The sequence below is a fragment of the Ipomoea nil genome, unplaced genomic scaffold (genome assembly GCF_001879475.1).
Source record: "Ipomoea nil cultivar Tokyo-kokei standard unplaced genomic scaffold, Asagao_1.1 scaffold2036, whole genome shotgun sequence".
NCBI classification, from domain to species: domain Eukaryota; kingdom Viridiplantae; phylum Streptophyta; class Magnoliopsida; order Solanales; family Convolvulaceae; genus Ipomoea; species Ipomoea nil.
Window position 1 is genome coordinate 1,407,860 of NW_017618464.1, and position 72,089 is coordinate 1,479,948.

General features: G+C 34.8%; 6 protein-coding genes and 3 non-coding genes across 11 annotated transcripts in view; 5 read left to right on the forward strand and 4 right to left on the reverse strand.

Moving 5' to 3' along the window:
* Positions 1 to 2,978, forward strand: part of LOC109148212 (probable polygalacturonase) — a 3,394-nt gene extending 416 nt beyond the window's left edge. The window contains exons 2-6 of the mRNA XM_019296074.1: positions 1 to 101; positions 1,603 to 1,723; positions 1,819 to 1,993; positions 2,069 to 2,139; positions 2,227 to 2,978. The exon at positions 1 to 101 is cut by the window's left edge and continues 238 nt beyond it. Coding sequence (XP_019151619.1) covers positions 1 to 101; positions 1,603 to 1,723; positions 1,819 to 1,993; positions 2,069 to 2,139; positions 2,227 to 2,939 — 1,181 coding nt within the window. The 3' untranslated portion in view covers positions 2,940 to 2,978. The remainder of the gene's footprint in view (positions 102 to 1,602; positions 1,724 to 1,818; positions 1,994 to 2,068; positions 2,140 to 2,226) is intronic.
* A 195-nt stretch (positions 2,979 to 3,173) lies between these two features.
* LOC109147902 (transcription factor MYB46-like) lies at positions 3,174 to 6,505 on the reverse strand. The gene is made up of 3 exons (XM_019295562.1): positions 6,312 to 6,505; positions 6,004 to 6,133; positions 3,174 to 4,004 (listed from the first exon to the last, which is right to left on the reverse strand). Exons 1-3 carry the CDS (start codon positions 6,442 to 6,444, stop codon positions 3,278 to 3,280), a joined length of 990 nt encoding a protein of 329 aa, XP_019151107.1. The 5' UTR covers positions 6,445 to 6,505; the 3' UTR covers positions 3,174 to 3,277.
* Positions 6,506 to 18,643: 12,138 nt separating this feature from the next.
* On the reverse strand, positions 18,644 to 19,429 carry LOC109147757. The gene has a single exon (XM_019295414.1). The coding sequence runs from the start codon at positions 19,427 to 19,429 to the stop codon at positions 18,644 to 18,646; it is 786 nt and encodes a 261-aa protein (XP_019150959.1).
* Positions 19,430 to 23,158: 3,729 nt separating this feature from the next.
* Positions 23,159 to 23,668, reverse strand: LOC109147758. The gene has a single exon (XM_019295415.1). It carries the CDS (start codon positions 23,666 to 23,668, stop codon positions 23,159 to 23,161), a length of 510 nt encoding a protein of 169 aa, XP_019150960.1.
* Positions 23,669 to 34,894: 11,226 nt separating this feature from the next.
* Positions 34,895 to 34,978, forward strand: TRNAL-CAA. The gene has a single exon. It is a non-coding gene; the product is annotated as a tRNA-Leu (tRNA).
* Positions 34,979 to 48,223: 13,245 nt separating this feature from the next.
* On the forward strand, positions 48,224 to 48,307 carry TRNAL-CAA. The gene has a single exon. It is a non-coding gene; the product is annotated as a tRNA-Leu (tRNA).
* A 65-nt stretch (positions 48,308 to 48,372) lies between these two features.
* TRNAL-CAA lies at positions 48,373 to 48,456 on the forward strand. The gene has a single exon. It is a non-coding gene; the product is annotated as a tRNA-Leu (tRNA).
* Positions 48,457 to 56,599: 8,143 nt separating this feature from the next.
* Positions 56,600 to 57,779, forward strand: LOC109147662 (heavy metal-associated isoprenylated plant protein 39-like). 3 transcript variants are annotated; one of them, XM_019295279.1, is made up of 3 exons: positions 56,600 to 56,640; positions 56,943 to 57,018; positions 57,408 to 57,779. In XM_019295279.1, exons 1-3 carry the CDS (start codon positions 56,635 to 56,637, stop codon positions 57,695 to 57,697), a joined length of 372 nt encoding a protein of 123 aa, XP_019150824.1. In that variant the 5' UTR covers positions 56,600 to 56,634; the 3' UTR covers positions 57,698 to 57,779. The 3 variants fall into 3 exon arrangements, with proteins under 3 accessions (XP_019150824.1, XP_019150822.1, XP_019150823.1); XM_019295277.1 differs by having other exon boundaries at positions 56,632 to 56,718; XM_019295278.1 differs by lacking the exon at positions 56,600 to 56,640 and adding an exon at positions 56,716 to 56,802.
* A 68-nt stretch (positions 57,780 to 57,847) lies between these two features.
* Positions 57,848 to 61,103, reverse strand: LOC109147661 (protein CHROMOSOME TRANSMISSION FIDELITY 7-like). The gene is made up of 7 exons (XM_019295276.1): positions 61,046 to 61,103; positions 60,346 to 60,524; positions 59,498 to 59,759; positions 59,237 to 59,332; positions 59,068 to 59,136; positions 58,427 to 58,776; positions 57,848 to 58,102 (listed from the first exon to the last, which is right to left on the reverse strand). The coding sequence occupies exons 2-7, from the start codon at positions 60,498 to 60,500 to the stop codon at positions 57,964 to 57,966; spliced, it is 1,071 nt and encodes a 356-aa protein (XP_019150821.1). The 5' UTR covers positions 60,501 to 60,524; positions 61,046 to 61,103; the 3' UTR covers positions 57,848 to 57,963.
* Positions 61,104 to 72,089: the final 10,986 nt, after the last annotated feature.

The window sequence follows — 72,089 nt, forward strand, 5'->3', positions numbered from 1 at the left end:
TGCTGTATGTACCCCCCGGGAAATGGCTCACCGGCAGCTTCAATCTCACCAGCCATTTCACACTGTTTCTCGATCAAGACGCCGTTATTCTTGGTTCTCAGGTTCGGTTTTCTCCTTAACCCTTTGGTAATCTTACCGGACTTTGGTGGTAAGGATAGAATTAAGGCGGATAAGAATTGTAATTTCAGATGACAATTAGCACTAGGGTGTTTATAGAACAGAGCTTTCATCAAACTACTGGTATTCGTGTTGGGTAAACGTTTGTTTATATTCGTTTATTAAGGTAAATAAATATAAATGAATAAATTTTAGAGCTCAATTCATAAACAAACAGAGTGTGAACAGTTGTAGTCTCGTTTGTTAAGAGCTCGTGAACAAACTCGTTTAGTGTTCGTTGAATATATATATATATATATATATATATATATATATATATATATATATATATATATATATATAGAGAGAGAGAGAGAGAAAGAGAAGGGTTCAGGTGCGGATATAGCTTCCTGTGTGATTATGCGGGTGATTAATGTGCGTGAGTTTTGTACTTAGTGCGCGTGAGTATTGTGCTTAAGGTGCGTGCTTAATATGCGTGAGTTTTAACACAAACTCACGCACAAAAGTCACTCATCTTAAGCACAACCCTCACGCATCTTAAAGCACAAAACTCACGCACCTTAAACACAAAAATACATGCACTTAAGTTTTAACAACTCACATTAAGTACATACTCACGCACATTAAGTACAAAATTAACGCACCTTAAGCACAAGACTACCACACCTTAAGCACACAAATATCAGACACATTAAGCACAAACATCATGCATTTTAAAGTTTTAACAAACAACTCACATTAAGTACACACTCACGCACTTTAGGCACAACACTCACACATCTTAAGTACAAAACTCACGCACATTAACATTACACACTCACGCATATTAAGTACAAATCTCAGACACATTAAGCACAAGACTCACGCACATTAATCAACCGCACAACCGCACGGGAAGCATTCAATCGCACTGGAATCTTTCCATATATATATATATATATAATTTTATATATATAATTTTATAATAAAGTAATTTAAGGCCATCTCATTCATTGTAGTTGTGTTGTTTGGTTGTTGTTCGTGAACGTAGATTATTTCTTGTTCACAAACGAATTATGACCATAAATATGTGCAGGTATTTGGTTATTAAGTGTTCACGAACGTGTTCATGAACGCAAACAAACATGTTTGTGAACGTGTTCGCGAACATTAACAAACACTAATGACACTATTAGATGCTTAACAAACGAACACGAACACTTCAAAATTCTTAACAAACGAACACGAACAACCTCTATTCGTTTATGTTCGATCGGTTCGTTAATAGCCCTAATTGGCACTTCAACAAAAGTCAAAAACCAGATTTAAACTAAAAAAAGATGCTAGTTTTCATACCTCCTAACCAAAATAGACTGGTTAATGGTTTAATTTTTATAGTTCGGGTTTATAATATGTTCACGAGGCTGGTTAGTTTATGTGGATGTATAGTTAATGAAATGCTGTTTATCCATTCTTGTTTCTGCATTCGGTATATAACTGATTCAGGACGAGAATGATTATCCGGTGATTAAACCCCTACCATCCTATGGTCGAGGAAGGGACAATGAGGGTGGGCGGTTCATAAGTCTCATCTTTGGAACCAACCTTACAGACGTTGTTATAACAGGTATAAAAGCTAGAAACTTGGTACGTAGTTAACTGAAAACATGAATAAATCTGCACAAATTGCGAGATTGTTCATGATAATTATTGTTTTATCAGGGAATAATGGAACACTTGACGGCCAAGGAAGTCCTTGGTGGGACAAATATCGTAACCGCACGCTAAATCATACGAGGCCTTACTTGATCGAAATCATGTACTCTAAACATATTCAAATCTCCAACATCACTCTTTTAAATTCTCCGAATTGGAATGTTCATCCTGTGTACAGCAGGTCAGTTAATTGGTATAGATAATCTTCTTAGTCTTTTCGACTTGAAGTCTTGAACTGATTTCCTATAAAACGCAGCGACATTATCATCGAATGGATCACGATTCTTGCCCCGACAAGATCCGCGAATACAGATGGAATCAACCCAGGTATGCAATGCTAAACACCAAAGTTTCTTATAAGATTATTCAAGAATTAATGCAAGAAGTACATATTCTGTGTTGTCTGTTCTTTAGACTCGTGTACAAACATACGAATTCAGGACTGTTACATTGTCTCGGGAGACGATTGTATTGCTGTGAAGAGCGGGTGGGATGAGTATGGAATTGCGTTTGGGATGCCAACCAAACAGGTAGTCATCAGGCGGGTAACCTGCATTTCTCCAACTAGTGCTATAATTGCACTAGGCAGCGAGATGTCTGGAGGAATCGAGGATGTCCGGGCAGAGGACATTCTCGCGATTGATACCGAATCTGCAGTGAGGATCAAGACAGGAGTTGGGAGGGGAGGATATGTGAAGGATATATACGTGAGGCGTGTGACCATGAAAACGATGAAATACGTGTTCTGGATGACAGGGAACTATGGCTCTCACCCTGACGATAAGTATGACCCGAATGCTCTGCCCGTCATCAAGAACATCAACTACCGAGACATGGTGGCCGAGAACGCGAGAATGGCAGCACGGTTGGAGGGGATTCTGGGCGATACATTCACCGGAATCTGCATATCTAATGTCACCATTGGGTTGGCACAAGATGCTAAGAAAGTCCCATGGAAATGCACGGACATTTCTGGGGTTACAAGTGGTGTGGTTCCTCAACCTTGTGATCTTTTGCCAGACCAGGGACCAAAAAAGGTTTCATGTTATTTCCCAACAGAGACTTTGCCAATTGAGAATGTTGAAGTTCAGACATGTGCTTTCAGACAGAAATTACATATGGTATAATGTGTACTAAAATCACCTGTAAAGATAATCTTAAAAAAAAAAGATAATCTTAAAAAAAAGGAAAAACAGTTGTCTGGGGCAACCTCAGTCAAGTTGGTCAGACAGTTATACGTAGTGACTGTAAGCATGTATTTAAATTAAAGATAAATTAAAGATAATAAGAATGGATTGATGCAACTTCTTCCTTGTTGGAACCAATTAATGAACTATACATTATACAATAACATTTCTCATTTCACTCTCTCATATTCAATCAAAATAATTCAAAAATCCCGGGTATATAATAATAAACAAAAGAAAGAAAGAATAAAATAAAATTAAAAATAATAATAAATCAATCATATTGAAGAAGGAAAAGACGAGGATAGTATGGGTCCGATGTTTGATGTTGTCGGCACACCAAGTTCTTCTCCATTATCTGTTTGATCCCAGAACAGAAAGCTGCCGGGGCACTGATGTTGTGTGTCGACGGCGGCCCATTCGCTCACGTGATCACTCTCACGTGCCAGAGCTATGTTACACGGTGGCGCCGGCACCTCCACGGACGGCGGCGGCGGCAGCGTCATGATGTTCTCCATTAACGGCGGTAATAATAAGTAACCGGAATCCATGCCCATACTGAACGACGCCGCCGCCTGAAGCTCTTGCTGCCAAAATGCCGCCGGCGAATCTTGAAACGGCTGATCAGCGGCGGCGGCTCGGTCGTCGGTGAAGTCCCCGTTAACTCCTTCCAGCGCGGCGGCGTTAGCGTCAAACGGAAAGAATGGATTAGTATTAGTATTAGGAAATGGAAATAGGGTTTGTCGGAGTTGGAGGGAATCTTGGGTGTTGAAGAAATCAAGTTGATTATTATTGGTAGTGTTAATGAAAGAAAATGGTGAGGTTTGAGGTTGGAGAAGACGATGGTCGTTTGTAGTAGTAGGAGGAGTTGTATCAGAGGTTGTAGTGTTTGTATGAGATGTTGATAATAGAGGCTTTTTAAGCTTCTTTTTAATCCAAGAATTCCAATAATTCTTTATCTCATTGTCTGTCCTCCCTGGCAAGTGACTTGCAATGTGTGCCCATCTGCAGTTGAAAAAAAAATAAATTAATTCAACTAGTAAATTAAAGATTGAATATATAGGACAACATTCAAGGCTCCCTCATACCCCGACTTAACAAAGCATTTGATCAAATATCGTACGCACAAGAAATCTGTCCACTTTGAATATAATCTTCACACTATAATTGTCGAATTCGAACATTAGTCTCTTCTTTTAAATATTACCTAATGAATCAGCCCGTACGAGCAACCATTGGTGAATCTTGATAGGCCACTGTGATCATCTCATTTGAACCAAATATATCATATGAAAATGCATGTGAATGTGCAAAGCTATAAAATACATCTTATGTTATATAAAAGTACATTCAAGAAGTTGTGTATCTTATCATATCGCAAATTATGTCCTGAAAACGTGTTCACCATGAATGGTGAACACAAGTCCAAACGACGTCGTTTTTACGCAAAAAAAAATAAAAATCGCGGATGTGGAGTTAACGGCGGGCGTTTGATCAAATTATGAATTTTCTGTTATGAGATTATGAATGTAATGAAAATTCATAATCTCATAACAGAAAATTCATAATCGCATAAAAGTAAAATATTTATTAAATTATGAATTTTCTGTTATGAGATTATGAATTTTCTGTTATGAGAATGAGATTATGAATGTAATGTAGATTCATAATCTCATAACAGAAAATTCATAATCTCATAACAGAAAATTCATAATCTCATAACTGAAAATTCATAATCTCATAACGAAAATTCATAATCTTATAACAGAAAATTCATAATCTTATAACAGAAAATTCATAATCTCATAACAGAAAATTCATAATCTCATGGTTCCAAAGTGAATGTGTAGGCATGGTTCCAAAGTGAATGTGCAGGCATGGATTCATAATTTATGAATGTCCGTGATTTCGGACGGGAATGTGTAGGCATGGTTCCAAAGTGAATGTGCAGGCATGAATTCATAATTTATGAATGTCCGAAATCATTGCTCACCTCAAATTAAAGTGAAACCGCGAAATGTGAAAATGAAGAAGAAAAATCACGCAATTAATTAAGAAAAAAAAAAAAAAAAAGATAACGATGTACTAACACCGTTGGAACCGTGTTCTAAAATTGCAACTTAAAAAATTGTGTATTTTGTAATTTTGCGTAATTTACTTTTATGCTCGCATTTTCATTTAATGTAGCCTTTATATACATAGTTTCATTATCAATTTAAACTTCTAGTACAGTGTATCGAAATGAAACAGATTATTTAATTGAGGTTACACCTTCATTGAAATTTCCTTATTTTAAAATTAAAAACTGAAAAATTAAAAGTAAACCCAAATTATACTTTTCCTCTAAGAAATTACAAAATTAGCCAGGAAAGCCTAGACAGTGGCGTAGAATACTGTTCTATTAATTTAGTTTAACTATATGATCAAACTGCTAAATATGACACTGTTTAAACTAATTTGATAGTAAAATTCTTGTAAAAGTGGGTTTTAATTTCTCATAATTAATAACTTATTGATTAGAATAAGGAAAAAAAAAAACAAAACAAAACAAAACGTAATTTGTAAGTGTACATTATGAGTTCATTAAGACATGAAAGAATTTTAAAACTGAGTTTAATTGGAAAAAAACATTGCTTAAACTTGTTTCAAACTGATACATATCACTGAACTACATACTTTCACATCATCATCATCCTCTTGTCCTTTCAAAGAAAAACGTTTTGCTCCTTCATAAACTTGTTAAATTTTAATTTTTTTGAGTCACAAAAGATCGAAACTCACGTCCACTACAAAGTTTAAACTGGGTAAAATAAACTACGCATTGTAACCTTAACTGACAAATGATCATAAGGGTAAACCATGTTGTCTATAAGGCAACTAGTGACCAGTTTAAACAAAGAAGGCCAATATAAACTGTTCCCATTGAAAATTGAATTTGTAACTTTATAGTTACCAAGTCAACAAATTGACTAACTTGGTTGGAGATTTTGCCGAGATTATTTACCTGTTTCCAACAACTCCATGAAGGCTTATGATCAACTTCTCCTCTTCTGGGGAAAATCTCCCTCTTCTTATATCCGGCCTCAAGTAGTTTATCCATCTCAACCGGCAACTCTTCCCACACCTTTGAAGACCTAATTAACATCGTACAACCAGGAAACATTAACAACAACAACAACAAAAAAAAAAAAAAAAAAAAAAAAAAGAAAGACCATGTATAGCATTGATTCTGGAGAATCTAGCCATGCCATAATGCAGGCATGTTGCAGTGAATAATGCAGAAAGTATATATATATACAGTAAGAAAAAGACCAGCTTTCTCAGGGACTTCGCTCCAGCAGCCATAGCCATGAGTGGTGATATATCTTATGAGCTTTTCATCTTCTTCCGGCGACCAAAGCCCTCTCTTCACCTTTTGCTGGTTGCAGCAAGAATGGTGCCCCATTTTTAGTTTTCTCTCTGTTAATCTCTTTGTTAACAATATCTGTTTAATTGGTAAGTTTGCCTATGATTAATTGGTTATAAAAATGGAGTTGTGAGATGGCCTTCCCATTTGATCACTTTCCTATAAATACAACGAGAATTGAAGGAATTAGAAAGAGGCGACAGAGGGGACTGTGGAAGGGGCCCCATGTTTCCATCTAACCCTAAAACGACATTCCATCAAACTTTATGTTGTGTGTATCAGAGGGCACTGTTCTAATTTAATTTAAATTTGATTCTTTCGTTTCCATCTACATCGTAGACATGTACTACGTTGTTATAACTCCCATTTTTTGCGTTCGTGAGTACGTCGAGAAAATAAAACCATGCCGGTTGGTTTGCACGTAGATCACCGCCTGGCTGCTACGCTGCCACCTTTCACCACCCATCTTTTTCTTGCTTTCCTTTTTTGCGCTCTCCTTAAGTCACGCACGGGAAAATTCTTTTGTGGCCCATTATCTTTAGATTAAGCCTCACCTACATCATGTATGATTGTATGTGCAGCAGAAAATCAAGAAAATTAACAAATTGACCTTTAAAGAAGAAAGGGTATCTCAAATTACTATGTGACTCTAAATCTTATACAAGATAATAATTAGGGAAAAGGACTTTAACCGTCTTTCAACTATACTGATTGCACAATTCAAATATATATATATATATATATATATATATATATATATATATATATATATATATATATATATATATAGAGAGAGAGAGAGAGAGAGAGAATTAGGTTCTGGTGCGGTTAGTAGTCCCAGGTGTGGTTGTGTGGTTAAATCTGAGCCATTGATCTTGTTTAAATCAACGTCCAAGATTACCAAAATTTAAAAAAAAAAAAAAATACGGTGACAATTTGGTAATTTTTGCATCTAGGTAAATTTAAGGTGCTTGGGTTTGGGCTTAATGGGCATGAGTTTTGTGCTTAATGTGCGTGTGGTTTGTGTTTAAGGTGCGTGGAGTTTGTGCTTAAGGTGTGGGTTGCGTGCTTAATGTGAGTAGTTACGTTGTTGAAACTTAAGGTGCGTGAGGTTTGTGCTTAAGGTGCATGGGGTTTGTGTTTAAGGTGCACCGTGCGTGGGTTAGTGCTTAATGTGAGTAATTGTGTGAAACTTAATTAAGGTGTGTGAATTTTTGTGCTTAATGTGCGTGAGTTTTGCGCTTAAGGTGCGTCAGTGTTATAAACTAAGATGCGCGAAGTTAATACTTAATGTGCGTCATTTTAATGCTTAAGGTGCATTCAATCGCACAACCGCACGGGAAGACCTCTTATTAATTAGCATTTAAAACAACACACACACACACCTTTTTGTCCATTCGATCAAAATTAATCTATGGCTAAGATCTTATCTCATTTTTCACCTGGGACTTCCTTTGCACGTGAACCAATCCGTGTATATATGTACTCCTTCACTCAAGTGCTTTTTTTTTTTTTTTTTTTTTTAAAGAAAACTGCAGCCACTATTCGAGTGTGTGTAATATGAGGTAAATCCCGCCATGGGGTAAACTATACTAAGAAAATCTTGTGTCACAGGTTCGACCGAGAAGGTATTCACAAAAATAGTACTCGTGACTTTCTGATATAAGAATCATGTTCCACCGACTTGCAGGTCACTACTTTCGGAGTAAATTTTACCTATTTTAATCCTATAAATGGTCAAATAAGTACATTTTTTCAAATCAAGAGGAAAGGGACACCCAACAAAGAACTAAACCACGACGACTGAAACACACCTCAGCCTCCAGACAACAAACGTATTTTGGAGAAGTGGAGCGGGACTCTTAGGCTCTGTTTGGCACACCTAGTTAAAAAATTAGTTGAAAGCTGAAAGCTGAAAATCTAGTATGTAATAAGTTAACTAATTGAAATTAAAGTGTTTGATAAAATTAATTGTTGAATTAACTGATAAGTATAAAAAGACATAAAAGGATAAATTAAGATATTAAGATTTTGATTAATGAAAGGTAGATGGTATCATTTTTTGTAAATTAATAAAGATAAAATAAAAAATAAAAAGCGAGAAACTTATTTTGAAACGCTATTTAGAGTAGTAATTTTGATTAAAAAAATTATTATTTTAAACTACCCATATTTTATCAAATAGAGTCCTTATTTGTAAAATAAGTTATAAGTTTTGAAATAACATCTACCAAACAAAGCCTAACATGCCACCCTTGGGATTGTTGGGAGTTGTGTAGGGGAGTAGTACTAGTAAATAGTAATACCAAAAGTCCAAAATTGACATTATTAGACAAAATTAGAATTTAAACCATAATGTAGTAGATCACTATAGTTTAGGAATTATTTCAATAATTTATTCAAATTATTTACCAACAAAAAACTTTCGTAATTAAATTGCTAGAATGCCTTGGTAATAAAGTTATTGCATTATTGGAGTATATTTTTACAAACCAAAGTTTGCCACCCAAAAAAAAAAAAAAAAAAAAAAAAAAAAAAAAAAAAAACGATTTTAATAACTGCGAATATTGTTACATTGCTTTCTTATATTTATCTCGTGTGACATTACTTAAATGATTTTTCTTTGTATTTGAGTACTAAGGAACATGTTTTTTTTTTTTAATTAAAATTGAATGATGTCAGATTAAATATTTATCACTATGTTAAAAAGTATAATTTGCCTATCTTAGACCCATGTGTCTCCTCCAATAATCTTTCTCACAATACTTGTATTGTCAAATCAAATACATACTACTATGTCAAAAGCTATAACTAATAGCAAAGACACAACTTTGTTTTATTATACTTGCGTAGCAATTAATAACACGTTTTTATGGTAAGATATTGGAGTTGCCCTTTCAAGCCTCCACCCAACAATTAATGTGTTGATAGTTAATAAATATAAGGAGTCGTCATAGCAAGAGTAGAAATTAAGAGATAAATTTAATGAAAAAATCATGTTGAGCTGAGGTTTGGAGGATTTCATGAAGAAAATTTTCACCTTTTGTGGGAAAGATAAATTTAATGAGAATATATATATTTTTTTAAGAAAAAGTAATTAGGCTACTAAATCATTAGCTAATTCTGTTGTCGGCAAGTCGGGGATGTTAATATTTTTTAATATTTAATTATTATTAAATGAACCAGTTTATTAACGGTCTATTCCGGAACAAAAAAAAAAAAATAGAAAAATGAAAATGGGGGGCCACTGGCTGCTTCTTTACTTGTTCTTCTTGGAACTGGCTACCTATTTCCCTTTATACGCAGCTTAAGTTTCCGACCAATTGCGGCCATATATGGATACAAACTTGAAACTTAAATGAACCCAAATATAGTAATTAATTAATTAATCTGGATATACTAGTTCTTATTTGTCTTTGATAGGAGTACTTTATCTTCAAAAGCCACTATAATCATATGTCTAAATTCAAGTTGTATTATGTGATTTGGTTATGATAGATGGTCCAAAGGAGTGTATAGTATTAATTCTTTTCAAAGTGTATAAGGGGTGTTTGACGAATAGATGTTAGCTGATAGTGGATTGACTTACCCGGTAGTTGTAGCGAATTGGATTAGGGAGTTTGGTAAATTAGTTGTTAGTTGATAGTTGATTACATATAAAATGACCTTTAAGGGTATAATTTATTTTAAAAAAAAAAAAAAAAAAGTTGATCGAAAATTTTTTGAGCAACTTTTTAAATTTTAGCGTTTTGAAGCACTAAACTGTTACGATATAAAAAAGCTGATTAACCAAACAATCATATTGGTTGTTTAACCAAGTCAATTCACAACTAATAGTGGTCAAACAAGTCAAAATTGATTGATAAGCTGACTATGTTACCAAATAGGATCATAGTTTTGCCAAGTTTGCCAGGTTTGAAACCACACGATATAGTTTTAGACATTCGATTTTGTTGGGCCGGGTTGTGGCTTGGGGAGTCGAGTTCAGTATCTCGTCATCAGACTATGAATCTGATTGCTAAGCAAGCATAAGAAAATAAAATTTGTTGCACCTTTGCTAAGCTATTAGGTATAACTTTTGATATAGTGATAAACACTTGATCCTACCATTAGTAACAAAGTCAGGGGGTCACGGGTATCGTTGCTGTTAGAGATCGACCGTGATCAGGTTTTTATGAATGCGACTACGTTTTAAGGTCGTGTCTTTCATAATAAAGATTTCGGTGTTACGTTGTTGTGCAATGTAATTGTGTTATGTACAGTATATACGTGAGTAATTGCGATTGCTTAATCATGAATCCAGAAATTAAAGTATGCTTTGGCCTGGAGAAAACGACCATAAATAGCACGATTTTTAAAGTTACTGCAAACCATTATGATTGACAAAATGGATTAAGATAATTAATAAGCCGCATTATAAGGACATAAAAAGTCACTAGCTTCAAGACATAACACGTACAATATAATATAATACATTTGGATGGATTGATGTTTTTTGCATGTTTCACATGATGGAGGAAAATACTATATATACGACGTATGAAAGTAATTAAAGTGGTGTACGAACGTAGGATGGGGGATGGAAAAGGACAGAAGATCTGTTGGTTTGATGCAAATGATTCACCGCATTTGATGTTAATAGAGATGGATGGATAGGAAGCTGAAGTCTAAAGTAATGATCAAATCATGTAATAAAGACGCTTATATATGACTTATGAGTGACTGAGGGATTTGAAAAGGAGCATCATCATTATTCTTAGCTTAGCTTTAAGGGGGAGCAATGGATCCTAGTTGCACATTTTTTTTTTCCATTTATATACATATATGTCTCTACATCTCTACAAACCTAATAAGAATCAATAAAGTTAAGTCCCTAACGAAAATTAAAAACTGTTGGTTTAATTATTAGTTGAAATGAATGGTAGTAGATTCATATTATTTTGGTTTTAGTATTTTTTTAATTATTTTTACTACTTTTACAATTTCACCCTCTATTATATCATTTACTTTAACTAAATACCCTTGCATTCCATCCGTGTAAACTTTAATAACAGAATATTCCGTTAACTATTTATTATTCTTAACTTAATCATTGATTTTCATAAGGGAGGTCTAAGGTTCGAATCCCATGCCAATGACCTTATTGTGGTCTAGTAGCTCTCCTAAATGGGAGGTCATGGGTTTGAGCACCAGTAGGGGCGGTATTGACTATTGACTCTTTGTGCTTCAGTAAGTTGAGAAAGTAGCTATGAACAGATACTACATTGTAACAAAGTCAGTAGTACTAACAAAATGTTAGAGTGTATTAAAAAAATAGAATATAACAGTCAATGTGATTGTTCACTCTTTGGCCAGAGCTTCTTCCCTGTATACTCGTCGGTGTGGGACGCAGATATCCCTCATTGTATTCGTGATTTGATTTCGCAATAATAGTTTGCTTTGATGGTTGTTTAAAAAAAAATTATAATATAAAATTTAACATGAACTTTTGTCAATTAATTAGAATCACGCATTGGGTATGCATTGATGAAATGACACACCTAATTAACAATATATTTCAACACAGATGATAAATTATGTTTATTATCATTGTCTTTTTTTGGGGAAGGAGGAAGGAGGATTTGGTTCTGTTTGTGAAGGTGCATTGTGTCAAGGCACTAAAATTGCAGTGAAGCACACCATGCGGCTAGATCAAATCAAGAATTCATTTCTGGCGGAAGTGACAAGAAGAGGAAGCATGGATCACACCAATTAATAGGGTTTTGTGTTGCAAAAATTATGCTTAGCGTACTATCCAGTGAGGGTGCTTCCCTCTAAAATTGTTATTGCACCAGTTAATCCAACATTTCTGCTACAGGTCATAGTTATGCATTCTTGAAATATTTACTTTTATGAAAAATTTAATAATCTTGCATTGATATACGCCTGGATACCAAATTATACTTTGATATATTCTGAAATACTAATTTAAAATACACATTGGACATTAGACTATTCGCGCAATGCACGCGTGTGGTAACTAGTATATTAAAAAAAAAAACAATCAAATGTGAACTTGCACACATATGTGAATGGGCGAACTCATCTTGGGCTTTTATTCTACACAATCTAAAGGTTGTAATTTGGGAGTGATGGTGCTTCTTTGTGGATTTGGTAGTTCGGTTGTTAGGTTTCGTTGTTCACTCAAGTTTCAGTTGGGAATAATGGGGCTCGTTCATGTGTTTGGTTGTCCTATTGCCAAGTCTCGTGAAGGAAGACAATATTCTTTCTTTGGTGGTAGGGATTGTAGAACGTGTATGTAGACTACTAACTGTGTATGTGTTGAACTCTCTCATTGAGAAACTGTACAAGATAAGTATATATACATGCTAGCAGAAAGGTCATCCAAGCTTTCAACCACCCATTTCAAATTCAAAATGAGTAGTTGAGATTGAGCTATTCTCTCAACCTCTCTCAATTTCTTCTAACACCCCCCTCCTCAAGCTGGACTATAGATATGAATCATGCCCAGGTTGTTACAAATGTGCTCGACCTTGCTCCTACCAAGCCCTTTTGTGAACACATCTGCTAGTTGATCACCACTCTGGATATGCCCAACACAAATCGACCCTTGTTGCACATTTCCTCGCACAAAATGACAATATACCTCAATGTGCTTGGTCCGCTCATGGAACATAGGATTGTTGGAGATGTGTATAGCAGCTAGGTTATCACACCACAACCTTACCGGCACACTTACCCTTACACCAATTTCTTCTAGAATATTGCGTATCCATGTTATCTCACAAGCCGCATGAGCTATAGCCCTGTACTAGAGTGGGCCATAACATTCTACTTACTCTTCCACGACACCAAATTGCCTCCTAAAAACACACAATATCCTATTGTAGACCTCCTATCACTCGGCGACTCGACCTAGACAACATCTAAAATTGCTTCAACACCCATGTGCCCATTATTAGCATACAAGATTCCTTTCTCAGGAGCACCCTTCAAGTATTTCACAATTCGGACAGTCGCTTCCCAATGAGTGCACATTGGTGCCTCCATAAACTGACTCGCCACACTCACCAGAAATGCAATTTGGACGGATAATAGTGAGATAGTTTAGTTTTTCCACTAACCTCCTATACTTTTTTGGATTATCAAAGACCTCCCTTTCACCAGCTACAAGCTTGGTGCCGGGAACCAATTGTGTTTCACAGGGTCTTGACCCTAGTAACTCGGCATCCTCAAGCAGATCCAATATATACATATTTCCTTTGCAAAAGAAATATACCTTTCCTGGAACGAATGACCTCAATACCCATAAAGTACCTAAGTACTCCCAAATCTTTAGTGTGAAACTTGTCCTTGAGAAAGGACTTTAGAGCACTAATAACACCTCTTATCTCGTATCGCTTCTTGTGATCACTATATCATCAACATATACGATCCAAAAATACACCCTTGGTTAGTGTGCTTAACAAATAAAGTATGATCACATCATATGCACTCCTATGCATACCAAATTCGACGATCACAGTGTTGAACCTTCCAAACCAGGCTCGTGGAGATTGTTTCAAACCATACAGGGACTTCTTCAATTTACATACATCCCCCCCCCCCCCCCCCCCCCCCAAAGCAACAAACATGGGTGGTTGCTCCATATATACTTCATTCAAACTACGATGCAAAAACACATTCTTGAAATCTAACTAATATAGAGGCCAATGATTAGTACCAACTAAAGATATAAATATACGAACCGAAGTTAACTTATCAACGGGAGAAAAGTCTCTGTATAGTCAACCCCATATGTTTGTGCTACCCTTTGACGACCAAGTGCCTTTTAGCCTCACAACTGATCCATCCGGATTTGTTTTCACTACGTAAACCCACTTACACCCTATTGTAGTCTTACCAAGTAGAAGAGGGAAGAGATCTCAAGTGTGATTTTCTTCCAGGGCAACCATTTCCTCTTCCATAGCACTCCTCCAACCGTCATGGGACAAAGCTTAATACATGATTTTAGTAATAGAAGTAGAATCAAACCGAGACACGAAGGCACGAGAAGATAATGATAAATGGTTATAAGATACAAAAGAAGAAATAGGATGAAAACACTTACGTTTACCTTTCCGAAGGGCAATAAGAAGATCTAGATCACTTGATGAGTCATGCGGTAAAGAGGGTCTCCTATCAGTTGACGAAGATTGTGGTAAGGAAGTGTCCACTTGTGGCGTATCAACCTCTCTCTGTTGTCTCGAGTAAACCTATGTAATTTGTGGCCTAGAGTAGACTTAACCAAAGATGAGGGAATAGTAACAGTGTATGTGAGAGAATCACCATCTAAGATCGAGGCAGAGCTATCTGCAGAAGAATTAGAAACAGTCCCAGAAAATAAAGTATCTTCAAACAAATTATCTTGAAACAAAGTAACATCAACAAAAACCAAATATCGAACTAAGTCAGGTGAGTAACACTAGTACCCTTTTTGAGTTATAGAATATCCTAATTAAAAACATACACCTGAGAGACCTTGGATCAAGTTTGCTCCGTTGGGGGGAAATATTTTGAACGAAACAAGTACAACCAAACACCTTTGGAGGAAGGGAAAACAAAGAATGAGATGGATATATAACGGAATACGGAATTTGACCTTGGAGAAATTTTGAAGGCAATCGGTTAATTAGAAAGCAAGTTGTATGAATGACATCTGCCCAAAAAAGTTGTGGTACCTTCTTTTGATACAATATGGCACGGGCAATTTCCAATAAGTGGAATTTTTTGCGCTCTGGCACACAATTTTGTTAAGCAATGTAAACACAAGAGGACTGGTGAATAATCTCATTCTGGTTCATGTAAGCCGAAAAGGTTGAGAAAAATATTCATGTGCATTATCACTACACAAGATTTGGATAACTTTATTGCATTGAGTTTTAATAAAAGCATAGAAATTACAAAAACTATTAAACAGTTCAACTCTAGACTTCATGAGAAACAACCAAGTATGTCTAGAAAAATCATCCACAAAGGTAACAAAATATCAAAAATAAGTTTTAGACATCACACAACACGGACCCCAAACAACATAAATTGAAATAAATACTCTGCCATGTTATTGACTCGAGGAGGATATGGCATGTTATGATGTTTCGCAAGCTCACAAGATTCAAACTCTAAGACTTAATAATGACTCTAAATTTGGACACAGTTTCTTCAATGTTGACAAAGACGGGTGACCATACCGACAATGTAGTTGAAACGGAGATATACTTCCCAATAGCCCAACCGTGGCAACTTCAAAGTTAGGGGAAAATTGTTCCAACACATACAACCCACCAGTCTCTCTTCCTTTACCAATAGTCTTCTTCGTCAAAAGATCCTGAAATAAACAATACTTGGGATATAATGAAACACAACAGTTTAAGGTTTGAGTAATTTGGCTTATAGAGAGTAGATTGAAAGGAAATTTTGGTAGGTACAATACATAGGAAAGAGGTAATGATTGAGTTGCACAAGCACTACCTTTACCCAAGACAAGAGTAGTAAAACCATCTACTAGGGTAACTATAGTACCATGATTAAATGGAAAAAAATGTGGAAAAGAGACTCGGATTACCTGTCATATGGTCACTAGTTCTTGAGTCAATAACCCACTATCAAGATGATTAAGAAACACATGCAGTAGGGTTACATGTTTAGACAAACGTGGCTGACGCATATGGCAAAGTTTCCTGACTGAATGGAGGCTGCGAGGAAGAAGACATCTTGATTTGGTTGAACATAGCTAATTCTTCATCTGCCATAACCACCATATTCCCTTATGATTTGACAATAGTACTAGCAAAACTTTTTTGCCTGAACAGTTTGTACATTGATTGTACAAATAACCCTGATCCCCACAATTATAACACACCCTTGGTCCTTCTCGAATGCCTCCACGTCCCCTCCCAAAACCACCATGTCCTCTATGGTGACCTCTCCACCTTGACTTTCACTAGCATTGTACCCTTGTGAAGAAAATGCTATTTCGTCAACATTGTTGCCCTGTGAAACAAAATCATTTCTCAGAAACTGTGTCAACACTAATGTTCCCTAACGCATTTTGAACCATAGAAAATACTTGATCTGTGTTTTCCAAGTCTTTATTTGCAAGTAATCGAGACCTAAGAACATCACATTGTTTTTTCACCTTTTGCACATCTGTTGTAATAGGCATTGCAACACATAAAGCTTCACTCACATTCTTAAAAGCATAATAGTAGTCCCTTATATCTCGTCCTTTTTGAAAAGGGAGATAAACATCTTGGGATAATTGATACAATTGCCTTAAATTATTTAACCCACTAAACTATGCATCTACCAAATCCCACACATCTTTTACAGTCTTGCAATGCTTCATAGACAATATGATTTTTCTATCAATGCAATTAACTATTTGGGATAACAATGCTTTATCATCAGACTTCTACTCTTTAGCTGCATTAGGTTTTGTAGGGCATGATTCAATCAAATGTCTATCTTTGCCCATGCCACCCAGATTCAACTCAATCAAAAACTTCCATTATCTGAAATTAGATCCATCATGTGCAAGCACAAAATCAATTAATTTTGATGGTGTTGACACAACAGTGATGGTTCTTCCCTCATCCATATTCAACAGAAAACCAAAAAAATAAAATGCAGCAGAAGGCAACTGACTACTCACTATCCCACGGAGACTTCAAAAGATCATAACAAAATAATACCTCAACATTAACCAAACCATACATGCGATGATACTACTACAATCTAGGTTTGGAGAAGTCTCGGAAAAAATGCTCACGCGTCGGCGCGTGATTGTCATAGCTGCTCGGAGACGGAGGCGCGATTCTTCATTGGGAGTCGACCCACATTTCCGACCTTAGCCTATTACCTCACACTCCAAGCCTGGCTTTGATACCATGTAGAACGTGTACATAGACTACTAACTGTATATGTATTGAACTCTCTCATTAAGGAACTATACAAGATAGGTATATACACATGCTAGTAGAAGGGTCATCCATGCTCTCAACCACTCATTTCAAATTCAAAATGAGTAGTTGAGAGTTATTCTCTCAACTTCCCTCAATTTCTTCTAACAAGGATGCATGATGAGTTGGGGAGTCTTGTGTAGTCTCGTCATCTTGTTCAAAGTATATGTACTAAAAGTGTACAATATAATATTTAAAGATAGAGTATGTATAAGAAACATTAAAAGTTCATAATAAGTGCAAAGTATAAGCAATGTGTATTATATGATATTTTTTTTTTTGGAAATATGTATTATATGATATTTAAAAGTATCTAACGGAAATTTCAATCCATTGCTTAATAATTTAGTTTTTTACTTGGGAGTAACGACTAACGAGACATCCTCACAGGTTTGGTTGTCTCATTGCACACTCTAGTTTCAATTGGGAATGATCGACTCCCTTAAGAATACTGTTTAGCTTGGCAGTCTCATTGTCAAGTCTTGTGATAAGATCAAAAGTAGTATTTTATCTCTAATGATGAGGTTGTATGGCCGGTTGGAGAAACCCGTTGTATAGTCCTATCATCTAGAAGTATGAGTGGTGCATGTTTATGGAGAGAAAAATAAAGCAATTGATTTTATAAAGAGTGTTTATCACCTAAGTGCTTATGAGTTGTTTGTGGGTGATTGAGAACTTACTTTCCCTCTTCACAAGATTTTGAGTGAAGATTATAAGACATGTGTCTCTTGATGATATTGTGTTTCTAAAATGGCTGACTAATTAATTAATTTCTTGCGAGATCTCGCTCTTTAAATCCAAAATAAATAAACAACCTTTTTTTTTAAAGCCAAAAGGCATTGGCATATATTAATGAATGAGAGAAGCCAAACAGTCAGGAGGGATATAGTCCCAGTACATAGAGTGATCCTAATCAAAAGCTACCGTAGCTAAAGTATGAACATGTAAATTAACTAATCTAGAAATAACATTCAAAGAGCAATATGAAAAAACGGCTATAGCTGCCCGGCATTGGTCCTCCACCACTCCTACATAAGATAGGATGGTCGTAGGACTAGAAAGTAAGTGGTGTCGGAGTTCTGGGCAATCAGTCAAGAGATCCACGTCCAATTCATTACGCTCCCTGAGCCAAGATAAAGCTTCCTTGCATGCAAGAGCCTCTGTCATAAGGGGTGAGAAACAACCCGGAAGCTTGCCATTTGTTGCCGCTTTGAACGACCCATCCGGATGTAAAAGTATTACACAGTATGTTGCGTCGCCCGAGTGCGGGCGGTATCCCCCATCGAAATAGCAACGTGGCCGGCCTTGTGGCACTTGTGCCACCGTCGGTATACTGCGGTTCTGGCCTCGGTAGTGCGCCTGGCGTACGCTGCCATTGCGGCAGTGGACCGCCTCCACATGCCGGCGGGTCGTGCCAGAGCCCCTCTCCATACGGCGTCGTTTCGGGCGCTCCACAAGTGATAAAGGACTGTAACCACCATGCCAAATTGCTCCTCTGTTAAATTTGTCATAGCACCCATTAGCCATATTGGGAAAGAAAGAGCAACAATATTTGTAACAGGCAAATCCGAAATATTCCACTCTAATTTAGAATAGTCACAAGAAACAAGTGTGTGCATAACATCTTCATGAGATAAACCACACATAGGGCATGTTGGATCTACTTCCACTCTCTTTATAATCAGGTTATTCGTAGTATGGAGAATATCACATAAAGCTCTCCACAAAAAAATTTTCCATTTCGAAGGAACCTTCAATTTCCATAATGTAATCCATTTATCAAAGGCACCAGGATTATGCTCATAATCTCCAACAATCTGTCTATATGCACTCTTAACATAATACATTCCCATTTGATCCTTATACCAATACCATGAGTCCTCATAATCCGGGCTAACAGGGATCCTAGATATACGAGCCACGTCCTCTGGTTCAAATAAATCACTTAAAATATGGGGATCCCATGAGTTTGTTTGCGGGTCAATCAAACCCACTACTTTAGCTTCACGCAGTTCCTCAGGCATTATTGTCTGCACTAAAAGGCTAGGATCATCAGGTAACTAGGGGTGACCCCAGATCAAAGTTGTTTTCCCATTTCCAATCCTTCTTCGAACCCCAGAGCAAACCATATCATGTGCAGCCATTATACTCCGCCAACAGTAACTTGGGCAATTTCCCATTCTAGCATCAATAAAAGAGGTTGCCGGGTAATAACGAGCCTTATATATTGATATGTTTCGTGTCAAATCTTCATCTTGTTCCACTCCGTTCTGTGCTAAAAACTCAGCCAGGAGGCTTCGCGTTATGGATGGTTCTTCACGAAGTGTTTTGGGTGAAAGGGACGTGGCTCTTGGAAGGCTAAAAACTTAATGTATTTAGGATTTTCTTTTGGATAGAAGCTTCTCATCACACGAAGGAAAATAGAAGCTTACATACACACAATCACAGCATGCACTTCACAGCTTCTAGAGGTAACTCTATGTAACACAAGAGTTGGAAGTAAGCAAAAGCTAACTCAATTGTCTCATTCATAATCTGTCCCTCAAAGTAGACATAGAGGGGTTTAAATACACTTATTCAAGCAAGGAAAACCACACAATTCAGCCCCACAAGGAGAGAAATTCTTCCTACTGGTTGTATGATCCTATATTTGTGTTTGACTTAGTGTTCTTGTAACTACAAGAAAACTATGTCTTCTCAAACTTGTCCTGGCCTATTTATTTGTGCTGGAAGTCTAAAATTCAGAAAATAACGTATGCTAAAATAATTACATATGAACTTAGCCTAACATAAGTTATAAATAATGAGATGATGTCTCATTTATACGGTCCTTGGTGTTGCTATCATTAGTCTTCTTTAAGTGTAATAATATGGTAGTATTGGCCTTCTCCTTTGCTGGTCATACTTTCTCCTCCATTCTCCTTTGTAGAGGAATAAATTTTGTTCCATTCAATCTTCTCTGTCCACGCACAAATGGCCGAGCTCGTGTCATAGGACCATCCTGCACTTGTAATGGATCTTGCGTCCTATTTTCGTGTTGAGCTAATGAACTTGAGTCTCCTTGTGTGATGTCCTCATCAGTTCCCCCCGCCATAGAAGGATTCGACCACGAATCTTGGTTTGCACTTATATCAAAAGGAGTCAGGTGAGCAACATTGAAAGTTGTACTAACATTGCCGTACTAGAATAGATGGTTCAAGTACAAGGAAAATTAGTATCACTAGCTTTATTTGATGAGGAGATTCAATTCAGACGTTGGGAAATTTATTCATTTCCATTTGACCGAGGAAAGTGTGATTCGAGGACGAATCATTTCAAAAGAGTGAGGGAATGTTATGGAAGAAATAAAACTTAGCCCATTTTAAGCCCAAACGACATATTCAAAAGAGTGAGGGCCGTGTCTTCATTTTTTTAATGAGTGAATTCCATTTTTGGTCCTACTGTTATTGGGGCGTTTCCAATTTCAGTCCACTTTAAATTTTTTTGCCACTTTACAACCACTGTTATTAAATGTGTTCCACTTTTAGTCCACCGTTAATATTTCCGTAAAGAGGCCGTATAATCAAAGGGTATTTTGGTCTTTTTATGTTTGTCTCTTCTCTTTTAATCCAGGCGCTTCGTCCTCCTCCTCCGATATTCAAAGATGGCTCTTCGAACAACGAGAATGGGAAGTCAAAGCTACATCGTTTCGTTCGTTCCAACATGGGCCGGCAAGGTTTCTTAGGTTTTAGGTTTAATGTTCTCATTTCTTTAGTCAAACATAGTCTTGGATGAGAAGAAAGGTCAAAATACCCCTAGATTACACGGCCTCTTGATGGAAATACTAACGGTGGGACTAAAAGTGGAACACATTCAATAATAGTGGTTATAAAATGGCAAAAAAAATTAAGGTGGACTAAGATTGGAAACGCCCCTATAACAGTAGGACCAAAAATGGAATTCACTCTTTTTTTAATTTTCTTTAGACCCTAGGCTTTAGCCCATTTATTATGATAGTTAGCAGCCTAGGATGCTAATTAGATTAAATTTCCTTAGTCAGCTACCATCCATATTTAATTAAATGCTAATATGTAGGGATCATGATGCTAATATGTAGGGATCATATATCCTAGCTGCAAGAGAGGTTGGATTAGTAAGTAATCTCCATGCCTGTTTTCCCAACATAGTCAGGTTAAAGGAACGTAGATCTTTAAATCCCAAACCCCTATACTTCTTAGGGACACACAACTTGTCCCAGGCCTTCCAATGGATTCCTCTCTCCACCCCTTTCCCCCGCCAGTATTTGTTCATTGTCCTCTCAATAGACAAACAAACTGATTCAGGTAGCAAAAAAATACTCATTGAAAAGGTAGGCATAGATTGGGCCACGCTTTTCAAAAGTACCTCCTTCCCAGCCTGAGACAACAGTTTTTTGTTCCACGACCCAATTCTCTGTCTGATTTTATCCTCCACATAGGAAAAAACTGCCCTTTTATTTCTCCCAATGAAATATGGCAGGCCAAGATATTTTCCAAAATTGGGGGTTTGGTCCACCCCTAAACAATTCGCCACCATTTCTCTATCCTCCCACGTGGTATTCATGCTGAAACAAATATTAGATTTGTGATAATTAACCATTTGACCAGACAGATTCTCATACCTCATTAAGCACTGTTTAATCACACTGGCCTCCTGGAAATTTGCTTTAAAAATAATAGACTATCATCCACAAAGAAAAGGTGTGATACTGGAGGGGGGAGGGGGGAGAGGGGGGGGGGGGGGCTCTAGCTACTCTACATCCATGTATTGACCCTGCTAATTGAGCTCTCTGTAACAGCAAAGATAATCCCTTTGCACAAATAATGAATAAATAGGGAGAGAGGGGGTCACCCTGTCTGAGACCCCGAGTTGGAATTATTTGTCCTCTAGGTGCACCATTTACCACAATATTATATGTCACTGTTGTCACACATAACATAATCAGATCAATCCACCCCTTATCAAATCCCATTACCTCCAACATTTTTCTCAAGAACGGCCATTCCATTCTATCATACGCCTTTGCCATATCCAATTTTAAAGCTCCCCGCCTAACTTTACCGCATTGCTTTCTATTTAAAAAGTGACCAACCTCCGAAGCCACCAGAATATTATCTGTAATTAATCTTCCCAGAATAAAAGCACTCTGGGATTCCGAGATTAGATCTCCCATAAATGGTTTCATCCGGTTGGCTATCATCTTAGCCATAATTCTATAGAGCACATTACTCAAAGCAATTGGTCGCATATCCCCTACTGTCTCAGGCACATTTTTCTTAGGGATCAGAACCACATTTGTATCATTTAAACCATGTGGGAAAACACGCGAGTTGAGGGAGTTTACAATAAACATAGACACATCATTCCCAACTACATCTCAAAAATGTTGGTAGAATCCCGGATTCATACCATCCGGCCCCGGAGCTTTATCAGAAAACATAGAAAAAACAGTCGTTTTAACTTCATCACTATCAAAAGGGCGCAACATGGTAGTATTATGGGCCGGGGTAACCCGTGGAGTAAAATCATCAAACAAAGGATCACTGCAAACAGAATTACTGGGGGCAAAAATTCTTTCAAAATAATCCAAAATAGTCGAGTTCATATTCTCCCCCTCCACCCACTCCCCATCATCATTCTTTAACTTGGCAATAAAATTCTTTTACTTGCGGGCAGAGGCATACCTGTGATAATTTTGTATTGGCATCAGCTCCACGTAGCCAGTGTTGCTTTGCTCACTGCCTCCAGAAAATATCCTCCTGGGCTTCCAGCTGGGACAACTGGATTTTGAGATTTCGAAACTCAGTTATCGCATCCGGATCGCGCCTATGCCTAATAGCATCTTGTTTCATACGCAGCTGCTTAATACGGTCCCCAAATTTCTGAAAATGGTCGCCACCCCACCGCATCAGACTGTGTCCACAATATTGATGACAATTCAGTAAACCCTCAGTCCGTCGATCCTGCCAAGCAGTCTCAACTACCTCCCTACACCCCTCATCCAGCAACCAGGCCATCTCAAACTTGAAACCTCTCGGACCCCTTCCCCTTTGCATGCATGGAGCATTGATACTGAGGAATAGAGCCGAGTGGTCCGATGTACGAGTCAGAATGTTCTGTACATCCGCATGGTGATTGACATCCCCCCACGATGCCGTTGTCAAAACCTTATCCAACCTTTCTTCAATCCAATTGCTAGTGCCTTTACTCTTCTCCCAGGTAAACTGATGACCTCTCATAGCCATCTGTCCAATCCACACCCATCCACCGCCTCCCCGAAACCGCGAAGGAGATTATCTGGGTGCGGGTCCCCCCTCTCCCCCCCCCCCCCCCCCCCCCCCCCCTTTTCTCGTGCTGAAATATGAGATCATTGAAATCCCTTATTACAACCCAAGGTAGTGGGGATCTCTTGCCTAGCGTTCCCAGTAGCTCCCACGATTCCCTTCTTTTATTTCTCTTAGGAAAACCATAAAAACATGTCATACGCCATACCTTATCATTGCCCAGCCGAACTTCCACATCCACATGATTTTTAGAGTAGCTCAGGAGTGTAGCAGTATTGTTTTTCCTCCAAAGCAACGCTAAACCACCACCATGCCCCTCGTTGTCCACATAAAATAATCCTTCGAAACCTAGCTTGATACGGAGGCGTTCTGCATGCTCCCGTCCAACCATAGTTTCCATTAAATACACAAAATCTGGCTTCTTACAGGACACCATGTCCACAACTTTTCAAATTGTCCATAGATTGCCCAAGCCACGGCAGTTCTAACTTAGGGTACTCATTGGGTCGGGCGGGCTTGGGAACCAGTGCCTGCCTGCTGCAAGTTTTTGAAAATTCTGCCATCACAACATCACCCCCATCCAACCCGTGCCTCGCACCCCCGCTCCTCGAGACCTCACGCCTGCGCTTGGACACGGCTACCACAGTATTCTCCTCATCGGTACCATCCCTACACGCCAATTCCCTCTCCGCCCCTTGCTGCCCCATTCCAGCTCTCCCCTTCCCCGGAATAGTACCCCGTACCGCTGTTGGCGGCGGTAGCAGCCAGCTGCCGCCGACCGGCCTCGGTCCCTGATTTCCACCTGCTGGTAATTCCGGGCCATACGGGTAGTCCTCTACCAGCACCACTGAATCCCTCGCACCACGACAAAACTTGTAGGCATGGCCAAGCATTCCACAAAAAAAACAATATGTATGCAGTCGCTCATACTTGAAATAAACCCAACAACTTGTTTTATCATGCTTAATAAACTTCATTCGGCGTTTCAAAGGTTTATCAACCGATAGTGAAACCCTAATTCGATAAAACGTTTTCCATGGCATATTCTTAAAACGGTCATCCCTTTTTACAAACACTCCTAGGTAGTTTCCAATCTGCTCTTGGATCAATTCAGACGTATATCATGTGGGCAACTCATGGATCTGTACCCACATATCAACCGTATCAAGCTTAACATTCACGGGCAGAACACCATCAGGAACTCGCTTACAAACAAAAGTGTTATTATCAAAAGACCATGGTCCATCATCAAGGACTTGTTGCACATCCGTTATGTGATGAAAAACGAAGAGAAACAAACTTGGTTGTATCTCAGAAGCCTGGACTCCACTTACCAGTTGCCAGAAAGACGTCATTACCTGACTCATAAACTCAAGTTTAACAAGCTTCCTTGTCAAGAAACGGCCTACTACCCCCCATGATTCCTCCTCCACGCCGGCGTCCTGTCCGTCACCTTCCTCCTCCACCCGAGGCATGAACGCCGCTTCCTCCTCCTCCAAAACAAGATCGGCCCACCTGGCCGTGAGCCCTGCCACCGCCGTAGTACTCGACATCGACGTTGCTTAACGAATCAAAGCTTCGCACCACCGCGCTACACGGTTGTAGAAGCCTAGCAAACTGTTGCAGCGATCCTCACTGTTTGATGCGGATGAAGAGTGCCGGCAACCACCAGAGAGTAACGTCGAAGGAGCGACCGGAACCCTAGAAACCCTAGGTACGTAACGGAAATAAATAAACAACCTAGTATGCCATTATCATTATAATTGTGGCATTTTTAAAAATATACGCAAATTAAATTGATTAATTTAATGATGTAAGGACTAAAACAAATGTTATTTTCTTTTAATAAAGTTAAGACTAATTAGGTGCTTTAATTTAAACCTTTTTTTTTTGTTTGGTTATGATTAAGCAGTTGTTATATTATAGACCACGGTGCATAATCGATTATGCACCGCGGCCCATATACGGCGCCGTTTCTTTAAGTAAAGAAACAGCCCGCCGTTAGAATTAACGGAGTCCGTTTGTTTAGTGTATTAAACACCAACTGACATTTCAGTATATCCAAACCGACACTGCAGTTATATCAAAATGATACTGTAGTTATAGTCAATGTTGCAAAAATCGCGCCTAGGCGCCATTGCGCCGCCGCGAGGAACGGCCTCCGCGGCCGGCCGGTTCGGCGGTTCGGCGGTTTTTTTTTTTTTTTTTTTTTTTTTTTTGAAAATGTCGGAAAAGTTTCGGAAGGCATAACTTTTGACTCGGTTGTACGATTTGGACAATTTTTTTTTTAAAATTGCGTATTTTAGTTTTCGGTTTGGTCCACTAATTTCTCAAAAAAATGCTTCTTTAGCTCTTAATTTTAGTTTTTTATGTATTTAGATGGTTTAAAAAATCTTTTGGACACTTTTACAACCACTTTCGTAAATAATTTCTAAGAAATAACTATAGAAACCTTATGTTTTATTACTAAATTTTAAAAATTTTAAAATTTAAATTTTATTTTTAATTAAAAAACAATAAAAATAAAATAAAAAATAAAATAAAAAATCGGCGCCTAGGCGCCCCCTTGGCGCCTAGCGTGTTTTGCAACATTGGTTATAGTGAAATGAAACTGCAGTGTATATAAACTGAAACTGAATAACTTTTCACATATTTGAGTGTATATTGTACAATGAAGCTGTAATTATATCAAAATGATCATGTAGTTGTGTTTTAATAAAATTATAGTGTATATAAAATAAAATTAAATAACATTTTCACATATTTGAATCTATAAATATCGAATGAAACTATAGTTATATCGAAATGAAACTGTAGTTGTGTTCAACTGAAACTGCAGTGTATACAAAATGACACTGAATAACAGAGTTACTTTTTGCAAAAGGGTGCGAAACGGCGGAAATAAACACTGTTAATTTTCATTAAAAAAAAAAAAAAAAGACGCGCGGTGCATAATCGATTATGCACCGCGGTGCATAATATAATTTGCCTATGATTAAGCGGAATATTTTAATATCCAATCCATTGGGTATTAGGTAATCATGGATAACCTCGAACATCGGACGATGTCCATTCCACCTAATAATCTTGATTAGAGAAAAAGAAACATTAGCATGCTGAATTAGGGCGGTAGGTTAATTACTAGGCTTCTAATTAAAGCCCTTCTCATGGACATTTCATAACAATTCCATCGCCAACAAAATTATGCATCCGTGATAAATGGTGATGTGATTGAGCAATCTCAAGATGTGCAAACCGAATTGAAACGCTAAAAAAAATATCTGTTGGGAAAGGTTGGATGGGTTAAGTTAAACATTATACCATTATTAAAATGTAGCGGTCGTGTAATTGATTGCTATGCAAATATATATAAGGAAATAAAGAAGCGTATTTGTTACTAATTATTCAGAATATGCGCTTTGGATGAAACCTGCCTTATGACCCAAGTTGGTAAAGGACCACAGAGTTAAATTAGCCTAAGTTTTCTATAGCTAACCGGCTCAAACCAAGAAAGTAAATAGATAGTTCAGCAGTTCTCATAAAAAGTCGAAAAGTTAACTATCCGACCAACTTAGATGGGCTACTTGTCTCCATATTCTTGGACTCCCTCTCTCTCTCTCTCTCTCTCTCTCTCTCTCTCTCTCTATATATATATATATATATATATATATATATATATATATATATATATATATAATTTGAGTTGATAATTAACTCTTTGTCGCATTTTACTTAACTTGTTTAATACTTCTTCTGTCTTATTATTCATTGGTTAAATCAACTCTTTCTTCTTTGTTTATTTTCTTTAGTATTCTTTACTTATTTGTAAATTTGATTTGTTGTGTTTAATAATATTTTTAGTGTAGTTTCTAAATATATAAATTTTGTATATTAATACTAAACTTAATATTATGAAAAATTAAATAAAAAATAACTTCAGTCAAGTCTCGTTAATCGAATCAGATGCATAAAATGGGACGGAGGAAGTATTATCAATCGTTATGCTGTGCATCCGTATGCACCATGCATGGTGCATACGGATGCCAAAACGACATCGTTTTATTAAAAAACGCGCGTCTCCCCTTTAAAAAAAATTCAGGTTCGATTCCCAGCAACAACATTATATTGTTTATTCATTCTGGAATTTTAGTTCATAGATTATGGAATTATAGTTCATTGATTATGGAATTATAGTTCATCGATTATGGAATTGTAGTTCATCGATTCTGAAATTTTAGTTTATAGATTATGGAATTTTAGTTCATTCATTCTGGAATTTTTAGTTCATAGATTAGATTATGGAATTATAGTTCATCGATTATGGAATTATAGTTTATCGATTATGGAATTTTAGTTCATATGTTGTTGCTGGGAATCGAACCTGATTTTTTTTTAAGAGGAAACGTGCGTTTTATTAAAACGACGTCGTTTTTGCATCCGTATGCACCATGCACAGCATAAATATAATGAAACCAACTTTTCTTAAAATTATTTATCTTCGCGGGTGGTTAAGGTCAAGTGATGGTCCCATATATTATATTTCTCTTCATCATTTTGAGCTGGAATAATTCAAACCTAACAAATAATTTGAGCTGAATTAAGAGGAATATACTTTAATTTAAGTCCTATCCTCACTAATCTCTTTATTTTAAGTCCCAATCACATTAAAGGACTCATTAATTATCCCCTAAACCTGATCAAGGGCCAGTCCGGTAGGCACGGCTTATCGTCGTACATTGCAAATTATATATACTCTCGATAGATACTCCAAATTAGCCGTCTGGGCGGGAAGCCAGATAAGGAAGTCAAACCGGTAGCTAACCAGGAGAGAAAGAGGAAACCGCTAGGAACCATCCGGTCATGATACCAGACGCCCCCCGAGTCCACTACGCACTTATTAGCAGCCAACCTTGTAACACGTACCCCTAATTTTTAAAGCATTTAAAGGCTTATAAAATAAATACAGACTAATAACAATCATCCAAACAGAGCATAAACTAACATAATTGTCGGGGTGTTATGCCACACCTAGGTTTGAGAACTAGATGCACATGCTAAGACTATCCAGGCATGTGTAACCCATAAGTCGGTAAACAATCACAATCCACGGCACGCAGGCCAACTACTGTAACTAGGACTAACTAGACTAAGACTATGAGTCCATCTAGCGCTCTCCTCAGCTAAGGCTCATCACCTGAAAAACATATCGTAGCAACCGTCAGTGAATAATGCTGGTAACCCACTCAAACGCGTTAAGTACAATATAGGTAGATATAAGAAAATCATTTTGAAACCGGAATACATATATAACCTAAGCAACTCTAGCTTTAAACCAAGATCAAGACTCAAGGACACAACAACAGACTTGACACTATAGAACGATCGTAAAGACTAGCATGCATCCCAAGAACACAAGAAAAGGCATAATAGACAAGTAAGCTCATAAATAGCAATTAAAGGCAACAATGGGATCCAAATGACAATCAATTAGCAAATAATCATCAAGCACACAATCTATCTTCCAACCTTATACCAAGTTCCAACATTTTCACTCCACTCCATCCTTATTTCAGTTCCAACCTGTACCTCCAGGCCACCCTTATACCTCCTTCCTTATTCCTCCGGAGCAACTACAAGCCCCACTCTGTAACCACTAACAAGTCCACCAACATGGTAGCACCGAAGTGTCATTCGCATGGTCCTGCCTCTAGCACCAATACCAAGGGGTCAGCGCATATAGCTCTAACATGACATCGCGGCGCTTATACCCTGACCCAAGCATTTAGCCAGCAAGTCAAGGGGTGGTCCGTGCCTTTAACACGATAATCGAGCACTTGTTGTGCTTTCTGCCAACAATTTATCTCCACAAATCACAATCTCATCATCATCAGTCTCATCGATCATTGCGCAATGACCACGATACCCATCATCATTCAATCAATCAACATATAATCAATCAATAACAATCAAGACATAATAGCAACGATACGTACTACACATAAATTCCTAGACCGGTATTCGAAACATCAAACGAGACTCATACACGTCAAATGGGGTACAACGGGACACGAGGAAACATCAAACGGGGAAAAACACCCCGCCACACCACGCCATTCCAGCGGGTGGGTGGTGAACCACCCGCCGACAGTGACACTGTTCCAGCGGTTGCCCGGCGGGCAGTCGCCTGTCCGCTGGCTGCCCGCTGGAACTGGGCAGCGGGTAGGTGGTGGGAATTCGCCCCCCCCCCCCCCCCCCCCACTGGTACTAAGGTAGAAATCCAGTTTTGGGGTTCGACCGTGGAACTCAAAACCATGTCCGAACACATTCCAACACGTAACAACAACATCACGGATTCAGTTAACGAAGATTAAACCAAGAATCATTCCAATTACGTTCTAACACGATTCCTAAACATGCCAAGACTCGACGTCAATCACATAATGGTTCAGGAGCATGCGGAACCATAAGAATACCAAGAAATCTATATGCAAAGCCCTAAAGACGAGTCCTAGGCTAGACTCAACACCCGATCATGCATAAACCAACCCAAATATACCAAGAACATCAGAACAACGAGATTCACGATATAAACCCTAGGGACAAGCTCTAGACATAATTAAATACAAGATCATATCAATAACCACACAGGCCATCAAGAATATCACGAATAGCAATAATTCACCATATAAACCTAAAGACAAGCTCTAACAAGATATACATACAAAATCACACAATCAATCATTCAATCGGAACCAATCAATAAACAATAGCAAGGAAAATAGATTTTGTAAGACATGGGTTACCTCTTAGCCCTAATCAATATTCTTGGCCACTAAGGTTTTTCTCTAAGATCTTCCTCCAATTGATCTTCCTCCAATTGATCTTCCTAGGTTCGGTGGTGGGGAATTCCTTTGCTAGGTTTCCTCGGGGAATGTCTCGCGTGGTAGAATTAATTGTGGTAGGGCTTCTAAATGCTTCCTAATCTCCTATATATTAAATGCTTCATAATCTCCTATATATAGATTCAGGAGTCCTAACTAGAATCTGAATGGTAAAGGCCCACTTTCTCTATTCCTAACAGAATTAAAGACTTGATTAAGGATAAGGGTCCATGATCCATTGTGGACCGCACTAATTAATTAATTGGAATGATAGTCCAATTAACTCCTTTTTAATTATACATTAACGGAATTAATTCCATAATTAGTCCGGATTCAGAGGCCGTAACACGGGGTGTTACAAGCCTACCGGTCGGCGCGTCTACAAGCAGGTCCTTGAAGGCAATGCCGATGGGCGACCAGCCACGATGATCGGTGTGTCCCTGATCCTGTGCCTTACGAGGTTGGGATGGGCGATCAGGTCACGCGGGTGGTGCGTCCCCCAGCCGCGCAACACCCCAGGGCCCGGAAGGGCGACCAGGTTTGCCAGGAGGAAGGCCACCACTCAGAGGTAGAAGCCCAGGAAGTCATCCCCGCACGGCCGGGACAACTCTTGGTTGGGTACACGCCCCAAAACGCGTACCAGCGGATTTTCCGGACGTAATCTTTGCTCAGTTAGGTAGTTTCCATAATTCGCCTAGACAGGAAAGGTAGTATATCGACGGTTGCATCAGCCCTTACGTCAGCCCTACTTACCATGTATAGATTCCATATCTGTGTATAAATATCCCCACAGGATCTCCATAGCGGGGGGATCCTCTCTCTCTTTGGGGGGGGGGGGGGGGGGATACTTTTAAGGGTAACACCCTGAAGAAATAACGGCCGGTTATTCTCCAAAATTATCTTTATTTTCTCGCTTTCTTTACATTCACAAATACAATTATCCGGTAGTATTGGCCTGCCGGGCAGCCATCAACGCTGTGAAAACCAACAACTCTGATGAACTACCATACAAAATGAATTACTGATAAATGTTTATTTTTAATATATTGAATGCTCGCTTTTAATGTATTAAAAATTTATTTTTAGATAGTATATTAAAAAAATAAATTTGTATATCATTCACCGGGTATAATTATTGACTGTTTGTGTGGGATTACACAATTCATTATTAGTGAGAAATAGATCGACTGTGGGGCTTAAGAAGGTTTGGTTTAAGTTAATTACACATAGATAGAATGTCCCTACCACAATTAAGCTCCTTAATTAATTATGAAGTGGTCCTATTGATATTTTCTTTACTGCTTTTAACAGTAACCTTAATTAATTATGAAGTGGTCCTATTGATATTTGCTTTACTGCTTTTAACAGTAACCTTAATTAATCAGCGTCACAAACAAATGTCATTTCGCACCCTATAATTCTACATTAAATGGACCCGTCTTTCTATCATTAGTAATGCAATCTCTTAAGCATGCATGTTAACCCTTTATTTGGAAGCCCTTTCCTTTATTAGAACCCTACTACATTTTTAACATTTGAACTAATCATAGGGTTTGTTTAAAAATTCCAAAAAATAATAATAATAAATAAATAAATAATAAAAAAGACCTTCAGATGTGATTTTAAAACTCTTTACTGTATGGTCTTAAAAAAACAAAAAAAAAAAAAATAAAAAAAAAACAAAAACAAAAAAAAAAAAAAAACTCTTTACTGTATGACTATCCACGAAAAATTAAATCAACATAAAATAAGATTTTTTTTCAATTCCTTTAGTATGAAGTTATTACATTTATCAGTTTATGTATTTATTTTTATTATAATGAGCTACAACTTAAAAATTATTTATTTACATTTTTATTATATTATAATTATTTTTAATCTTTAAAATTAATTAAATATATAAATTTTAATTTATAACTTTATTTTAATATAAAAATCATAATATAAGCATAAGGACACAAATTTTAAACTCTTAAATATAATAATAGATCTTTATTTAAGTGATAATAAAGAAATTATTTTGTAAATTTAAACTACTTAATTAGAAAAAAGTTTAAAAATAATTAACAATGCAGTTAACTATTAACTAATAAGAGTAAGTTTACAAATTACAACTATTAAGTATCAAGAGAAATTTTCTATTTCAAATAATAAATAAATAAATTTTGCAACTTTAAAATATTTTTCAGTCTTCATTTGAATCATTTTATTATTCATGATTATGTTGGTTGAAAGATGAGATCTTGTTGTTTATGTTTTGAGAGAATGAAACTTTATTATTCAAAACTCTAATAATCTATAGTTATAGAATTTTAGAATAAAGATCAAATTGACCACTGAACGAGATCTGAAAGTGCAATTAGGCCACTGTATTAAAAAAGCTTGCAATTACTCCCCTCCAACAAGCAAAATGTGTGCATACAATTTCACTTGCTAACTGGTAAGCTCCACGGCCTCCCTTTCATTACTTGATGATGTGGAGTAACTGGAGTTTGACTTGACAAATGTTGTCCTGTCCTTACCTCTTTCTTCCAAACACTGTGTCTTCTCCTTATTTTTTCACTTTCTATTCTTATATTCTTCTTCTTTAATTTAGACAATAGTATGTAGGAGCAAGTAACCCTAGGTTTTGGTTCACAATAACAATACGAGCATGGATAGAAGAAGCGTAGTACAAGTAGGGGTAGAAGAAGCGTAATTTTAATGTCTTCATCTAATTCAACGTCGTCTTCAAGTTGTCAAAGAATATCGAATCATAATTTTACTCTCCAATACGAGCTATCTTTGTACTGTAAATGTGGGGTTGAAATTCCCATTATGCACAACTTGTAAGAGAAGAAAAACAATTTTTTTATGTCAACAATGAAATGTTAGAATTTGGTATTTATTTTTTATTTAATTGTGCATTAGGGTTTAGGTCGATTTTTTAGAGTAATAGATGTGAGTTTCTCGTTTTTGTTTAAGATCGATATTATGCAAATAATGACAGCTATGGAGTGTGAATCAACCAAAATTGATATACTAGAATTAAACCGGGATTTTCTTATCTTTAATTTTGTAGGAAATTGGCTTCTAAAGCAGTTGTAGGTGCTTTTGTATGGTTGCACTTTATTTTGGTTAATAGGTGAATGGTTATTCTTATTATATTGGTTTTGGTTAAACGTTAATGGTTTGTATCAATTGGTTTTGGTTAAGTACATTGCTGCACCAATTCAAGTTGGTTAATTCATAAGATCGAATGGTTTTGGTAAAGTGAATTGTACCAATTTGGTTTGGTCAAACAGGAAATGATTTTCTTGTAAACCCATTTCGTAATTATGGGTATTATATACTTCATCAAAATGCCATTTATATATGTTTGGGTGATCCAGATTGAAAGGCAATTCAAGGAACTTCTGTCAGGCCCAGGCATTTAGTTTTCATAGAAATAGGAAAGTGTCTGTATTTGAGGGAAACAGAATATATAATCAATGATGAGAGGGTAGGTGAAGTTTGAATTTGTTTTTAGATTAATAAATTCTTGCTAATGTCCAAAGTTTCAGTTAAGTAATCTATTTAATTTCCCAGGTGCTTCAATTTGTTGCCTTTCACGATCTAAAAAGTGAATATTGATCTCAACCGTCTATCATGATTGTCAATGGTTACGAGTTAGTAAAGAAAATACGGATTGAATTTTATAATTATTAAAAAAATTTAAGAGTGGTGTTCATTTTATAATTATTACAAACTTGAAAGTTTAATTTAGTAATGGTAAAATTCTAACTTTTGATTTCTCATGATGAAGGTTAGGATGCACCAGCAAAATAGGGAGATGGACCTATTTATCCTCTAGCTTCTGCTCCAACTTCAACTGCACGACCTTCAATGACGGATATCCAACACCCTAGCTCATGCAACAACCCCAAATACACACTACCGACCATGCAAATGCATAACCTAACATCGGAGTGAAGATTGTACAACTATGAAGGCCACAGTGTACAATAGTACATTACACACCGCCCGCTACAAATGCACATAGGTATGACCAACCCACAATTACCCAATACGTACACAGCTCGTTACACTATTTTATAAAATTATTTTATTTTTTAAATTCAAATTTTTAATTAATCTAATATTTCGTGAACCAAAACACCCATGAGTGTACATCTTGGAGTTTGTGTCTGCAAGACTCGCACAATACTCCTCATCTAGAGAATAAAGGCCATTAAATAGCGTATTGTGAAGTATCAAAGCAATCTCAACATAAATTCCTTTTGTTTCTAGAATATATAAGTAACATAACAAAATTTTGAGCAATGAAGTCAGGATGGCCGAGTGGTCTAAGGCGCCAGACTCAAGTTCTGGTCCTCGTGAGAGGGCGTGGGTTCAAATCCCACTTCTGACATTATTTTCCTTTTAAAACTTGTTCTCGTTCATATTAAAATTGAAATGAATTTTCTAATTGGATTGTCAGGATGGCCAAGTGGTCTAAGACGTCAGACTCAAGTTCTGGTCCTTGTGAGAGGGTGTGGGTTCAAATCCCACTTCTGATATTATTTCCTTTTTAAAACTTGTTCTCACTAAATATTAAAATTGAAATCAATTTTGTAAATTGATTGGCGGGATGGCCGTGTGGTCTAAAGGACTAGACTGAAGCTGTAGTCAATGTGAGAGGGCTTGGTTCAAATCTTACTTCTGACATTATTTTTGTCTTGGCTCCACCAACTCAGTCCTCATTAGCCCATAAAACTGTGTTAACGATGTAAAAAGTTCCAACTTGTATTGGACCGAACTTCTTTGATCCATAAATGTTTGCAATAGGTATATCTGAAAATTTGTCCTCCTTAAATCTTTTTTATTTTAAACTAGTATTTTCACCCGTGCGATGCACGGAGTGGAATTGTTGTAATATATTAAAAATATTTAAATTGATATATAATTATTTAAGAGTTAATTTCACCCGAGGTCGTTTATCTTTCCTGACAATTTCAAATTTAATTCTAGACTATAGTTATTAATTATTACAATTTATTCTATGTTACAACTCTTACGTTAATATTCTTACTATTATTATTAACACTTAATTACTTTTAAATATTATTATTACCACTTATATTATTATTATTATTATTATTATATTATTATTATTATTATTATTATTATTAGTTTCTTTTCAAGTACTGTTAGTATATAATGGTCGTGAGGCACAATAATAATATAACCATAATTAAATATTCTTGTATTGTATTCTGGAGTTAATGCCATTTTTGGTCCTAGACTTATTTAGGCATTGACATTTTTCATCCTCCATAATAAAAATTGCCACTTAGTAGACACTGTTATTGGTCGTTGGACAGTTTTGATCCTCCGTCAATGAAGCCGTTTGTTGACCGTGAATTAGAAGGGCTTTTCTGTCTTTTTATGTCTTATTCTTCTAATCTTGTTTAGACCAGCACTACTGTGACTCCTGTGAGGCGAGGTGGCGAGAGTTGGCGGCTAAGTAGTAACCGTCGGTAGTGAGTAGCAGCGAGGTTCTTCTCCGGCGAGTTGTGGGTACGGCGGCGAGCATACGAGGCAGTAACTCCTTCCGGCGACGGACCAGTAAGGCAGATCTGGCGGTGCAGCAACAGATCTGGCGAGGTTGGGGCCTTCACCGGTGGTTTTTGGTTCGGTGAAGCAGAGAGGGCAGCAGGTCGGCGAACCCTCCTATGGTAAATATCAGTTGTAGTTGTAGATGGCGCGATGTAGAATTTGCACCTGTAAGTCCCCCCTTCCATATTGACCACAAATATCCTTCACATCTCTCTCTCTCTCTCTCTCTGACCACAACTACTTGGTGCACAACCTCAAAAACTCTGTTATTCTACCTGAAATTCATTGAAGTTTCAAGCTGAAAATGTGGAATCCGCCGTTCCCCAAAAATCGCATTGTCTGAGGTGTTGGAATGGCCGGTGTTGACTTCCTGGCTGCTGTAGCTTCATTCCCCAACCCGGATGATAAAATTCATAGCACCATCTTTGAGGTTCAAGGAGGTGGTAACACTGGCAATGCTTTGATAAAACCCGGATGATAAAATTCGTCTTGGTCTTAATCCAAGGATCATATCTAAGGTTGCTGATGACTCGCATGGCGAAAGAATACTTGATGAGCTTGAAAGGGATGGTGTTGATACATCTTTTATGGTGGTGTCCAAAGGAGGAAACTCACCATTCACATATGTCATTGTTGACAACCAAAAAAAAAAAACTCGCACATGCATTTTCACTCCAGGATATCCACCCATAATATCTGAGGGTCTACATGCCCAAATCAAAATTGTCTTCAGCGCTTAGAGTAAATATTGTCTACTTAGATGGAAGGCTGCATGAGACTGCTTTGATTGTAGTGCAGGAGGCAAAGAGTAGGGGCATACCTATTATAGTTGATGCAGAAAGGTTAAGGGATGGGTTGGGTGATATTCCTGACTTTGATAGTTATGTTGTATGCTCGACAAAATTTCCACAAGCATGGACTAACGCCCTTTCTATTCCAACCGCACTTGTTTCCATTATCGTGAGATTGATGTCACATGTAAAATTCGTGATTGTTAGTTGGGTGAAGATGGTTTCTTAATGTTAGAAAGGACTGAAGCGGATAACCTCAGTTTGAAGAAATGGATGTAGCAGTGACCAATGGATGGAGAAATACAAGGATTAGAACATAAAAAGAAAGAAAAGCCCTTCTAATTCACGGTCAACAAACGGCGTCATTGACGGAGGATCAAAACTGTCCAACGATCAATAACAGTGGCTACTAAGTGGCAATTTTTATTATGGATGATGAAAAGTGTCACTGCCCCAATAAGTCTAGGACCAAAAATGGCATTAACTCTTGTATTCCGTGAGTCACAATAATAATATAACAATAATTAAATATTGTTCAATTCTATATTCTTCTAGGATTTCTATTACCATCATTAATTATTCCCAAATTTACCATAATTAAATAATTTGACCAATTATAAAGAAATATTATTAAATAATGCACGGGACAATTGTTTAATTAAAAATTTTAAAAATTCATTAATAAAACATAAGGTTCTCATAGTTTTTTCTTAGAAACACTTTAATAAAGTATTTTTTTTTTAGAAATTGGTGGGCCAAACCGCCTACGGCAGTTTGTGGTGGATAGATCTCAAAAAAATATGCGATTTCAAAAAAACATTTGTCCAAAACGGACAACGGATTCAAAAGTTATGCCTTGCCGAACTTTTGACACTTTACAACTTAAAAAAAAAAAAAATTAAAGGCCGGTTCAACCGGCAAGGCGGCCGCTGAGGAGGCCGATTCCGGCCTTCCTCGCCGCGGCCAGCGACACAATTTTTGCAACACTGATATATAAAATAGATATAGATTAGAATAGGAATAGTATTACACAATTTTATAATAATACAATAAAATTTTAACCCAGAATTATTGTAGAAATCAATATATTTTATTAGGAAGAGTGATTTTTTAGGAATTGGGTAGGAAGTTAAAATTTCAGGAGTTTGTTTTTATATATAGTATAGATAAATTGTATTACACTATTTTATAATATTAGAACAGAATTTTAACGCAGAATTATTGTACGAATGGGAAAGTATAAATCGATATATTTTATTAGAAAGAGAGATATTTTAGGAATTGGGCGGGAAGTTAAAATTTCAGGATTTTGTTTTTATATATAGTATAGATAGATTGTATTACACTATTTTATAATATTAGAACAGAATTTTAACGCAGAATTATTGTACGAATGGGAAAGTAGAAATCAATATATTTTATTAGGAAGAGAGATATTTTAGGAATTGTGCGGGAAGTTAAATTTTCAAGATTTTGTTTTTATATATAGTATAGATTGTATTACACTATTTTATAATATTAGAACAGAATTTTAACGCAGAATTATTGTACGAATGGGAAAGTAGAAATCAATATATTTTATTAGGAAGAGATATTTTTTAGGAATTGGCGGGAAGTTAAAATTTAAGGATTTTGTTTTTATATATAGTATAGATTGTATTACACTATTTTATAATATTAGAATAGAATTTTAACGTAGAATTGTTGTACGAATGGGAAAGTAGAAATCAATATATTTAATTAGAAAGAGAGATTTTTTAGGAATTGGGCAAGAAGTTAAAATTTCAGGATTTTGTTTTTATATATAGTATAGATAGATTGTATTACACTATTTTATAATATTAGAACAGAATTTTAACGCAGAATTATGGTACGAATGGGAAAAGTAGAAATCAATATATTTTATTAGGAAGAGAGATATTTTAGGAATTGGGCGGGAAGTAAAAATTTAAGGATTTTGTTTTTATATATAGTATAGATTGTATTACACTATTTCATAATATTAGAATAGAATTTTAACACAGAATTGTTGTACGAATGGGAAAGTAGAAATCAATATATTTTATTAGGAAGAGAGATTTTTTAGGAATTGGGCGGGAAGTTAAAATTTCAAGATTTTGTTTTTATATATAGTATAGATTGTATTACACTATTTTATAATATTAGAACAGAATTTTAACGCAGAATTATTGTACAAATGGGAAAGTAGAAATCAATATATTTTATTAGGAAGGGAGATTTTTTAGGAATTGGGCGGGAAGTTAAAATCTAAGGATTTTGTTTTTATATATAGTATAGATAATACTAGTAAGTGTCCTGTGCAGTGCACGGACTATTATTAATTTAATAAATGAGCAAATTATACTTTTGATCCTATGATATAGAGGACATGTTAATTTCACTCCATGACTTTTAAAACTAACAATTTGGTCATTTAACTATGCGTTTTTAGCATATTTGGTCCTTAAGGTCAAATCATCGGTGGAAATTGACCGGAAAAACTTAAACCTTTTTAAATTTTTTATTCATGAGGGCAAAATAGTCATTTTGCGTAAGCTTTTCTTCTTCTTCGCGTTTATGCATGAGCTACGGCTAACAGTTACTTCTGCTTCCAAGAAAGAACAGCTCCAAGAATCGAAGCCCCAGATTAATGTTCATTTGATTTGTAATTAAAATTACATGAATTTATAAAGTAATGTGAATACAATTAATGCTTTCACACTTTGGAGGGAAAAAAATTTCCATAATCATTTTGCTTTAATATATATATATAGAGATAGAGATAGAGATAGAGATTTATATTATTTTTTAAAAAATAGGGAAAATGGCACTTTTTCCCCCTTTGTTATATACTTATAGCACTTTTTCCCCCTAAATTATTTAAGTGGCAGTTTTTCCCCCTGATATATTAAATGGACATATTTACCCTTAAAATAAATATTTCATTTATTTTTCTTCTCCAACAAATTATAACCACGATTTGAAAAAATAAAATACATTAAGTGTTAAATTCAGAATATTTTAAAAATAAAAAAATAAAATTTTAAAAGAAAGTTTGAACCAACCGTTCAAATTGGATCCAAAATCGTGAACCGACGGTTCAAAATAAAACTCAAATCGCGATTATATATACTTATATGTGAGAGTCAATATAAATGCGGGAAAAAACATACACTATTTGCAAATATTATAATTCTAATTTAAGCTATTGCTAGTAGTTGTTCCGATTTGAACCTCCGGTTCACGATTCAGGATCCATTTTTTTTTCCAGTTCACGATTTTAATAAACGGAAACCCAAATATTGGGTTATGTTATGAATCATAATCGAAATTTTTTAATTTGATTGCTATAGTGTTTGGTTCAGTTCGAACCGAACCGTGGTCATCCCTACGTATAAGTAATAATTTGGTGAAGAAGAGAAAAAAAAATAAAATATTTGTTTTAAGGGTAGAAATGTCCATTTAATATTATCAGGGGGAAAACCACCACTTTTATAATAATTGAGGGGGCAAATGTGAATGCATGAATAACTCAGGGGGAAAAAGTGCTATAAGCATATAACACAGGGGAAAAAGTGCCATTTTCCCTAAAAAATAATTAAAATAATAAATCTGCAAGTAAATAAAGTCATTATTTTAGGTACATAAATTTGATTCATAAAAGTCACTACTATTAAGTACAAAAGTTTACTATTTTTGGTGTCATTTTATGTATTTACAATATTATTTTATGCGTCCACCGTATTAGTTTAATGTATGTAAGGTGAACTTGTATTATATTGTGACCCGATTTGAAGCATTGAAACTTCTTTGATCCATAAATGTTGGCAATGGTATATCTGAAAATTTTACCTACTTAATTCTTTTTTTTTAAATAATATTTATATTAATTTTTTAAAAAAATTTAAAACAAATCTGCAAGTAAATGAGTCATTACCTTAGGTACATAAATTTGATTCATAAAAGTCACTACTATTAAGTACAAAAGTTTTTCTTAAAAAAAAAAAAAAAAAAATACACAAGTTTACTATTGTTGGTGTTATTTTTATGTACCTACAATATTATTTTTATGCATCCACCGTATTAGTTTAATGTATATAAGATGAACTTTGATCAGTGATATAATTAGTCCAATGTTAGGATATATATTTTTTAATTCTAGACAAAATTTTGAAGTAAATTTTAGGTGATGGTACTTGTAACCTCATCTATTTTTGTAAATTTCTGTTACTGAATATGGACTTCCAAAGGTTAAATGTACTCTAATTGGATAATTTTATGTAATTGTAATCGTAGGTTATCACATAATAATGTACACACCAAATATCATTTATGGGTGGCACTAATAAGAAAATTTCTTTTTCTAAATTTGAGACAAATCTAGCTGGCCCAATGGGGTGAACCGGCCTGTATTGATATGAGTTATTTGAGTTCAAAAGTTTATATCATGGCAGTTACGGCCTTTTTAGTTTTTAATTTTTTTTATTTAATATTCTTGGTTCTTTTGATCTGTGATCAGCAAAGTCTGTCTCTTACTCTCTTAGTATATCCATTTTGAGAAGAAAAAAAAAAAAATTCAATAAGTAGGAATGGCAACAGGGTTAGGAATATGTGAAGAGGCATATTTCTTACTTTTAATCTCCATTTTTATTTTTATTTTCATCTATGTTTTCGGGGGTGTTTCGTTCTTATCCCTATCTCAATTTCTAAATTTTTTTTGATTTGTGTGTGCGTGTGAACCAAGTTTCGTGTTAAGTTCGAGGACAATTGTTGTTCATACACTGATGTGTAATTTACACGTTTAATATCTTTTCTTTGTAAGATCACGTAATTTACTACTCTAACAATATAGAAAGAAAGTGTAAATACTTGTTGGCCATGTAACAATACACAGTTTTAAAACTTTTTGTTAGAAACACGTTATACAAACTAAATTTTTAAACTAGATATCTTATTAAATATTGTAGTACATGAGAAGTGTTACAACTCACTTATTCTACCACAAAACGTTATAATAAAGAGCAAGGTATATGATATCTTAGAAAATCCTTCATGCTCCTAGCACTCTAGTGAATTGATTTTAAAGAAAATATTAGTATCACACACATTTACCATGAATGAAATTTTCAATTTGAATAAAATTTCCTTTTCTAAATTACTTATAGTAATAGGGGATCTATGGTGCTGACATTCATCTTCTCTCAAATATAACATACTGAATCAATGAACTAAATCGGTACAGACATGCTAACATTAATCTAATCCAATTATTTGATACATTGTCAAGTCTTATCCAAAGCCATAACTATCTCCACCGCCAACACTAATTGTTCAAAGTTAAGGGAAAATTGTTCCAACACATACAACCCACCAGTCTCTCTTCCTTTACCAATAGTCTTCTTCGTTAAAAGATCCTGAAATAAACAATACTTGGGATATAATGAAACACAACAGTTTAAGGTTTTGGTAATTTGGCTTATAGAGAGTAGATTGAAAGGAAATTTTGGTAGGTACAATACATAGGAAAGAGGTAATGACTGAGTTGCACAAGCACTACCTTTACCCAAGACAAGAGTAGTAGAACCATCTACTAGGGTAACTATAGTACCATGATTAAAGGGAAAAAAATGTGGAAAAGAAACTCGGATTACCTATCATATGGTCACTAGTTCTTGAGTCAATAACCCACTATCAACCCGTGACTGACGTGGGGTTACATGTTTGGACAAACGTGGCTGACGCATATGGCAAAGTTTCCTGACTGAATGGAGGCTGCGAGGAAGAAGACATCTTGATTTGGTTGAACATAGCTAACTCTTCATCTGCCATAACCACCATATTCCCTTATGATTTGACAATAGTACTAGCAAAACTTTTTTGCCTGAACAGTTTGTACATTGATTGTACAAATAACCCCGATCCCCACAATTATAACACACCCTTGGTCCTTCTCGAATGCCTCCACGTCCCCTCCCAAAACCACCATGTCCTCTATGGTGACCTCTCCACCTCGACTTTCACTAGCATTGTACCCTTTCAACATTAACCAAACCATACATGCGATGATACTACTACAATCTAGGTTTGGAGAAGTCTTGGAAAAAATGCTCACGCGTCGGCGCGTGGTTGTCATAGCTGCTCGGAGACGGAGGCGCGATTCTTCATTCAGAGTCGACTCACCTATCCGACCTTAGCCTAGTACCTCACAGTCCAAACCTAGCTTTGATACCATGTAGAACGTGTACATAAACTACTAACTGTATATGTATTGAACTCTCTCATCAAGGAACTATACAAGATAGGTATATACACATGCTAGCAGAAGGGTCATCCAAGCTCTCAACCACTCATTTCAAATTCAAAATGAGTAGTTGAGAGTTATTCTCTCAACCTCCCTCAATTTCTTCTAACAAGGATGCATGATGAGTTGGGGAGTCTTGTTGTGTAGTCTCGTCATCTTGTTCAAAGTATATGTACTAAAAGTGTACAATATGATATTTAAAGATATAGAGTATGTATAAGAAACATTAAAAGTTCATAATAAGTGCAAAGTATAAGCAATGTGTATTATATGATTTTTTTTTTTTTTTGAAATATGTATTATATGATATTTAAAAGTATTTAACATAAATTTCAACACATTGCTTAATAATTTAGTTTTTTATTTGGGAGTAACGAGACATCCTCATAGGTTTGGTTGTCTCATTGCACACTCTAGTTTCAATTGGGAATGATCGACTCCTTTAAGAATACAGTTTAGCTTGGCAGTCTCATTGTCAAGTTTTGTGATAGGATCAAAAGTAGTATTTTATCTCTAATGATGAGGTTGTATGGCAGTTTGGAGAAACCCGTTGTATAGTCCTATCATCTAGAAGTATGAGTGGTGCATGTTTATGGAGAGAAAAATAAAGCAATTGATTTTATAAAGAGTGTTTATCTCCTAAGTGCTTATGAGTTGTTTGTAGGTGATTGAGAACTCACTTTCCCTTTTCACAAGATTTTGAGTGAAGATTATAAGACATGTGTCTCTTTATGATATTGTGTTTCTAAAAGGGCTGACTAATTAATTAATTTCTTGCGAGATCTCTCTTTTTAAATCCAAAATAAATAAACAACTTAGTTTGCCATTTTATTATAGTTGTGGCATTTTTTAAAATATACGCAAATTAAATTGATTAATTTAATGATGTAAGGACTAAAACAAATGTTATTTTCTTTTAATAAAGTTAAGATTAATTAGGTGCTTTAATTTAAACCTTTTTTTTTTTGTTTGGTTATGATTAAGCGGAATATTTTAATATCCAATCCCTTGGGTATTAGGTAATCATGGATAACCTCGAACATCGGACGATGTCCATTCCACCTAATAATCTTGATTAGAGAAAAAGAAACATTAGCATGCTGAATTAGGGCGGTAGGTTAATTACTAGGCTTCTAATTAAAGCCCTTCTCATGGACATTTCATAACAATTCCATCGCCAACAAAATTATGCATCCGTGATAAATGGTGATGTGATTGAGCAATCTCAAGATGTGCAAACCGAATTGAAACGCTAAAAAAAATATCTGTTGGGAAAGGTTGGATGGGTTAAGTTCAACATTATCCATTATTAAAATGGGGAAAGGTTGGATGGGTTAAGTTCAACAGTATACCATTATTAAAATGTAGCGTACGTATGCGCAATTGATTGCTATGCAAATATAAGAAAATAAAGAAGCGTATTTGCTACTAACTATTCAGAATATGCGCTTTGGATGAAATTCGTCTTATGACCCTAGTTGGTAAAGGACCACGGATTTAAACTAACCTAAGTTTCCTATAGCTAACCGGCTCAAACCAAGAAAGTAAATAGATAGTTCAGTAATTCTCATAAAAAGTCGAAAAGTTAACTATCCGACCAACTTAGCTAGCTTGTCTCCATATTCTTGGACTCTCTCTCTTTCTCTCTCTCTCTCTCTCTCTCTCTCTCTCTCTCTCTCTCTCTCTATATATATATATATATATATATATATATATATATATATATATATATATATATATATATATATATATATACACACACACACACATATATTGATTTGTTGTGTTTAATAATATCTTTAGTACAATTTCTAAAAATATAAATTTTGTATACTAATACTAAATTTAATATTATGAAAAATATGATTGAAAATAACTTCAGTCAAGTTTCGTTAATCGAATCACATACATAAAATGAGACGGAGGAAGTATTATATAATGAAACCAACTTTTCTTAAAATTATTTATCTTCGCGGGTGGTTAAGGTCAAGTGATGGTCCCATATATTATATTTCCCTTCATCATTTTGAGCTGGAATAATTCAAACCTAACAAATAATTTGAGCTGAATTAAGAGGAATATACTTTAATTTAAGTCCTATCCTCACTAATCTCTTTATTTTAAGTCCCAATCACATTAAAGGACTCATTAATTATCCCCTAAACCTGATCAAGGGCCAGTCCGGTAGGCAAGGCTTATCGTCGTACATTGCAAATTATATATACTCTGATGAACTATAATACAAAATGAATTACTGATAAATGTTTATTTTTAATATATTGAATGTTCATTTTTAATGTATGAAAATTTTATTTTTAGATAGTATATTAAAATTAAATTTTTATATCAGTGACCGAAGGTATAATTATTGACTACTGTTTGTGTGGGATTACACAATTTATTATTAGTGAGAAATAGATCGACTATGGGGCTTAAGAAGGTTTGGTTTAAGTTAATTACACATAGATGGAATGTCCCTACCACAATTAAGCTCCTTAATTAATTATGAAGTGGTCCTATTGATATTTGCTTTACTGCTTTTAACAGTAACCTTAATTAATCAGCGTCACAAACAAATGTCACTTCTCACCCTATAATTCTACATTAAATGGACCTGTCTTTCTATCATTAGTAATATAATGCAATCTCTTAAGCATGCATGCTAACCCTTAATTTGGAAGCCCTTTCCTTTATTAGAACCCTACTACATTTTTAACATTTGAACTAATCATAGGGTTTGTTTAAAAACTACAAAAAAATAAAAAATAAAAATAAATAAAAATAAAAAAGACCTTCAGATGTGATTTTAAAACTCTTTACTGTATGACTATCCACGAAAAATTAAATCAACATAAAATAAGATATTTTTTGTTTCAATTCCTTTAGTATGAAGTTATTACATTTATCAGTTTATGTATTTATTTTTATTATAATGAGCTACAACTTAAAAATTATTTATTTACATTTTTATTATATTATAATTATTTTTAATCTTTAAAATTAATTAAATATATAAATTTTAATTTATAACTTTATTTTAATATAAAAATTATAATATAACCATAAGGACACAAATTTTAAACTGTTAAATATAATAATAGATCTTTATTTAAGTGATAATAAAGAAATTATTTTGCAAATTTAAACTAATTAATTAGAAAAAAGTTTAAAAAGAATTAACAATGTAATTAACTATTAACTAATAAGAGTAAGTTTACAAATTACAACTATTAAGTATCAAGAGAAAGATTTCTATTTCAAATAATAAATAAATAAATTTTGCAACTTTAAAATATTTTTCAATCTTCATTTGAATCATTTTATTATTCATGATTATGTTGGTTGAAAGATGAGATCTAGTTGTTTATGTTTTGAGAGAATGAAACTTTATTATTCAAAACTCTAATAATCTATAGTTATAGAATTTTGGAATAAAGATCAAATTGACTACTCTAATAATATCTATAACAACAAATGAAAAACAAAATTATGAATCTACATTTTTAAAAAAAATAAAAAAATGAATCTACAGTATAGAAATTATGGATCTACCCCATGTGTTCACCATGCGCATGGTGAATACGTTTCCACAGCATAATTTGCGATCAATGGGCATTGAATTGAAATTATAGGTAGAGACAATTATATTGATGCTCTATTGTACATTATCCGAATCGAATTCATGATGTTCAGGTATAAAGATTATATTCTACACACTCGATCAATCACTCGTTTTATTCTATTTTTAATAAATAATAGTACAAACTCAAAAGAAACCCAATGTTACCCCGCATCAACACCAAGTCAGATATTACAAATGGAATGTCATGAGTCATAAAAATGTATATTGTAGCAGATCTCACAAAAAAGAATAAAAAAAAAAATTACACAAAACAACGTCGTTTTAATAACTATTGGTCAAACTGGAAATGATTTTCTTGTAAACCCATTTCGTAATTATGGGTATATACTTCATCAAAACGCCATTTATGTTTGGGTGATCCAGATCGAAAGGCAATTCAAGGAACTTCTGTCAGGCCCAGGCATTTAGTTTTCATAGAAATAGGAAAGTGTCTGTATTTGAGGGAAACAGAATATATAATCAATGATGAGAGGGTAGGTGAAGTTTGAATTTGTTTTCAGATTAATAAATTCTTGCTAATGTCCAAAGTTTCAGTTAAGTAATCTATTTAATTTCCCAGGTGCTTCAATTTGTTGCCTTTCACATACATGCATTTTACGATCCAAAAAGTGAGGATTGATCTCAACCGTCTATCATGATTATCAATGGTTGAAGGTTTAGTAAAGAAAATACAGATTGAATTTTATAATTATTAAAAAATTTTAAGAGTGCGCGGTGTTCATTTTATAATTATTGCAAACTTGAAAGTTTAATTTAGTAATGGTAAAATTTTAGCCTTAATTTGATTTCTCAAGATGAAGGTGTGGATGCACTAGCAAAATAGGAGATGACCCATTTATCCTCTAGCTTCTGCTCCAACTTCAACTGCGGGCACGACCTTCAATGACGGATATCGAACACCCTAGCTCATGCAACAACCCCAAATGCACACTACCGACCATGCAAATGCATAACCTAACATCGGAGCGGAGATTGTACAACTATGAAGGCCACAGTGTACGATAGTACATTGCACACCGCCCGTTACAAATGCACATAGGTATGGCCAACCCACAATTACCCAATACACCGCTCGTCACACTATTTTATAAAATCATTTTATTTTTCAAATTCAAATTTTTAGTTAATCTAATATTTCATGAACCAAAACACCCATGAGTGTACATTTTGGAGTTTGTGTCTGCAACACTCGCACAATACTCCTTATCTAGAGAAATACGAAAGGCCATTAAATAGCGTATTGTGAAGTATCAAAGCAATCTCAACATAAATTCTTTTTGTTTTTAAATATATAAGTAACATAACAATTTTTTGAGCAGTGAAGTCAGGATGGCCGAGTGGTCTAAGGCGCCAGACTCAAGTTCTGGTCCTCGTGAGAGGGCGTGGGTTCAAATCCCACTTCTGACATTATTTCCCTTTTAAAACTTGTTCTCATTCAATATTAAAATTGAAATAAATTTTCTAACCTCATTGTCAGGATGGCCGAGTGGTCTAAGGCGCCAGACTCAAGTTCTAGTCCTCGTTAGGGGGCGTGGGTTCAAATCCCACTTCTGACATTATTTCCTTTTTAAAACTTGTTCTCATTGATATTAAAATTAAAATCAATTTTGTAAATTGATTGGCGGGATGGCCGTGTGGTCTAAAGGACTAGATTTAAGCTTAAGTCAATGTGAGAGGGCTTGGGGTTCAAATCTCACTTCTGACATTATTTTTGTCTTGGCTCCACCAACTCAGTCCTCATTAGCCTATAAAATTGTGTTAACGATGTAAAAGCAGACGTTATGCCATGGAACCGTGTTCACCATTCATGGTGAACACGGTAGAATGGCGAACACGGTTCCAACGGTGTTAGTACACCGTTATGTTTTTTTTTTTTTTTTTAAAATTAATTGCGTGACTTTTCTTCTTTATTTTCACATTTTGCGGTTTCACTTTAATTTGAGGTGAACAAAGATTTCGGACATTCATAAATTATGAATTCATGCCTGCACATTCACTTTGGAACCATGCCTACACATTCCCGTCCGAAATCATGGACATTCATAAATTATGAATCCATGCCTGCACATTCACTTTGGAACCATGCCTACGCATTCACTTTGGAACCATGAGATTATGAATTTTCTGTTATGAGATTATGAATTTTCTGTTATGAGATTATGAATTTTCTGTTATGCGATTATGAATTTTCTGTTATGCGATTATGAATTTTCATTACATTCATAATTTCGGACATTCATAAATTATGAATTCATGCCTGCACATTCACTTTGGAGCCATGCCTACATATTCCCGTCCGAAATCACAGACATTCATAAATTATGAATCCATGCCTGCACATTCACTTTGGAACCATGCCTACACATTCACTTTGGAACCATGAGATTATGAATTTTCTGTTATAAGATTATGAATTTTCAGTTGTGAGATTATGAATTTTCTGTTATGCGATTATGAATTTTCTGTTATGAGATTATGAATTTTCATAAAATTCATAATCTCATAACAGAAAATTCATAATTTGATCAAACCCGGGCCGTTAACTCCACATCCGTGAATTTTTTTTTTTTTTTTACCTAAAAACGACATCGTTTTGTCTTGTGTTCACCATTCTCGGTGAACACAATTCCATGGCATAATTTGCGATGTAAAAGGGTTCCAACTTGTATTGGACCGCATTGAAACTTCTTTGATCCATAAATGTTACACAATGTAAAAGGGTTCCAACTTGTATTGGACCGCATTGAAACTTCTTTGATCCATAAATGTTACACAATGTAAAAGGGTTCCAACTTGTATTGGACCGCATTGAAACTTCTTTGATCCATAAATGTTTGCAATCGATCGTTATGCGTTGGACCCGTGTCCAGCATGCTTGCTGGACACGGGTAACAGTGCCGTTAGGCACTGTTATCTCTTTTTTTTTTTTTTTTTTTTTTAATTTCAGACCGCTTCGTTATAGGAGTATATGTTCATAATTTTATTACTATATTATTAATAACTGTACATTCATAACTCTATAACTGTAAGTTCATAACTCTATAACTGTACATTCATAACTCCATAACTGTACATTCATAACTCCATAACTGTACATTCATAATTTTCGAAGCTCTATGTTCACAATTTTAGAGCTCTATGTTCATAATTTTATCACTATATGTTCATAATTGTAAGTTCATAATGTTTGAGCTCTTTGTTCATAATTCGATCAATAACTGTACATTCATAATCTCATAACTGTAGATTCATAACTCCATAACTGTAGATTCATAACTCCATAACTGTACATTCATCATCTTCGAAGCTCTATATTCACAATTTTAAAGCTCCATGGTCATAATTTTATCACTATATATGTTCATAATTGTAAGTTCATAATGTTAGAGCTCTGTGTTCATAATTTCATAAATGCATAACTGTACATTCATAACGGCATAACTGTACATTCATAACGGCATAACTGTACATTCATAATCCAAAAAAAAATAACGCCATTAACGGCAAAACGCGCGCGAATTTTTTTTTATTAACTAAATGACGCGTTTTTTTTTTAAAACGACGTCGTTTTGGGCCCGTGTCCACAATTCACTGTGGACACGGGTCCAGGGCATAATTTGCCGTTTGCAATAGGTATATCTGAAAATTTTTCCTCCTTAAATCTTTTTTATTTTAAATAATACTAGTAAGTGTCATGTGCAATGCACGGATTATTATTAATTTAATACATGAATAAATTACACTTTTGAGCCTTGACTATAGGGGACATTTTAATTTCACTCCATGACTTTTAAAACTAACAATTTGGTCCTTTAACTATGCGTTTTTAGCATATTTGGTCCTTTCGGTCAAATCACTGATGGAAATTGACCGGAAAAACTTAAACCTTTTTAAATTTTTTATTCATGAAGGCAAAATAGTCATTTTGCATAAGTTGTTTCTTCTTCTTCGCGTTCATGCATGAGCTACGGCTAACAGTTGCTTCTGCTTCCAAGAAAGAACAGCTCCAAGAATCGAAGCCCCAAGTTGATTTTTATTTGATTTGTAATTAAAATTACATGAATTTATCAAGTAATGTGAATACAATAAATGCTTTCATACTTTGGAGAGAAAAAATTTTCCATAATCATTTTGCTTTAATATATATACAGCACGTTTGGTTTACGGAATGAATTTGGAGGGAATAGGAATGCTATTCCACAGGAAATGGAATAGGTAAGGAATAGAATATGAATTGTATTATGTTGTTTGGTTGGCTGAAGGAATAGACTTTAGTAATTGTATTCCAGTGTTTGGTTGGTTAAAGGAATAGAAATGGAATAAGTTTTTAAAGACATAAATACCTTTATACAAAATAATAATAATAATAATAATAATAATAATAATAATAATAATAATAATAATAATAATAATAATAATGAATATGATTATGATATTTATTTTCCACTTATCCCACATCGGTTGGAGAAGTAAGGAATGGAGTCTTGAGGCTCCTATAAAATGAGTCTCAAAGCTCCATAATTTCAATTGCAATGTTCATCAGCTAGGCAAACTTGCAATGCCCATCCGGCCATCCGCTAGGCATGTAGATGGGCAGACTACTTAATTTAGGAGCCAAGGCTCCATAATTAAGGTGTCTTATACAGTTAATTTTTTTTATTCACACACACACACACACACACACACACACACACACACACACACACACACACACATATATATATATATATATATATATATATATATATATATATATACACACACACACATGCGCGCACATAGACAAATAATTTATTTAAATATATATATTTATTGAAAGATTGATAGATAAAAATTATAATTAATTAAATATATACATTTATATAATACATTATACATTATATTTATTAAATAAATAGAAATATTATATAATGTGCAAAGGGTATTTTTGATATTTGTGATATAAAAGCTATTCCCAAGGGCATGGGAATAGCTAATACCAAGGCCCCTCCTAGGAATGACTATTCCCCTTGCGAAGGTAATAGCTCATTCCTAGGCATGTTATTCCAATGACAAAATGATTCAACCAAACGATGGAATAGGTCTATTCCAAGGAATGTTATTCTATTCCTGACCTATTCCATGAACCAAACATGCCGATAGAAATAGAGATAGAGATTTATATTGTTTTTAAAAAAAAAAATTAAAATAATAAATCTGCAAGTAAATAAGTCATTATTTTAGGTACATAAATATGATTCATAAAAGTCACTACTATTAAGCACAAAAGTTTATTATTGTTGGTGTTATTTTTATGTACCTATAATATTATTTTATGCGTCCACCGTATTAGTTTAATGTATGCAGGGTGAACTTGTATTATATTGTGGGCAAATTATGCTGTGCATCCGTATGCACCATGCATGGTGTATACGAATGCAAAAACGACATCGTTTTAATAAAACGCGCGTCTCCCCTTAAAAAAAAAAATCAGGTTCGATTCCCAGCAACAACATATGAACTAAAATTCCATAATCGATGAACTATAATTCCATAATCTAATCTATGAACTAAAAATTCCAGAATGAATGAACTAAAATTCCATAATCTATAAACTAAAATTTCAGAATCGATGAACTACAATTCCATAATCGATGAACTATAATTCCATAATCAATAAACTATAATTCCATAATTTATGAACTAAAATTCCAGAATGAATGAACAATATAATGTTGTTGCTGGGAATCGAACCGAAATTTTTTTTAAAGGGGAGACGCGCGTTTTTTAATAAAACGACGTCGTTTTGGCATCCGTATGCACCAACTATCCTATATTGTGACCCGATTTGAAGCATTGAAACTTCTTTGATCCATAAATGTTGGCAATAGTATATCTGAAAATTTTACCTACTTAAATTATTTTTATTTTAAATAATATTTATATTAATTTTGTAAAAATTTTAAAAATAAATCTGCAAGTAAATAAAGTCATTACTTTAGGTACATAAATTGGGGATTCATAAAAGTCACTACTATTAAGTACAAAATTTTTTCTTAAAAAAAAAAAATAAAAAAAAAAATACACAAGTTTACTACTATTGGTGTCATTTTTATGTATCTACAATATTATTTTTATGCATCCACTGTATTAGTTTAATGTATATAAGGTGAACTTTGATCAATGATATAATTTATCCAATGTTAGGATATATATTTTTTAATTCTAGACAAAATTTTGAAGTAAATTTTAGGTGATGGTACTTGTAACCTCATCTATTTTTGTAAATTTCTGTTACTGAATATGGACTTCCAAAGGTTCAATGTACTCTAATTGGATAATTTTATGTAATTGTAATCGTAGGTTATCACATAATAATGTACACACCAAATATCATTTATGGGTAGCACTAAAAAGAAAATTTCTTTTTTCTAAATTTGAGACAAATCTAGCTGGCCCAATGGGGTGAACCGGCCTGTATTGATATGAGTCAGACGTTATGCCATGGAACCGTGTTCACCATTCATGGTGAACACGGTTCCAACGGTGTTAGTGCACCGTTATCTTTTTTTTTTTTTTTCTTTTAATTAATTACGTGACTGCTTACACATTCACTTTGGAACCATGCCTACACATTCACTTTGGAACCATGAGATTATGAATTTTCTGTTATGAGATTATGAATTTTCTGTTATGAGATTATGAATTTTCAGTTATGAGATTATGAATTTTCTGTTATGCGATTATGAATTTTCTATTATGAGATTATGAATTTTCATTACATTCATAATTTCGGAGTTTCGGACATTCATAAATTATGAATTCATGCATGCACATTCACTTTGGAACCATGCCTACATATTTCCGTCCGAAATCACGGACATTCATAAATTATGAATCCATGCCTGCACATTCACTTTGGAACCATGCCTACACATTCACTTTGGAACCATGAGATTATGAATTTTCTGTTATAAGATTATGAATTTTCTGTTATGAGATTATGAATTTTCAGTTGTGAGATTATGAATTTTCTGTTATGCGATTATGAATTTTCTGTTATGCGATTATGAATTTTCTGTTATGCGATTATGAATTTTCTGTTATGCGATTATGAATTTTCTGTTATGAGATTATGAATTTTCATAAAATTCATAATCTCATAACAGAAAATTCATAATTTGATCAGTAACGCGCCGTTAACTCCACATCCGCGATTTTTTTTTTTTTTTTTTTTGCCTAAAAACGACGTCGTTTTGACTTGTGTTCACCATTCTCGGTGAACACGATTCCACGGCATAATTTGCGGATATGAGTTATTTGAGTTCAAAAGTTTATATCATGGCAGTTACGGCCTTTTTAGTTTTTAATTTTTTTTATTTAATATTCTTGGTTCTTTTGATCTGTGATCAGCAAAGTCTGTCTCTTAGTATATCCATTTTGAGAAGAAAAAGAAAAAAAAAATGAAATTCAATAAGTAGGAATGGCAACAGGGTTAGGAATATGTGAAGAGGCATATTTCTTATTTTTATGGCCCGTTTGGTTCACGGAATAGGCTGGAAATGGCGGCAAATTATTGTGTGGACCATGGTCCACACAATGTTATATGGATCATAACAAAAATTACATTTTTAATATACTAAATGTACATTATTTTTGTACTGAATGTACATTATATAATATAATGTACACTTAGAACAAAAATAATGTACATCCCCTGAATATAATGTACATTATTTTTTTACTGAATGTACATTATTTTTGTACTGAATGTACATTATTTTACAATAGACAAAATATGGTCTACACAACTTGTGTGGACCATGGTCCATACAATAATGATTGGGAAATGGCATAGCATTCCTAGTAATAGATCTATTCCTTTGTTTGGTAACCATTTCTATTACCAGGAATAGTATTCCTGGTAATAGCCTATTACCTCAAATAAGGTAATAGCTATTACTAGGCCCCCCTGGTATTAGCCTATTACTGAACGCTCAGGAATAGATTTTAGAATCTATTTTCTTTTTTACCCCTTTCTTTAACCTAATTTTTTTTATCCTATATATAAATTTATCCTATTTCACCACTGTCGTTGCCACCACCACCACCACCATCGCCACAATCGCCGCCCCCACCACTGCCACCGCTACCACCGCTGCCCCCACCATCACCGCCGCCCCCACCACCGCCGCCACCACCATCACCGCCACCAGAACCACCACCCAGCAGCACCACCGCCACCACCACCACAATCGTCGCCGCCCCCACCACTGCCACCGCCACCGCCACCACCACCATTACCACCCCAGCACCACCACCGCCACCGCTGCCACCGCCACCACCACCACCGCCACCAGAACCACCACCCAGCAGCACCACCGCCACCACCACCACCACCACTGCCACAACCGTCGCCGCCCCCACTACCACTGCCACAATTGTCACCGTCACCACCACCACCGTCGCCCCCACCACTGCTACCACCACCACCATCACCACCCCAGCACCACCACCACCACCATCACCACCACCATCGCCGCCACCGCCACCGCCACCGCCACCACCACCATCGCCACCATCACATATTTTTATAAGGGTATTTATGTCTTTTAAAACATATTTCATTTCTATTCCTTAAATCAACCAAACACTGTAATATAATTCCTAAAGTCTATTCCTTCCGCGAACCAAACAATAGAATACAATTCATATTCTATTCCTTGCCTATTCCATTCCTTATGGAATAGCATTCCTATTACCTCAAAATTCATTCCGTGAACCAAACGTGCTGTTAATCTCCATTTTTATTTTTATTTTCATCTATGTTTTCGGGGGATGTTTCGTTCTTATCCCTATCTCAATTTCTAAATTTTTTTTGATTTGTGTGTGCGTGTGAACCAAGTTTCGTGTTAAGTTCGAGGACAATTGTTGTTCATACACTGATGTGTAATTTACATGTTTAATATCTTTTCTTTGTAAGATCACGTAATTTACTACTCTAACAATATAGAAAGAAAGTGTAAATACTTGTTGGCCATGTAACAATACGCAGTTTTAAAACTTTTTGTTAGAAACACGTTATACAAACTAAATTTTTAAACTAGATATCTTATTAAATATTGTAGTACATGAGAAGTGTTACAACTCACTTATTCTACCACAAAAACGTTATAATAAAGAGCAAGGTATATGATATCTTAGAAAATCCTTCATGCTCCTAGCACTCTAGCGAATTGATTTTAAAAAAAAATATTAGTATCACACACATCAAATTGTGATTTACCATGAATGAAATTTTCAATTTGAATAAAATTTCATCTTCTAAATTACTTATAATAATAGAGGATCTATGGTGCTGATATTAATCTTCTCTCAAATATAACATACTGAATCAATGAACTAAATCCGTTCAGACATGCTGACATTAATCTAATCCAATTATTTGATACATTGTCAAGTCTTATCCAAGGCCATAACTATCTCCACCGCCAACACTAATTCTGATATGGTTATAAAATTACGTGTGCCCAAGACGTTTTTTGGTTTTTAATGGCACAATAATACAACAAAAACATATCATTTCCTAACTAAACAATAAATTTATTAATTTTTTTAAAAAAATATTGATTGATTTTCGTTAATTGAACTGGACACGCCACTTGGATACAATAATTTAATTCCTCCATTAATTGCCAAGTCCTAGCACTTCAGTACCAATCAAAATATTTGTGAAGTTTCACTGTCTGGCAGAGATGAAGGTTGAATTGAACTTCATCATCTCTTCCTCTTCAGATTCATTTCTTTATCTCTCCGCCATAAAGATATCTAGTTTCACTGTACTGTCTTTAATACCATCAACTTTGATCTTTGGTTTGCTGTGTTTTACTTCACATACAAGTATACAACTGATGGGATTTATGGTTTCTTTCTCTCTTATTTTGTTGTTGCTGTAGAGAAACCAAATTTAATTTCTCTTTAGTCTTTACTGATTATATATGCAAATTAAAGTAGTCTCTCTTTTAGATTGTCTAATCACTTGTCCTCAACTTCCCTGCTGCAGAAATTGGTCTTGAAATTAGAGTTGATTGATGACAAGGACAAAAAGAAGGCCATGAAAACTGTTTCCACCCTCCCAGGCAAGTTTTTACCTTTACATCTTATTCAAACAAAATAGGGATGCTAAGCCTTGCCGGCTAGATCACAAGGCGAAGTTTACCAATGCAAACTCTGGGGTAGTGACTAGAAGTTTCTTTCCTCACTCCAAAAATAAGGGTGCTAAGAAGTTATAGACAACTTACACTGGTTTCTAAACTTGAAGCCGAGGACAGGATTCCCAAACGGGACCGGTCCTGGGTGTGGGGATGAGGATAGGAGAAAGGTAGGGGTAGGAGCAAGGAATATGCGGGGGCATATTTCATTATTTCCTACTACCTAGTTACTATCATAATTCCTAAATATTAATTATTAAATTTATTTTGGATTATTAAAAGACTACCTAACTATAGATTTAAATCTGAACTAACAGGGATTGATTCAATTGCCATTGAGGTGAAGGAGAAGAAACTAACTATAATTGGGAATGTTGATCCAATAGTGGTGGTGGGAAAGCTGAGGAAATCATGGCACACAGAGATACTAACAGTGGGGCCTGCAAAGGAGCCAGAGAATAAAAAAGTTGAAGAAAAGAAGGGTAACCAAGCCCAAGGTGATCAACAACAAATTGCTGAGTTGATGAAGCTTTACACAAGTTACAATCCACAGTACTATGATGTTTATAGTGCAGAAGAAGACCCAAATGGTTGTGTTATATCTTAATTAGTAAGGGTAAGATGTGAAAAACTTGTGCATATATGAATGTTTGAGTTGATGATCATGGGATATGATGGGAGTTCGATTTCATCCCCTCACCCTCTGTTATATACTCCATACTCTTTTTGTCCTTACCTTCTTTGAGGATTGGAACAGTAAATTTTGTCTTAAAAATGTTACTTTTATAAATGTATATTTATATATATACACACATATCACATGAAACATGGATTAAGCAGTACCTAAAGAGAGTTGCTGAAAGAAGATGGAACCTACTTAGAGCCACTGGAGGTGTATAGGAAGAAGGATGAACTGCTAGTATAGCTAGATATGAATACCTTCCCAACTGAAGTTGGCTGAGAAAATGCTAGCTCTGAGCGCAAGAGAACTTGACCATTGCAAAAACTTTTCCTGCATTAATTAATTAAAGCAATAAAAGTCAAAGAAATTCAGTAAAAAGTAGATAAGAGTCTTGGAGAGTTAATAGGAAAGAATTCACTGTTTCAAGCATGCAACAACAAAAAAGAATCCCCAGAAGAATGAGTTACAAGCAATGCAGATTTTTCTTGGTACAACAAATATGTGCTGCAGATGGTAAGTTAAATTTTCTTCTGTACCAAATCCAGAATATGTTCACATCCCTTTAGTAAGTTAAATTTTCTCAATCGGAGATTTGGGGAAACAAAATTCTTAAGTCAATCTAGAAACTGAAGCTGATGAAAATATGGCTATTACCTTGCAGCATCAAGTAAATAACTACCAATGTGTTTTCTTCTATTGGAAGGAGTGACCCAAATGGCTCTAATGCCACACAAAGCAGGTACAGCTTCCTTCTCACACAAGATCACTCCATTTAGGCCATCATCTAAACCATCGAGTCTTTCTTTAGGGGGATCTCTTCTTACTTTTTCCCGTTGAAAACTGACTCCTCCAAACTGCAGAACCGTAGATCTCTGACTTACTTCCCTTTCAGCCGCAACACTAGACTTGTTGCCTTGCGAACTAGAAACAATTCTATATGCCTTCTTTATAGGTTCTGCTACCAAGCATCCACCAATTCTTCGAGAAGAGATAAACAAATACACCTGTAATAAGTGGAAATACTTGAAAGTTGCACAGGGAAATATCTGTCCAAGTCAAGGAAGAATGGAAAAGAATGTAAACTGTGGAGGGGTATCGACAAGATATGAGTATACACAACGTTGAAGATCTTTATTCATATATCAATAACTAGCAGAAGAGAAAAATATAGCTTGCTTGCATGTGAAACAAGTTGCAAAGAAGTACGATGTGTAAAACAACTATGCATACAAGAAATTGATCCTATGATCTGGAGTTTAAATGCTACGCAACATAATATTAGTAGTTGTTGGAACCTTGCATTGCTGATTATATATCCACCCTTCACCAAGTTCCACCTCCATCATCTTTACAACTTCCTGAACCTGCCAACATACTAGAACCTCAGATTGCTTAAAAAATTAACTAGTGTTTCTCGTGGAAACAAAAACATGGCAGGATATGTGAAATAAAAATATAATTCACCTTGTTTCTCCAAGGAGGAGGGTCATCATTTAAGACCAAGATAATGCGTCCTGCTTCAAATGAAGGAATTGGAATAATTCTTTCATTCTGCCAGCCCTAGAAAGTAAATCAAACAACCAAAAAGAGAAGGGAGGAAATAGTAAGCCAAGTATTAATAGTAAGTCTATGCATAAGATTTACACACAAAAAAAAAAAAAAAAAAAAAAAAAAAAAAAAAAAAAAAAAAAACAAACAAACAAACAAACAAACTTGTCATAAAACCTTAAATGGGATTCCAACAGTGTAATTCTTGTGAAATGCCTGGTGAACCTTCTCATCCCCTTCTTGACCAGTAGCATACTGGAAGTTGCATACATTGCAAGTGTGCAAGAGAAAATCAGACTGACCAAATTCCAAATGAAATTGGGCATATTTTCTCTTCTTATTCAGAACTTTTACAGATGTGGGCAAACCAAATTTCACAATTGAGCTCTTTGAATCAATTTTCTTGGGTGCTTCACCATTTGATCCATCCTTGCTATCACTGAATTTTGGTGGCAGAACAATTGACAAAGAGTGAACACTACTTTATTAGGCAACAAAATTTCAAGCACATGCAACACAAATAGTCAAATACAGAGTTACATAAAATTAAGAAGGGCAAAATTAAAACAGTATCGAAAAGAAATTACTAGTACAATCATTGGGGAAATTGCTAGTTAGGGGCAGAAAAGTTATACTGGAATCAAAATAAAAAATAAAAAAATAAAAATCAAATAGCTGCAGCATGCCTCAAATTGGAAAAGAAATGAAGAAAATCTCCAAACAAAGAGGACAAATCAACCAATCTCTTTTAAAAATGAAAAGCAACAACCAGCACAGTCAGTCTCACTAAGTCACTTAGAACAAGCGGGATGTTTTCAAAAAAGAACAAGCAGGAAAGAAATGACCAAATAAACTGAAAGAAAACAGAAACTATATCCATTATTCACATCTACAAACAAAAAAAAACGGAAAACAATAAAATCCAAATTTTACTTGAGGTCATAACTTCAAATAAATAAATAAATAAATAATAACCATGAGATTTTAAAGCTAATAATGAAAACTTAAAGTGATAGAGATCATACCCACACGGTTGGGAATTTCTACGGTTATACGTAACGGTAATATCTGGGTATTTCTTTTTTGTGCCTTCTCGGTGGAACAAATCACCGGAGATGGAAGAAGCGTCGGCGGTCTTGGAAGTGCATGGTCTGAAAAAGGCGTTAATCTTCGATTGCATTCTTCAGTCTTCACTCCTCACGCTCTGTTCGATTTTGGGAATTATGCAATTAGTGAATTAGGGATTTGGGTTGGATTTAATCAAAATCGAGTCTGGGAAAAAAAAAATTGTTCTGCCGCGAATACAATTTTCCCGCCACCCATTACAAATTTTCAAACGGAATTACTCCTTGTTTGTAATATGCCCCAAAATATGATTAGCGAAGCTGAATTGTTATACCATGGACCAGGGTACACCTTGCAAGCAAGGTGGACTCTTATCCTAAATGACGAATAAATTGTGTACTTTTAGTATTGGAATTGTAAATTTTTAAAATATAAATTGTATTTTTATGTCAAAACACATATTCCATAATACAATACCGGGTCATCAAATCTAAAACGGTTAATATTGTATGACTGCAATATTTGAAAGGAACTTGTGAATACAAAATAAGATAATCAATTACATATACGTTAACATTGTGTGTCCGTAACATACAAATTGTGAAGTTTTAAAAAGTAAAATGTAAACATTTAGTATATAAGTTGCAAACATTTAAATACGGGTCAACTTTACAAGATGGACCTGAGTCCACGGAATATTTTGCGAGCGAAGCTACTTCATATTAACTTCGTAGATCACATTCAAAAAAAAAAAAATATTAACTTCGTAGATCAAGGGCTCTCATTTCTTAAAAAAAAATAAGTCTTAATCCAAGTTAAACACACTTTTATTGAATAATGATTTATGTCTAGTTTTCTATTACTTATTTTTATACATTATGCTATAAGAGTTTTACTATACAATTTTTTTGAACAAAAATATAAATATTAGTATAACTCTTGTTATATTTTCCCATTATTATCATACATATACATATACAATATCTTTTATTATATTCTTCAATGATAATAATATATGTAGACATTATAAAAAATAAGTTTAAATGTTACTATAATTTTATTTAATAATTTATCATATCTAAAATTTTTACTTTAATAATATTAACCATACTATAATATTATTACACAAATTATTAACTACAGAATATAATTTTTATTATAATATAAATTCTATAATAATGAATTTAAAAAATTATATAGTATTATTACAAACTATTTTAATATAACTAAAATTTTATTATTGGGCATATATATATATATTTGTGCATTGCGTTGTTAATAATAAATTTGAAAGCAAATTCATCGAATTTTTATTTTGGTGACCATATTCTTTGATTCGATATATAATTTATTGAAATAATTTAATCAAGTTATATTTTGATGACTATATGCTTGAATCAAAATTTTATTATGCATAATAATATATCCTATACTTTTTGCTTATTATTAAGAGAAAATTACATTTTTGGTCCTTCAATTATATTCGCGGTACAGATTGTCGCTAAGTTATATGTATGACCATTTTAAACCTCTAAGTTATACATGGAGTGGCAATTTTAATCCTTGAATGATCAAATCAATCACTTTATCAAGTTAAAAATTAGTGATAAAAATAATCTCCAAATGACTAAAATCATCCTTCCATGCATAACTTAGGGGTTAAAAATAATTACATGTATCTCAAGGACTAAATTTATATCATCTGTATAACTTTAAGACCAAAAATGCAATTTTTCCTATTATTAATTAAGTGAATTTTAAATTTTAACAAAATCAACCGATAATTGATTATTTTTTCTAAAACTTCAACTTAAAATTGCTAACAAAATCGATGTAGCTATTACAGATTAAATTAACTGAATTTAAATCAAGGGAAAATGGGACTTTTTCTCCCTGAGTTATATACTTATAGCACTTTTCTCCCCTCAATTATTCAAGTGGTTGTTTTTCCTCCTAAAATGTTAAATAGACATATTTACCCTTAAAATAAATATTTTATTTATTTTTCTTCTCCAACAAATTATGACCATAATTTGGTTCAAACCAAATAAACACTATAGCAACCAAACTGAAATATTCCAATTATAATTTAGAATCGAAACTCGATATTTAGAGTTGATTAAAATTCCGGAACGGACGGTTCATGTTCCGAACTGAAAAAATAAAATACATTTATTGTTGAATTTAGACTATTTTTAAAATAAAAATAAAATTTTAAAATAAAAACGGTTCAAAATCACGAATCGGGTCCGGAACCGCCAGTTCACGGTTCAGGATCCAATTTTTTTGATTCATAATTTTAATAAATTGAAATTCAAATATTGGGTTCTAGATCTGAATCATAACCGGAAACTTTTAATTCGATTGCTATAGTGTCTGATTCAGTTCAAACCGAATCGTAGTCATCCCTACGTATACGCAATAATTTGTTGGAGAAGTAAAATAAATAAAATGTTTATTTTAAGGGTATAAATGTCAATTTAATATATTAGGGAGAAAAATAACAACTTTTAGAATAATTGAAGGGGCTAATGTGCTTACCTAAATAATTGAGGGGGAAAAAGTGCTATAAGTATATAACTCAGGGAGAAAAAGTGCAATTTTTCCCTTAAATCAATTGACCAAAATTATTCTAATTAATTGCAAAACCCTACGACATCAAAGGAGCAGAAGGATCGACTCATAGCCTAACGCCAACGACTCATGGCATTTTCATATCTCAAAAATGAAAATTTCATATTAACATTTCATAATCGTTTCCCAAATTTAAAAAAAAAATTAAAAAATTAAAAAAATCAAGACCATATTTTCTAATTAATTTTAATTTTAATTAATCATAGCCTATTTTTAAATAAAAACCTGGAAAGTTAGGACCTAAAAAGAAGAATATAAGAAATGAAATGTTCATTTAATGTAATTAAGCCAAATACTAAGCTATAAGAGTAGTAGTCGCAGTTGTAAGCCTATCGCAAGCTCTTTGTACCTCATGCCTTTCTTCTATAGTAATCTGATAATGTAGCAGTTCTGGATCACTTGTATCCAGGTGAAGCCAATCATGTTCCTAAAATTTGTACAGGGAAGTTGAGATTAGATTCACGCTTAAAACATTATTAGCAACTGATTTATTAAGGCCCTGGTTAGTAAAATGGCTGTTAGCTGTTAGCTGATTGTGTTAATTAGAGGGTATAAATAGTTGATAATTTGGTAAATTAACTGTTAGCTGATAGCTATTTAGTATAATTTCTTTTCTCAAAAAGTTAATTGAAAAAGTTGATTGGAGTAGCTTTTTGAATTTTAGCCTTTTGGAGTTACAAAAAGCTAATTAACCAAACATTGATATTTTAACTAAATTAAACAATTAATAGTGATCAAATAAGTCAAAATTGATCTATAAGCCAATTTTTGATGTGTTTTGAGATTCCAGAATTAATGATGTCATTTTACAGTTTCACACCTCCAACAAAAGGAAAGGAAAAAAAGAAAAAAGAAAAAAGGACATATTGCTGCTATCCAACATGTTTCTGCAGAATATGATAATTTAATGAAAAGCATCAAATCACCATCCCTATTTATTGTTTAGTTTACATAATAAAAATTATACAGTAGCAGACAATTTTTGCAGAAACACTCAAAGAACACAACTGAGACCACAAGGAATCTTACAGAGAACATCATTTCTTCAATTGCAGAAAGGCAAGCTAATTTCAGCAAAGACTCTGGGCTGCAACTCTTGAAAACCTTAGTAAAAGCCTGCAATGACAGTACAAATTACGGAGTATAACAACTAAAAATTACATATTTGAAGATTACAACGAGTTATCAAGTGCATTACCTCATAGGAGTTAGGTTGTCCTTATCCCTGCAAACATCTCTCACTCTCAAAAATAGATCCCACTTTCACATCATCCCATTTGCAAATCATCTACTATTCACACTTCAAAAGTGGGCCCAACATATTAAAATAATATTATTAATTATATTAAAATATTAAAAAGTCAAGAAAAAAAATAAAATTTAAAAATAAAAAGAAAGTACAAAAGCCGCGGCAGCTTTTTAAGGACAAATTTACAAATCCCTTTCAATTAAAAAAAAAAATAAAAATAGTGACATGGCCTTGCCACATAGGATTGCAAAGAGGGGTTTGGCTGGGATAATAACAGCCTTAGGAGCTATGTCATATCTTTGTCCTAACTTAATATATTAATGATAAATTTCCTGCTTAATTTCCTAGAACTATTCAAGGGTTGGTTTGAGGCAGGAAGTTTTTTACTTACATGCTTGACATTTTAATTTTATGGAAAAATGAAATTTATGTTTTGGCACAAGTACGAGAAAGGAAAACATGTTTTTGCAAAGGCTTACTATAGCACGTGTTTAAGGGAAGTGAACAAGAACTTCTCAGTACTCGATTTTAATAATTTTTCTCAGTTCGAAAGGTACTGTGAAATAAAGCTGTGACTGGAGGCGCAAGGGTGGTAGTTGATATGGTGGTTTGTGGAGGCAAATTTTAGTGTGGATCATGGTCCAAAACGATGCCGTTTCTTTTAATGAAAAGAAACACACTCTTTTCGTCTAATTAATTATGTTTGTATGATATATTCATTTTTATTTATATATTATATATATTGTAGTTTCATGTCAACGCAACTAAAATATCATTTTATTCAAATTACAGTTTTATTTGACATTATACACTCAATATGTGAGATATGTTATTGAATTTCATTTAACTAAATAGGTGGAGTATAATTATTGTACTTAAATATCACATGTTTAGTTCATGTTAACATCTTTTTTATCAAGTTCGTCACACAGAATCTTCTTAATGCAATATTGTAATTTATATATTTTTGTGTAATTTGCGAGCTATTACATTGGATCGGTGTTTATTCAATGCACACCATCAGATAATCCCCGCTATGTTGTGCATAAACTTCCGAATGTGAATGTTTTCATTTGTTAGAAACATACGAAAACTTGATGTTTCCCTAGTTTAAAAAGGAACAAGTAGTATTAAACATATCACTTATTCACTTTTGTGTAATAGGGTAACTGAATTAAAAAAAAAATGTACAATTTAATCGTCAAACAAACAAAATATGTGCAATTGAGATACATTTATGATTTCTTTCAATGCAATTTAAGTTGAAAACATTTTAATCTTTCATCTCAACTAGTATGATTAAGGAAAATGTAATTCTTAGTACATACCATGTAAGTAATATGAATGAATTCTACCTGTAGAAATGAAAATTATTTCTCAATTGTACATAATTTACCTGTTTAATGATTTAATTGCACAAAAATCATAAGTTTAGTGACCTATTTGACACCTTCTCCACTTAAACAATTTCCAAATACAGTTCTGTTTTTTTTTTTTTTTCCTGAAGTCCAGTCAATACCACCTTCATTGAGACTCAAACTCATAATCTCCTATTTGAAAGAGTCACTTCATGCCACTTGACCACAAGGTCTTTTGACTTTATTTATTTATTTATTTATATTTTTTCCTCGTTTTTTTTTGTATCCTACCTCTCCTATGTCACTGTTTCCTATTTCTGTGCTACTTAACATAAGATATAATTTATTTGTTTTTTTTTTCAACGATTTTGACATTTCAAGTGACGTCTGATATATATAATGCGAAGATTTTTGGAATTTAAAAAGAAATTGGAAAATTAAGGATGACGGCGGCGCACGTTAGTGACGTTTGATATATAATTTATAAATCTTGGGATAGAGCCCACTTGCAATATAAATGGAAATTGTTGGCGTCCAAGAGAAAGCAACATTCAATTATATACTATGGAGCGTTATGATGTGCAACATAGAAATTATGGATCTATAGTATAGAAATGAGTAAATACCACATATGATCTTTCGAGTTTGGTGACATCGCCATCAATGGTCCCTAACTTTCATAATTACCATCCGTCATCCTCCGAGTTGTCAAAAGTTACCTTCTAGCGTCCTTCCGTTACTTCCTCCCGTCTCAGCCGTCAAAATGGAAGGTAATATTGTCATTTGACTTATACAAAAAGAGTTAATACTAGCCAAGGTCCCTCGAGTTTGGTGGTTTAGCCATCTTTAGTCCCAAGTTTCCATATTCCATTATTTTCCTTCTTTCATATTCTCTTCTTCAAATGTATTATTATTACTATTATTTATAGTTATTATTAAATTCTTATTATTATTACTATTATTTAAAGTTATTATTGTTATTATTAAATTCTTATTATTATTGTTATTGTTATTATTATATTATTAGCATTAAATTATTATTATTATTATTATTATTATTATTATTATTATTATTATTATATTCATATTCATATTATTATTATTATTATTGTTATTGTTATTATTAAATTATTATTATTATTATTATTATTATTATTATTATTGGTGGTTTGGCCATCTTTAGTCCCAAACTTGGCCAAACAATATTAAAGAAAGTTGGTGGTTTCTCAACTTCCAACTTGAACTCCCTCTTCTCCTATACAATATTAAAGAAAATTTACAAATGTATAGGGGACGTTTACTTCATTTATCTGTTTTTTCATTTTCAGTTTTTCATTTCTTCATTTCTCCAGTTTTCTTTCTCCATTTTTCCAGTTTTCCTTCTTCATTTTTTCAGTTTTCCATTTTTCCATTCCTCCAGATTTTTATTTCTCTAATTTTTTGATTTTACTAAATACACTCATCCTATATAGCATTTGCACATTTCTACAACAACAACAACAACAATAATAATAATTTAATAATAATAATAACAACAATAAATAATAGTAATAATAATAAGAATTTAATAATAATAATAATAATAACAATAACAATAATAATATGAATATAATAATAATAATAATAATAATAATAATAATAATAATAATAGCATTTCTACATTTCTACAACAATAAAAACAATAACAACAACAACAACAATAATAATAATAGTAATAATAATTTAAAAAAATAATAATAACAATAAATAATAATAATAATAATAATAATTTAATAATAACAATAACAATAACAATAATAATAATAATATGAATATGAATATAATAATAATAATAACAACAACAACAACAACAATAATAATAATAATAATAATAATAATAATTTAATGCTAATAATATAATAATAACAATAACAATAACAATAATAATAATAATTTAATAATAACAATAATAACTTTAAATAATAGTAATAATAATAAGAATTTAATAATAACTATAAATAATAGTAATAATAATACATTTGAAGAAGAGAATATGAAAGAAGGAAAATAATGGAATATGGAAACTTGGGACTAAAGATGACCAAACCACCAAACTTGAGGGACCTTGGCTAGTATTAACTATTTTCGTATAAGTCAAATGACAATATTACCCTCCATTTTGACGGCTGAGACGGGAGGAAGTAACAGAAGGACGCTAGAAGGTAACTTTTGACAACTCGTAGGATGACGGATGGTAATTACGGAAGTTAGGGACCGTTGATGGTGATGCCACCAAACTCGAGGGACCATAGGTGGTATTTACTCGTATATAAATTATGGATCTAATTCCGTATGTACCATACACGGTGCACACAATTTCACAGCATATTTTGTGCCATATACTAGTTGCTGGGTTACAACTTATAGAAGTGACATAATTATTATTTGAACTAGGATCCACACAGCGTTATGTGGACAATAACAAAAAATATATTTTTAATATATTAAAAGTACATTATTTATGTATTGAATGTACATTATTTGATAGTATAGTCTACACAATAATAATTGGTCTTAATTGTAGTATATATATATATATATATATATATATATATATATATATATATATATATATATTATTGATATTTGATAAAGATATTACAATATTTTATTTGATAATTGGAATAGATATATCACATAATGTCCATTTCAAATGTCTAATATTATATATTTATATTTATATTTTACATCTAAAAATTTTCAATTGATTATGAATTATTAAGAACTCATCACCTTAAGTTTTTATTTTCTTCCTCCCGCTAGGGTTTTCTTGCTACGAACGACGAACGGTGCACGATCACCGGCTAAGAGCATGGCGACGGAAACACAGGGGCGACGGAAGGATGGATGACTTGACCGAAAGATGGGGAGATATGGTGTTGGAGGATGAAGAAGGTGGCGTGGAGGCCGACGTACCGGAGCATGTTCCGGCCGGGGTGGAGGCGCCCATGTACTGTGTTGTAGGGTGGTTCTTGACACAGAAGTTAATCAAGGTGGAATATATGCGTCAGATAATGGCTTCTGCATGGCAGTCTGTATTCGGGATGCGTGTGACGGAGTTGCATAATAGATTGTTTTTTTTTTTTTGCTTTCTATCATGAAACGGATATGGTGCGGGTGTTGGAGAAGGGTCCGTGGTCCTTTGAGAACCATAGACTGGTATGTAGGCGAGTATGTGATGGATACCTTCCGGGGGAGGTCAAACTTGATACTGTTGATATGTGGATACAAGTCTATGACCTACCTATGGGTTATACTTCTAATGCGGTTCTTGAGCAGGTTGGGAATTTTGTAGGGTCGTTTATCCGGTGTGATGATCGGCAGGTGGGTGGCCCATGGAAGACATTCTACAAAGTGCGTGTTTCGGTACCGGTGGACAAACCGTTAAAACGCCGAATGAAACTGATACGCTGGGATAAGTCCTGGGGTTGGGTGAATTTGAAGTACGAACGATTACCTAATTTTTGTTTTTGTTGTGGTTTGATAGGACATCTTAACACCTTCTGTGCAAAGGCACGGGTTTCCAATATCAAACCGGAATTTTAACCGTACGGGGCATGGATGAGAGCGGGACAGACCAGGGGTCCGAGGCCGGTGGGGGAATCTTGGTTGCTTCCACCATTGGGAGCCGCTAATGAAGCCTCACGGCAGAATAGGAATCCGATTCCGGTACCGAATGATGATGATGGGGCAGACGTGGTTATGGCACCTATGAGGGAGGGGGTGGTGGAGGGTATCACGGCCTCTTCCAAAAGACGGAGGGCGGTGGTTGGGGGGCTGTGTGAGTCGGCCCCGGAGGTGGATGGTGGAATGGAGGAAAACAGTGGTTCAAAAAACTTGCACATGGCGGGTCTTAGTTCCCAGACCCGCCCGATCCAATGAGTACCCTAAGTTGGAACTGTCGTGGTTTGGGCAACCCATGCACAGTTCGTGAGTTGGTGGACGTGGTGTCCTGGAAAAAGCCCGATTTCGTCTACTTAATGAAAACCAAGGTAGGTCGAGATCATGCGGAACGTGTACGTGTTAAGATTGGTTTCGAAAGCTTATTTTTTGTTGATAATGATGACTAGAGTGGTGGACTGGCATTTTTATGGAGAAGGAATAATACGGCAAGGCTTATATGTTATTCCGCTAATCACATTGACATAGAAGTTAGTATGACGGGCTTTCCAAAGTGGAGGCTCACCTGTTATTATGGCTACCCCGAATGTCACCGACGCACTAAAGCGTGGGATCTCATTAAGTCTCTTGCACCCAAGTTTAACCTACCATGGGTTATGCTTGGTGATTTCAATGATCTTTTATATCAGCATGAGAAGAAAGGGGGAAATCCACACCCGAATAGGCTGTTGCGGGGCTTTAGGGAAGCTATTGAGCACTGTGGGTTGTCCCAATTGCCAATGGAAGGATATCAGTATACATGGGAGAAGGGGAAGGGCACGGATCGATGGATAGAGGAGAGGCTGGATAAAGTGTTAACCACAAGTACCTGGAGTAGCATTGTTCCAGGAGCAAGAGTCACTAATATTTTAACGCGAAAATCAGATCATTCACCTTTGTTCCTTGGTATTCATGATCCAATGGGTACAAGGGGACCATATAAGAAACGTTTTTGGTTTGAGATGGCCTGGTTATATGATCAGGGGTGCAGGTCTGTTGTGGAGAATTCATGGAACGAGGGCATGAGTGGTGACTTACAGGAACGTGTTATGCGATGTGGAGAAAGATTATCTCGTTAGGGGGGTGACCAGTATCATAAGTTTGGTGAGCGAATAATGCAATTAAAGAATGATCAATTGCGGTTAAGAGGCCGTACAGACTCAGCATCTTTGGCTAAATTTTAGCGTTTAGAGGAAGAGTTACAATGCATTGAGAACCAGGAGGATGCATACTGGAGACAGAGAGCTAAGCAACACTGGCTGCAAGGTGCAGATGCCAATACAAAATACTACCATAGGTATGCTTCTCATCACAAAAAGAAAAACACTCTTTTAAGAATTTACAATGATAATTGGGACTGGGTGGAGGGAGAGGCTATGAAAAATGTTATCCTGGATTATTTTGCTGATATTTTCTGCTCTAGTAATCCCCCTGATGGTCATAGTATTTTTCGGAATGTTATACCAAAAGTCTCACAAGCACATAATGATTTACTCCTTCAACCCTTTACTGTGGGGAAGTCAAGCAAGCCCTTTTCTCTATGTTCCCTGATAAGGCACTTGGGCCTGATGGTATGAATCCAGGCTTTTATCAGCATTTCTGGGATGTGGTAGGTCAGGATTTCTCGAGTTTTGTTATTGAATGCCTTGATTCAGGAATAATGCCACCTGCGTTGAATGAGACAAATGTGGTGTTAATCCCAAAGAAAAATACGCCAGAGAAGGTAACAGATCTGAGACCCATAGCCCTAAGCAATGTCATTTATAGGGTGATGGCAAAGATGATGACACTAAGAATGAAACCCCTGATGGAGGGTATCATTTCGGATTCACAGAGTGCGTTTATTCCAAATAGGCTTCTTACTGATAATATTTTGATAGCAGCAGAAGTGGGACATTATCTGAACAGGAAGCAGTGTGGGGCTGTTGGCTGGGGGCTCTCAAGTTGGATAGGGCAAAAGCCTATGACCGTATGGAATGACCTTTCTTGGAAGGAATGCTTAAGGCTCTGGGTTTTAATGACAAATGGCTGAATCTTATTATGATGTGTGTGACCACGATGTCGTATAAATTTTTGATAAATGGTATGAGTACCCAGCCAATCGTACCCACCCGGGGTCTCAGACAGGGAGATCCTTTATCCCCATATCTGTTTATTATTTGTGCTGAAGGTCTGTCCTTGTTACTGCAACAAGCGCAAACTAATGGTCTGATTCATGGTTGCAGAGTAGCACGGGGTGCCCCACCAATATCTCATTTATTCTTTGCAGATGATAGCTTGATTTTCTTTAGGGTAAACCATCAGGAGGCAACTCAGAGTACAAATTGTTTAGCTATATATGAGAGTTTATCTGAACAAATGGTTAATTATCATAAGTGTAGTATCTGCTATAGCAGGAATACAGGTGAAGGAGACAGAGATGATGCTGCGCAGATTTTGGGAGTGGTCCAGGCACCTAATTTTGGGAAATATCTGGGCTTACCACCATTTGTGGGAAGGAATAAAAGGGGGGCCTTTGCCTATATTGAGGATAAAATCAGGCAAAGGATTGGATCATAGAGCAAGAAACTACTGATACAGGCGGGAAATGAGGTATTTTTGAAAAGTGTGGTTCAGGCAATGCCTACCTTTTCTATGGGTGTCTTTCTATTACCCAGTACTACCTGTACATCTATTGAGAGAACAATGAACCGCTACTGGTGGGGTTCAGGCACAGACAGGGGGAATACACTGGAAAGCATGAGATAAGTTATGCATCCCTAAG

Bases quoted from the DNA above. Each gene is read 5' to 3' on its own strand.
- LOC109147902 (XM_019295562.1), bottom strand. From the start codon at position 6,444: ATGGGGCACCATTCTTGCTGCAACCAGCAAAAGGTGAAGAGAGGGCTT. The intron at 6,134-6,311 runs GTCTTTTTCTTA...GATGTTAATTAG, and splicing joins CGAAGTCCCTGAGAAAGCTG to GTCTTCAAAGGTGTGGGAAG. The intron at 4,005-6,003 runs GTAAATAATCTC...TTTCAACTGCAG, and splicing joins CATGGAGTTGTTGGAAACAG to ATGGGCACACATTGCAAGTC.
- LOC109147757 (XM_019295414.1), bottom strand. From the start codon at position 19,429: ATGCCTGAGGAACTGCGTGAAGCTAAAGTAGTGGGTTTGATTGACCCG.
- LOC109147758 (XM_019295415.1), bottom strand. From the start codon at position 23,668: ATGGCTATGAGAGGTCATCAGTTTACCTGGGAGAAGAGTAAAGGCACT.
- LOC109147662 (XM_019295277.1), top strand. From the start codon at position 56,635: ATGAAGGTTGAATTGAACTTCATCATCTCTTCCTCTTCAGATTCATTT. The intron at 56,719-56,942 runs GTACTGTCTTTA...TCCCTGCTGCAG, and splicing joins TAAAGATATCTAGTTTCACT to AAATTGGTCTTGAAATTAGA. The intron at 57,019-57,407 runs GCAAGTTTTTAC...CTGAACTAACAG, and splicing joins AACTGTTTCCACCCTCCCAG to GGATTGATTCAATTGCCATT.
- LOC109147661 (XM_019295276.1), bottom strand. From the start codon at position 60,500: ATGCAATCGAAGATTAACGCCTTTTTCAGACCATGCACTTCCAAGACC. The intron at 59,760-60,345 runs GTATGATCTCTA...ACCAAAATTCAG, and splicing joins AGAAATTCCCAACCGTGTGG to TGATAGCAAGGATGGATCAA. The intron at 58,103-58,426 runs GTAATAGCCATA...TAATTAATGCAG, and splicing joins TATTTACTTGATGCTGCAAG to GAAAAGTTTTTGCAATGGTC.